At 28.8% G+C, this 65,009-nt stretch overlaps 5 protein-coding genes and 2 non-coding genes across 8 annotated transcripts; 1 reads left to right on the plus strand and 6 right to left on the minus strand.

Moving 5' to 3' along the window:
* Positions 1-8,443: 8,443 nt before the first annotated feature.
* LOC126835266 (pupal cuticle protein 20-like) lies at positions 8,444-10,483 on the minus strand. Its single transcript, XM_050567737.1, has 4 exons — positions 10,341-10,483; positions 9,355-9,586; positions 9,099-9,270; positions 8,444-8,963 (listed from the first exon to the last, which is right to left on the minus strand). Exons 1-4 carry the CDS (start codon positions 10,350-10,352, stop codon positions 8,702-8,704), a joined length of 678 nt encoding a protein of 225 aa, XP_050423694.1. The 5' UTR covers positions 10,353-10,483; the 3' UTR covers positions 8,444-8,701.
* Positions 10,484-17,265: 6,782 nt separating this feature from the next.
* LOC126835165 (endocuticle structural glycoprotein SgAbd-4-like) lies at positions 17,266-19,861 on the minus strand. The gene is made up of 3 exons (XM_050567486.1): positions 19,741-19,861; positions 19,519-19,646; positions 17,266-18,475 (listed from the first exon to the last, which is right to left on the minus strand). The coding sequence occupies exons 1-3, from the start codon at positions 19,744-19,746 to the stop codon at positions 18,196-18,198; spliced, it is 414 nt and encodes a 137-aa protein (XP_050423443.1). The 5' UTR covers positions 19,747-19,861; the 3' UTR covers positions 17,266-18,195.
* Positions 19,862-25,056: 5,195 nt separating this feature from the next.
* Positions 25,057-30,106, minus strand: LOC126835739 (ice nucleation protein-like). 2 transcript variants are annotated; one of them, XM_050568523.1, is made up of 4 exons: positions 29,976-30,106; positions 26,852-27,215; positions 25,900-26,791; positions 25,057-25,836 (listed from the first exon to the last, which is right to left on the minus strand). In XM_050568523.1, the coding sequence occupies exons 1-4, from the start codon at positions 30,033-30,035 to the stop codon at positions 25,125-25,127; spliced, it is 2,028 nt and encodes a 675-aa protein (XP_050424480.1). In that variant the 5' UTR covers positions 30,036-30,106; the 3' UTR covers positions 25,057-25,124. The 2 variants fall into 2 exon arrangements, with proteins under 2 accessions (XP_050424480.1, XP_050424479.1); XM_050568522.1 differs by having other exon boundaries at positions 25,900-27,215.
* A 5,036-nt stretch (positions 30,107-35,142) lies between these two features.
* On the minus strand, positions 35,143-40,405 carry LOC126835376 (uncharacterized). The gene is made up of 3 exons (XM_050567919.1): positions 40,188-40,405; positions 38,831-39,018; positions 35,143-36,838 (listed from the first exon to the last, which is right to left on the minus strand). The coding sequence occupies exons 1-3, from the start codon at positions 40,197-40,199 to the stop codon at positions 35,389-35,391; spliced, it is 1,650 nt and encodes a 549-aa protein (XP_050423876.1). The 5' UTR covers positions 40,200-40,405; the 3' UTR covers positions 35,143-35,388.
* A 7,362-nt stretch (positions 40,406-47,767) lies between these two features.
* On the minus strand, positions 47,768-47,930 carry LOC126836281 (U1 spliceosomal RNA). The gene has a single exon (XR_007685305.1). It is a non-coding gene; the product is annotated as a U1 spliceosomal RNA (small nuclear RNA).
* A 1,487-nt stretch (positions 47,931-49,417) lies between these two features.
* On the plus strand, positions 49,418-49,579 carry LOC126836282 (U1 spliceosomal RNA). Its single transcript, XR_007685306.1, has one exon. It is a non-coding gene; the product is annotated as a U1 spliceosomal RNA (small nuclear RNA).
* A 1,304-nt stretch (positions 49,580-50,883) lies between these two features.
* Positions 50,884-58,408, minus strand: LOC126836054 (protein CLP1 homolog). Its single transcript, XM_050569030.1, has 8 exons — positions 58,155-58,408; positions 57,300-57,461; positions 56,107-56,335; positions 55,674-55,844; positions 53,956-54,146; positions 52,529-52,751; positions 51,290-51,383; positions 50,884-51,197 (listed from the first exon to the last, which is right to left on the minus strand). Exons 1-8 carry the CDS (start codon positions 58,260-58,262, stop codon positions 51,083-51,085), a joined length of 1,293 nt encoding a protein of 430 aa, XP_050424987.1. The 5' UTR covers positions 58,263-58,408; the 3' UTR covers positions 50,884-51,082.
* Positions 58,409-65,009: the final 6,601 nt, after the last annotated feature.

The raw sequence follows: 65,009 nt of genomic DNA on the forward strand, positions 1-65,009 counted from the left end.
TAATTATTGATACATTAATAGTAATCTTTAGTGCTAGTTATCTAGTGATTTTTATTCTCAGATTATCACATTTATATTTACTGTTTATTTATAACATTCACTTTTTTGTAACCAAAACATAAATATACACATTTTATTCGTTTTATTAAGTAAAAAATGAAGACATCGAGGAAATTTTATATTTGTTTATCAATATTTGACTAATTATTTGATATTGAAAAATATATTTTTTAAGTGGTAAAAGAATATTAAAAAAAAAAGTTGTTAAGGCTAAAACTTTGTTTTTATTGGATACAAATTACAATTTTTTATAAGTTGTAATTGTATTTTTTTTACAATTAATTGGTGTATTGTACGACCTGATAAAGAATAAAATAATTAGTTTTAATTGAATATGATATAAATATCATATTATAGAGTAATACATTAAACTCAAAAAACTTTACGCCTTGATATACATACGAGCTAACATAACAGACAACACGCATATATATTGTAATTTGTATTGCATATCACTTTCACTCGCGGCGTTCAAGAAATCGGTGGTATTTTTGCAGGTTGACAAAAATCAATAAAATATTAAAAAAATATGTTACATAAATTGTAATAAATTAATCAAAACATTTATAATGTTTAACATACAAATAAAAAATTAATTTTTTTTAAATGAATAACGGTTGTTTTAACGAATTTATGTGAAATACAAGCAAAATAAAATTGCACGCACAATAATATTACACAGATCGTAGTAGACGGTATACGGTGTGCGATGCATATAGGACCCTAGTAGCTAAACTTGTAGACTCGCATGAAATTGTCCGCACTATGACATTTTTCGTCCAATCGGCCTCGGCTCAGGTTAAGGCCGTGCCTCGCACACGTTCACCGAGTACTTGCGGCATCGGTTACGGCTACCTTATCCAACTATATGAGGCCCTGGTACCGTCGGGGCTTCATTATATCCTGCGTCATCCTCGTCATCTCGGTCACACACACTCGGTCCACATCGCTAAGACCCCGAACAAATTACCGAGATTGTGCAAGCAACATTAAGATTGAAATACTAATACTATTTCGTTTGGTAACTCTAGAAATGTTAAATTAAAATATAGGTAGAACGATTTTATTTATTTTTTAACAAAATATAGTACAGATTAAGATGATATAGTATATAAGGCACAGTAACGAGATTTTAAGAAATATCCAAAATATAAAAATATGATAATAAAAAACATGTCATATTGTCTAAATCTAACCCGTGAACATAATAATGGCTATAATAATTGACCAAGACGAGATGTAATATTAAAAAATTTACTAGTAAATAGCTGATATATGTATATACTCTAACACTTTAATAACCGTTTAACGTAAGTAATAAAAAGCTTTAATCTTAAAATCGACTACAAGATTAAAACCAATTGTTTTTACACACACACGAACTATATCTGATACATACTGATATAATGTTTAATAAGTTTTAAATGTAACGGGGTTTTATGTTTTGGAAAACTAATTACAATGTCTATGTTATGCAATGGGGAGAATGGGGGTACTCTTTAGGCATGTTTTGGTATATGTTTAATTTTAATTGAATATTTTTTTTTAGATACGGTAAACTCAAAACTTTATTGCTGAAGTCAATGCTTTACAAAACTAAATAAAACACAACATTTTTTATGTTTATTTTTGGAAATAATGAACAATTTTACTATATCTGTTTATAAATTTCTGCCTAACCATAGTTTTCAAGTTGTATTCCAAATCGTTAATTCGTTTGCTTTAGAGCGATTAAGTTTTAAATTAAAATGGTAAATCCTACTCATTTTTAGTACGGTTATTTATTTTGAAGTACTACACTAGCTATGTGTAAATAATTATAAAATAGCAACCTTCGTAGTAACTTTCAATCCCTAATATAATTATACACTAGAATATGTGTTACCATGGAATAACAATAGCTTCGTTTCTTATTGTTTAAATACATAACTGTATTGTTTTAGTACTAGTACGTAAATTATCAATGTAACGTTACGATAGTACACATCAATTATTAAATAATAGATGCATAACCTTAGTTTAAAATTATAGAGTAAATGGTATTAACATGTATTATGTATATTGTGTATCATAAATAAATATATACAAGTTAAAACGGAATGCATGTGTTTTTGTATGGGCAATAATCAATAATATGACAAAATCTACTAGTAATATTTATTAATTTTGTCCTAACCTGCCTTTTTGTACTGTTAAAGCTATTATGATAAAAGGTACTTATTTGATTACAAAGTAGGTTTTTACGAATTTACGAAAACCAGTTTAACCAGTTATAACTTATTCTTCTATATTATGTTGTAACTCTTCGACTTACTTTCCATATACCCATTTAGTTTTCATTTATTAAACTCATGCCTATTATCGTTAACCACCATATTACATTATAATAACTACCATAAAATGCAATTTAAAGAAAATATGAATTTTAACTATAAAAATAATCATACAATTTACTGTGTGTTTTTTAACTATAAGAACAACACGTGACATGTCACACACGTGTTTCATGAGTAAAACTAATTGTGTTTTTGAGTTATCACCATGGAAAGAATTAGAAAAGCAATCCTGTAAAAAAAAACAATTTTAAAATTTTTGTTTACTTTTTTACTTGTGTCACATAACACATGTATTTTAATGTTATATCTTAACCTTTGGACAAAACAAAAATATTAGAATAAATATGTTTTTAACATATTATTTTATTTAGATGGCCTGAAAAATTTAATTAAACAATTAGATACATTGAATAACGATTGAAAAATATGAAATCAAGTACTGTAAATATCAAAAATGTGTTAATCATTTTAGAGGAGTATAGGAGAGGAGGAGGACTACATGATGATGATGATGATGATAATATATTAATTATAAATTATAAAATGTAAAAACATGTATCCAACATTTTTGTTGTACTTAAAATAGTAAATTGAATTAATTGGTGTATGTATTATATAGGCACAAGGTGTCCAAAGAGGATTAACGCATTACAAATATCTCTTTTGTAAATTTAAAAAAAAAAAATGTTTGATATAATGTAATAGAAATAATTGATAGTCCATAACATGTTTTTAATAATTATTGTTTTACAAGTTACAGAAATATTTAAGTATAAGCAAGTATATTCAATGTAATAATGTTTATATCGCGTACACTACCTTGCCATCATATATTTTATAGAAACAGTTATTGTTGAACAAAAAATGTTTAAAATAAAAAGATTAAAATATGTTTTTCTTTTCGTTCTTAAAAATACTTAAAGCAAATATCTTCCAAGTTGTGAATATTGTATTTCACATTTACAGTGAGATTATTTAAGATGATAAAAATGTTTTATGGTATGTAATTGAATGACGTAGTGTACCTCAAGTATTGTTAAAGACAAATCTGTGACCATAATATTTTTGCACGACGAACTATTAACATTAGTGATTTTTATACCGTAGTACCAAAAAAGGGGAGCCATTAAAAATGATAGTATAATCAAGCATATGTATAATTGATGTATGTTATGTGTTGTATGTATTTAATCACTATTTCACAAAGAAGTTTTCTTCACGTTCACATAATAATTGTACTAAGCAGATGTTATTCATTATATAATGATTATGCTGTTATTCATTCTATTTTTGTAGTATTGTAATTTATTTTTACGTGTCCGTCACTTGAACCTTGATAATTATACTTAATAGTTTAATTTTTAATAGCGGTACAGGTATAATGGGGACGGAGCATATTGAGTCAAGAAAGGTCAAAGATCTATACAAATTTGTATGCGAATCTGTATGCGGTAGTATACAAATATCGTTAAAAGCTTTGCGATGACAATAATGTTCTTAAAATTGTATTTTTAGTATTAGGATACATACGATAAGGGTTGATCGTCTGCTTATAATTATTTGTGGTAATTAACAACATAATACAACTATTTTTCATACACTCTGACATAGCAATCTAAAAATTCACTACGGCCATAGTGCAATGTTTACATTTTTTTTTTTGCTTTTCCTAAATTAAAAAAAAAAATGTTGACTACAGTTTTTTGAGATACTTCAGTCTAATATTCCGACCTCAAGCCCTATAATTACACATAAAAAGCAAAATAAATGAAAAAAAATTCTTTCCTTTCTAGACGTAAAGGGTTTTTGATATTTATTTGGCAAGTCAACGTATATTGATAACACTATGTCTAAATTACACACAAATTCCAAACTCATTCAACTATTTTTTTTTTAATTTATAGAGCGCCCTAATTTTAAGTTAAAATATGAACTTTTTGGGCCTTTTCCACGATTTTGATGAGGAAGGGCTAAACCTTTTAAATTTTTCGCCCAATTTAGTACATTTTAGGTACGATTTCTGATCTATAGAGCTGCTCCATTAAAAAACGATTCACAAAAAAAATATATAATTTAATACCTTTTCAGCTTCCCATCGAAGCTAAAAAATATGAGCAGAAAACGTTATGATCAATTATACAATTTTAAATTAATAATTCTTGTTTGGAATTTTGTAATGTAAAATCAACATACCGAAATTCGACCATTATACATCGACTATATATACTTAGAAGATATAATGTTTAAATTATGCATGATGTAGTTATACTTGTATTGGGTAAGTCCGGTTTGGCCACTTGATCATTCTCGATTTCATTATTAGTCAATCGCTGTATTATTACAATATGCATCATCCTTATTTAAAATTGAGTCCTACTGTGAACAGAGTTACTTGCCGCGATGTCTTTCTTAGACTGACAATATATTTGCAAGACCTCGGTCCGTACCAATTTTGGCTTTGATTTTTATTTATTAGCTTTCAATATTCTGATGCTATTAAAAATTAAAATATCGTTCGGTATAAATTTTGTTATATGAGTATTTGAATTTATTTAAATATTTAATGAAAAATATAGTATAATCAGTATCTAATCTTGTATTCACATTATAACTCCGATGATCACACATTAAACTGATTTTGGAACAAAAAACAAAATACATCTTCTTCTTTGAAGTTTTTTTGCCTAATCCGAATCTGATCTCTAACTAATCTAACTGATCTATTTAGACTAACATGTATTGTTATTTTAGCTTCGAGATGCTATTGGTTTTACCGTGATGTGAACTTTTTTTTTTTAAATGCCATTATACTGTTTTGTAGTATTTTGATGTGTTCTGTAAGTTTGTAAATTTTCTAAATAATTTTACGGCAAATTAATTTGTTTTATTCCATTTACTAAGCTAAATTCAGAATTGACCTAAGACATTTTTTTTTTATTATACAAAAGAAAATCTCAGCATGATATGGCCTGGGTAGCGTCCTCTTTAAACAAAATCACAACTTGGTTGGCAAACGCCTGGCGCGGAAAAAGAAATGAATAGTCTTCACGGTCACATGAAGTCGCATTTTAAAAGGGAATTGCAACAATGTGAATATTTGTAGCCTAAAAATTACGAGTATGGCTCTTACACGGACGAATTAAATAGCTTGGGCCAAAATTCAATACTAGAAAAGCTTACAGAGGCATGTACACATTTTTGCATGATGTCTAAAAGCAAACGCTTCAACGTTTACGATCAAGGTTTAAGCTTGTACATTAATAATGTAGTAGAAGATACTGAAATTATGCAAACTTTGGTAACGGATTTTGGAGGTTTAGAAGGTGGAAACCGATTTGTGAAATTTCGAAATGAATAAAGTTAAGGATTCTATGAAAGTTAAGTATTCTATTCTTGCAAGTTCAGCATTTCCGTTCTAATTTTTTGCCGATGATAAAAACTAGTATATTGGACATGTTTAGATACCCTGAATTCGTTGAACAACTCTAAAGCTAAGGCCCCACTGAGAGCGATTTGCGTTTTTGCGATAGCGTGTAGCGTGTTGGCGATTTAGCGATTTTATCAACAGTATAGAAATAAATATGGAGTGTCCCCTCTGACCGCGTGTAGCGTTTTACGATTTTAGCTACACGCGCGAGAATCGCTGAAAAAACAAAATTGTTTGATTTTCGGCGATTAATCGCTGTTAAAATGGTATCATCGTCGGTTCTGTCAGAACAAACTGCTGCTGCTGTATACCTACAAGAACCCATATGGAATCCGAGACACCCAGACCACATAAATCGAAACACAGTCCTCAGATGTTGTAGGTCTGTTATAGGACAAAACCTTAAAATTGATAAAATGTATGGTAATTTAATTATTTAATGTTATATATTTAGGTTTATTAAATTAGTTATTATAAATTATATGTTTTAATACTAGTAATAAAATAAATAAAAATAGAGCTCGGATGTTAATGACCTAAAATGCATTTGAAAATTAATGTAGAAATGAACACGCGCGACATAAAAAAACGCTAAAGTGTCCCCACCAAAATCGCTGGTGGACATCTGGCGTGTCAAATCGCGGAATCGCTCACACGCAAATCGCTTTCAGTGGGTCCTTAGCTTAACGGTTAGGTAACGGAAAAAGTAAAAACATTACTATACAAACAACATTTAAAATACGATATAGAAAAGGATTCAACGAGTTCTGAGAACCCTTAATTTGCGATTCTTAAAACAATTCATTGTCAAACCTCTACACTAGTAGATATTGCAAAAAGTATTGGCTATAATATTGACATTAAAACACAAACAAAATCTCTGATACGAGAAAGTATTCTGTGTGTAGATATTTTTGTAGAATTTTTAAAAAAATTATTGATTGTTGTTAATTTTAATATTTTAAAATTATTCGAGGCATTTGACAGACTTGTTTGGAAAAAAGTATTTATGTGGTAAATCAAAATTAAGTGAGATTATTTTAGTAAAATGCATTTGTTTGAATATAAGTAAAATATTTACCTTTGATGTTTAAATACCATATAGCATATTAAAATAGATTAACTTGTGTAAAAACATTTTTTTAAACTAAATCACTCTTCTCAATTATATTATACTCTTTTAGTTTCATAGTAATTACATTGTTTTATAGTATTAAGAAAATATGTTTAAAACATTACATAATATTTGGTTTCATGCTAAAAGACGGTATTCAAATATTGTAATTTATTATTTCAATTGTAGTATTTATTTATATCTGTGATGTCACCTTCACCTATTCAATATTTCGAGAAAAAAAATCATAATAATAAAAATATAGATTGTGGTTGTTATTAGATTTGAAAAACAGTCGAGAACAAAAGTGGTGTACGTTTTTACACAATGCGAAAATATAGTTAGTTCTGCTTTGCTTGTTGTCTGCTAGATGGCAAAAGAACTTTTACTTTCTCGTAAAAATGTATACAGCATTTCTACTTTAACCTTTCGCGAATTACACCCTGATCACCAATTTCAATGCGTCACCCTTCATATAATGACAAACATTGCTCAGAACATCAGACTAAAGCCTTTGCTCTAATAATCGCGCTCTCCTACGTTTTCCAATCTTCAAATGTGTAACAAAATAAATAACCTTTCAATTACATTTGATATGTAACAAAGCCGAAATTTTATATTTATTTTTATATGCATAAAAAACTTATATATATAAATTCTTTATCTAATAATAATAACTAATATCATTTATAAAGTACCTTTGTCTATTTTGTAAGGGGCACACCACTTGGCAACAAAATCAACATTATATTACTTGTGCTATACTAAAATTTGAGCTCCATTTAGGATTAATCGGGTCTTTATTACAACAAAAATGTAAAATTAATAATAATATTTGTTTGTACTTATCTCAAAATATATTTTTATCGTAAATTTCCCAATAAAAACTCTTAAAAGTTGTTGGTATGGTGAAAACATTTTTTGATAAGAAATCTGCAATATTATATTTCAAAATATTATACAATTGTCTGTTGTTTACAACTAATTTTATATTGTTTCTTATTTTTTACTTGAGACATTTAATATTATAACATATTTAATAGATGTATAAAAATCTAAGAGTAGTTGTTACGTAACTATATTGTATATATTATTGTGTTGAAAACACATTTCAATAAATAATTTACATACCAACAGGCAGAATGCCACTAAGAGCAAATTATTAATAACATTTTAAAAATGTGAAACGCAATCATCAATAATATTATAATTTATTTATCATCCTAATATATTTATAGATTCCAATTCGAAATGTTAAAACAAAAGTTTTCCTTCTTCATTTAATTTCGAATGGACAGTTTTTGTGCAACAATAAATACAATAATCACTCTTTAGATAAATAATAATTATTAAATAACTGACCATAATACATGCTCGCTCTTTATAATTGTAAACACATTTATTCCATTGACCATTGTATGATTTGATAATTATCCTACAAGACGTAATCAAGGAATGTATTATCTTCGTTACACAAGTATAAAAATAAAATAATAATAAAGAAAATAATAAAAATTCACCTGTTTATTTTATTATACATAGTAACAGTACTGTTATCATAATAGTTGTAGTATTTATATATTGAACTCAATAGTCAGTAATAAGTTCAATGAAAAGTTTTTATACAAACGTAAAAAAAAAACATTTTTCTTTGTTATATTTCCAAAAGTATTTATGTATAAAATTGCGCAATACAATATGTATCGATCGATATGATATACATAAACGAAGAAAGAAGCGCTATCCGTTCTATTTGATCTATTTTCATTTAGAGATTTCTAATTGTGGTTTTGCCGCTTCTTGAGCGTTAAGTTCCAACGATTTGGCGATTTCGGGCGGTGTGGTCGGGATTACGTTTCCGAATGCGTGATAACCAGACTCATCGGCGTAGTATCTTACTTCAACTGGAACGCCATCATCCCCCTGGTAAGCGTATGAACCTTCAATTACTTGAGCGGCTCCTTCGGTTCCTGGGTTTTTCACGTAACCTACGGCTTGTGATTCGATTCCATTTTCCGTCTTATATCTGATTAGACGTAACAAGATATTATTTGTTATACTTTCAAATTATTAACGTGTAGATATTATGCATAGTAGTTCTATATTTACGATTAGATAAAATATATGAGAAAGTTTGATTATTATTTGTTTTTCTACTAACCCGTATTTAAAGCTTCCATCAGGGTTTACTTCCTGCGACTGGCTAATGATTGCCGGCAGTTTGTTGTCAACAGACTTGTAGATTGGAGCAGGCGTTGGGATCGCGTTGACCTTAAGCAAGGGAGCAGGGGCTTGATATCCAGGATAGTATCCACGGTTATAACCATTGTAACCTAAAGAAAATAAAAATAAACATAAATACACACGTATTTTACGATAATTTAAAAAAAATGTATGAGTTCATTAAGTTTAGTTACCTTGATATCCTTGGTAACCGGGATACCCTGCGTATCCTTGATATCCTTGGTAACCGGGATACCCTGCGTATCCTTGATATCCCGGGTAGTAACCACGGTATCCTGAGTATCCAGGATAATATCCTTGTTGTCCTGGATAATATGCTTGATTTCCTTGGTATAATCCATTATTGAACTCAAATGGCTTTTGTGGGGCCGCAGCCACCATAGCAACAATTGCTACCAATACCACCTAAAAGGTATTAATTATTAATTTTAAGGAACAAAACTCATTTATACTAGTATATATTAAACTTTAAATGAAATAAGTTATATGATATCCAAAGCATTTTTAGTATGAGAGTCTTTTGATGGTATTCTTTTGGATTCTTATTATTTGTATAGATAAATGCATAGATATTGTTTTGTTTTTAATAGGTAACGAATAATTTATAACAGACCTATATTATGCCATTGCGTGGCTGTATAGTTGCACCGTCCTAACTTAGTAATGACTAATAATACACTGTTTAAAACAATATTGTTTTAAAAAAGCATGTTTGAAGGAAAATTGGTCTATTTCCAGTTGTTCCTCCCTATTTAAAAAATCGAATTGACGCCCCTACTAATCACAGTATTTTATGTAGTAAATAAAACAAAATACTTTATTGATTACTGACATAGCAATTAAAAATTGATTCATTTATTTAAATAACTAGTTTTTAAATCAAATCTAACGTTAAAAAAAAATCTACATTTTTAATTATTTGTTTTACCTCAGTGTCTTTCTATGGTTATTATACGATACATTATAGTGTATATAATTTAATAACAATTCTAGCTTTTATTAATTTATGTAAAAGTATATTAATTATTTTTTAGTATACCTCTTGATCGGTTAAAGGTTATTGACGCAAAATAAATTGATTTAATATGTTTATTATTAAGTAATAATAATAAGTAAAAACATTCTTAATTAAGTTATAGTTATTATTAGATGTACTTACTAAAGTGTTCATGGTTTTCCTGTTGAGTGTGTGTTCAAAAATCAAAAAACTTAATTCTGAAGAGATGATAACGCAACTGAGAAACAAACGACCCTTTTGTAAGTGTTATATACTGATGTTTGGGCGTATACACCAATGAAATCAAAGTAATACCACGATCTTGACATTTAAAAAAAAAATCTCCATTTTTCTGAGAATAAATTATTGTTTTTTATAAGTGCATTATTATATAAATATGTAGATTATGTAGATTACCCTTTCTGGAAAAAAATCAGACCGGTTTTTATACATTTTTGCACGGAACTGCTCTGGACAATAAAATGAAACTGGTGTATTCCAATATTTGTTTTCGCACAATTTTCTGTACGTACCTACTTTACAAAATCAGTATTAATAATTAGTTACAATTAGAACAAATTTGAAATAATCTCAACAATTTCTTAGGTGTTTTCTAATATAACTCAATCACGCAAAGCGACAGTTGATAACTAGACATTTACCTAAATTATAATAAGCGTGTCATATAATTTTTTTTTAATCTTTTTAAAATTTGGCTGTTGGTAAATATTCTGTGTACCTTTGTAGAACAAAAGAGAATAGACACTTTAAATTAACAGTTTTTCAACTTTAAAATTTATATGGTTTAATAAACATTAAATAGTCTGACATTCATTTAGTACCGATAAACTTAAATATTAAGTTTGGTTTAAAGTATAGCTTCAGTCATTTTAAACTGCCCTTACTGCCCAAGTATATTTGATGAAAATCATCATAAATAACACAATTTTGTTGCAATATACTGTCATGTACTTATTACTTATTTGTTGTGTAATTCTTAAAAATAATTTTTAAGGACTTTGTCTTTAAAAGACTATATCGAAGTGTTTTCTTGTAACTTAGGTTTCAACAAACTATAAACTATCCCAATCTCATTGTCCTGACTATGTTAATACAGCTTGTTTCTAACATTTTATTTAATTATTTAAGGCATTTAATTTTAAAAAAAAAACGTGTAAATTAAACCGTTTATGTGTCGTTATGATAAATTAGCAACGCCAATAACAAATAAAATAGTAACAACAAAATAAACAACATATAATTCAAAATATTAATTTAATAATGAATTGTGTAATAAATATTATAAAATTATATAACAAATTAATTATTTATTAATTTAATAACAAATAAAATAAATTATAATAACTCCTCCCCCCTAAACATATTTCTAAACATTGTATGTCACTAGTATTAAATAATATGATTTTGACTTGTCTTTTTATTGTACTTATACAATAGTGCTTCGTAATTTTATCTTCATAGTTCTTATCATTATCCTGATAATAAACAATGTATACTAATATGTTTATAAACATACATTATGTCGTCGTTGACGCAAAATAACATCCTTTGTACCAATTTCACGATTTTGTGGTTTTGGTATCCCTGGCTACAGACAAAAATAAGCTACCGTATGATAAATCTTCATTGTAGAATAAATGAAAAATAAAAAATAAAACCTCCTACGTGTTACCTACTTTAAATCGTTTTACATTTTGGGGAATATATATTGTTTAATAATTTGGAAGAAGAAGAAACATAATTTTACAAATAACTTAGAATGTCGCAACATCAATTCTATGATCTATTATTCAAAATCGATCAACAAATCACTAAAACTATTCTCAAAAACTATATTTTGACGTGACGTTGCAGGTCAGCGTTGGTCCGTTCGGCTAATGTGAATGTGCGAACGCTTTTTGTTTAGTGATTTAAACAAAACCGTTTTTTGTTTAGGGATTTGTTGATCAATTTTGAATAATAAAACATAAAATTGATGTTGCGACATTCTAAAATATTTGTAAAATTATGTTTCTTCTTCTTCTAAATCGTTAAACAATGTATGATGTTCCCCAAATTCCTTTCTTTTAATTAACATTTCTCATACCCATGTTCTTCTATGTCTTTTCTCTTCTTCTTCATCCTAAATAAGCATCATTATTGCCAATTTTATTTTTTTTACTAAATTATAGCATGATGAATAAGGAATTATATTATAATTAAATTGATTTTGTAAATTTTAATTCAGAACTAGACAACTAAAAAAGTAGATCACGATTTTGTCGGTATTATTTCCATGAAGTTTCTAAACTTTGACGTTTAATGTGAATAGATAACAAATTCGACGTGACAGTACCAGTCTGTGACGTGATGTTAACGTTCCGTATAGTGTGAATCGACCTTTAAATAATTTAATGTTTCCTGAACAATTAGGTTTTAGCACATGGGAGATTTTTTCTTGGCATAGGCGATGTGCTTATTATTCCTGTGCCAAAACCAAGAACTCATTTAGATTAGATTAGTTAATAAAAAGACGAGTAACATACATAAAATGTCTGATTTTTAATTAATTTTTAAACGAATTTAAGTATTTTAAATATTTTTAATACGAATTTTTACACAGTGGCGACAAAGCTTGTACGAATTGGGACGGTCACAGGTTTTTGGGAAATAAAAATTATGTTATAATACAATACCAGTCTAATTTTTAATTCTAAATTCAATAACTACGCACACAAAATATCAAAATAAAGAAAAAGTTTCCACCTCTTTTAAGTGGAAGTGTTAATAGTATTTGTTAAAATTGTGTTGCTAAGGTATTATATTCCAATAATACCTTAAAACACTATTCTTGGTTATTTAAGAGACGAAATATAGGCAATTGAAGACAGAAAATTTGTTTTACCAATATTTCGATAATGTCGACTTCTTTTCAAATTATTTGTTAATTGCTTCAAGTTATAATTTTTAATATTACAATTTGTTCTATAATTTTTATATTTTTTGGTAGATGGGTCCGATTTTGCTAACTATGTTTTGTCTAAACAAGGATATTAATTACATTGCTAAAAACCACAAAAAATGGGTTAACATAAAAAAAATAACAGGTCATACGCAAGCCCTTAAACAAATTAAGAACAAGTTCGTCTATTATTCAGTCAGGCTATAAGGTTTAAAATTGTAAAATTGAAAAATGTGTAAAACTTTTTCCACTTTTGTCCTTGTTATATAGTTTGGTTTAATGATCTCCAAATGGTATGTACGAAAAAAAACAGTAGAGTGGTTAATATGATAATATTTGTCTTAACACTAAAATAAGTAAATAATAATAATAATATTCAATTCATATTTATTTTAATAATTTCTATGACATGTAATATGTTATTGTGTATTTTGTTATGAAATTGTGATAATTATCTAATTGATAATTTATACACTAAGTTAACTATATAGTTTTTAAATATTATTAAACAACTCTGAACTCCGAAGCTTGAATAAAACCAGTCTAGACAATGAAAAGGAATATCAGTATTCAAGGTTATGTGTTTGTGAATCCTGTTAAAAAAAAGAATTAAATGCGGTTATGGAAGCATTATACAACATATATTATACAAGAAATTAAAATGTTATCGAAATTTATCGTTATATCTATAATGTCTATTCCATGGTTCGTCCAAACTCTTGGTCAGGAATGCCTAGTTTGCTAATTCCTTGTTATGTTTAACTATTAAATAGTTCTTATAAACATATCGTATATCAGTATATTTTATAAGTACTGTGTTTTTATTTCTGTTTTTTTTTTGTATGGAATTTGGATCTTTAAAACCGATGAACCGATTTCTTTATGTAACTTTTTTGGTAATTTACATTTTATTGCAATATCGTATACGACCTCGATAAAAAACAAATTAATTGTGACATCGATTAGAATTGCCCATCAACCTTGAACAATTAAAATTAAATGAAAAATCATCTTTAAAAGATAAACATAAATCAACAACTAAATTAGGTTGAGGTATAATGAATAATGATTATATTTAATGTCCGTACAGACATATATTTTACTATTGCTATCGATCGTAGTATAATAGATTAACGAGATATATCTACTGTCTTATTAAGTAGAGAATTAAAATAGAAGAAAGATGGTCATTATTTAGTTAACCCACAGTTGTATATAATTCGATATTAAGTTATGATATTTAGTGTTTTTATAGAGAATGTTAATTATCACATTTTTGTTGTTTGTCGCTTGTTTATAATTTATAAACGGGTTTATTTTTAATCTACAGATGCCAAGCACATTTATTTAATCTATAATCTCTTCAATAGTATTATTATACTAGCTGGGGTACCCGGCTTCGCTCAGGGAGCAACTTTATTTCAAAATTGTATAATAATTTTTTTTGTTGAAAAAAAAAATATACAATCTATACAATAAAAGCACAATAAGTATATGTGTTGATATAATACAAAACATGTGATACATTTAATAAATAAGTCACCCATTCGTTACACTTAAATTTGATAATACAACATTTTTTTTCAAAAAAATAACAATAAAGCCAATTGCTTATATTTTGGGTTGACACAGCATACTGAATCAATCGCATAATTGATATAAATATAAATTTAGTGATTACATTTAAAACAAAATAATTATTGTTAAACTATAGAATTCAATTTTAAAACGGGAGCAAATAAAATTCAAAAAATAAATAAAAACAAGAATGATTACAACGGAGATATAAATGTAGTATGCGGGTGACTATTAAATTATGACTATAAGTGGTAGTTTATTATAAACCAAGTGAAATATATTCATAAATCACACTTACCCCGAGTTATGGGGAAATTGCATCTTTGGTGAGCGCGCGGAAATATACTCGAACAATCGCGCCGTGCGATACATATCAGTGTACTGGGTGATTGGTTAACTATGGACCAGTTAATAACTTAGAAGATGTAAGATTTTTTTAAATTTTATAGTTATTAGATGGGACAATTTTAAATGGTAACGTATACCATTAAAAAGTTATGACGAGAGGGGAAGGGCGGTTGAGCAATGGGCGCAGACAAAAAACATCACTACTTCTTCCTCCACCCTTCCTCCCGCCCTAAATTTTAAACTTTAATAACTTTGAAACTAATAATCCAAAACTGGTTATCGACGAGTCAAAATGTTCAGAAAATTTTTTTTAATTTAAAAAAATAATAAAATATTTACGTTACCGTCTAAAATTCTTAAGTTCATACGGGTTTAACATATAAGGGATGGGGTTATAATTTAAAAAAAATATATTAAATTTGTCCCAACTAATAACTATAAAATAATTTTAAAAAAAGTCTACTATCTTCTAAGTTATTGACTGGTCCATAGTTAACTAATCACTCAGTATAATTATTTACCTCCTTGCTACACACTAACCGTATATCACTTTTTTTTTAAACATCTAAAAATTAAACTCTCAACAATTTTTCTGGTTTACGATTTCTGAGTTTTAGCGGCCGCACATATTGTAGACTTCCTTTTATTATATATATTGATTAAAAGTAAACTCTGTATCGTAATGTGTTCAAAATATTCTTATTATGTAACATAATATTATTTTTACTAATTTTATTATTTAATTTTTTTGTTTTACCGTTACTTATTTACTTAGTTGTTTTTTTTAAAAATATATTTATTATAATGTAATTATTAATGTACCGATGTAGGTAAAGTGTTTTATTTTTATTATACTATATTTTGCTTAATTAACTCTTATTTTGTTTAATGATTATTGAAATTTAATTAATCTCATATATCTATCATATCGGTTATTATGATGTTTCTGTTAGCATTCGAATGTGTAGGCAAAGCTCAATATAAATTACTTTATTGTTTTCTTTATCTTTTGTGTATAACATTTTTAATTTTAGAGACGATATCATAGGTTTATTGTTAAAGGTGTTTAATCAGTGGTTTTATCACTACTCCATTCAAACTGTGCTACATTTTTTAGCTAAAAGTTGTTTTTTTTAATTAAACTTTAGTTAAACATTATAATGTTTTTTTTTTATATACATATGAATTTCGTGTGCTAAATTACAGATATTCGTAGTACTTTTCAATAGTTACAATAATATGCGATTTCGTTTTTAACAATTTTTAAGGTATTTTATGAAAAAATTATGAAATAAAGTCGCGAAAATAATAGTGTTTAATATTTCTTTATTCATATAATTTATCAAAAATTAAATTAATTACTGAAGTCATTAATTGCAGTTACCATGGTTCACTAGCATCTTCATTTTCCATAGGATATTTTTTTATATTGGTCGAGGTTAATATTATTCATTTGATGGTCCGGTTTTATTAAGTATGAAAAATAAACTTATTAAAACAAAATGTCACTAGGTCATCTACGATTTATAGAAAATAATATTATAACTTTACATTGTGTTAATATTATATTTCGATGGACATTCATTTTGATATTAATTTAATATGTAAATTCTTACATAATATTTAAGATGTTTTTTTCCAGCGTATATTTATAATGTTATAAACTATACTATAGGAGTTTTTTATTTTTTGTTTTTAAGTATTTTAACCAAAGATATTATGTCGCTGTCACTGGATATATTATTAGCTTTATAATATCAACTTAGCGTACTTGAATTTAAAATAAAGTGATTTTGCTCATTTTTAATACTAAATGTCTATTTGATTATTATATTATGTTATCGCTGCGCTTCACAGTTTCCATACGTCTATTGTCTAATAATACATTGGCTTATATTGAAAACAAAAATACTTAATGTTTTTTATTTAGTGCAAGATTAAGCTGCTGAGTGGTTTTCATTTTTATTATATAATACTATTATAAATTATTATGTGTACTTTGAAGAATTTAATTACGCAGTGTGCTGTGTGTCACAGATCCACTGGTCAGGGTGACCACAAACAAACGGAATACTCGCTTTCTTAGCAGATCCATTTTTACCGACAAAAATGTAGACTTTATCAGTAATAAGTTTGAAAAACCATTTCCCCGAAATATCATAAACAAAACTAGTTTAACGCTAAAGTGATAATAATTGATATCGTTACTTTATGATTAATATATTTGCTTAAACATATCTTTATACATGTAATGTTGAACAGCAGCTGTTCCTACAGCTAGCTCGTATATAATTGTGTCTTTGATGTCCATAATCCAAATTGTTCTAAATACATAACTATAACACTATCTTGCATGTACTAACCAACTAAGTTTTCAGTCGTGTATCAAAACCTAAATGATAAAATAGAATTGTGTACTAAAGAGTGTTCCGGTATATACGTAATTTAATTTATTAACACTTCAACCGATATATTGAAGGGATTAAAGGTTGGATTGGGAAAGAGGGAATGGAACCAGTGCCCAACACTGAAAGAAAAATAAATAATTATGTGAAGATAGAAGTTATATGATGGAATATTTAAGGTACAGAAAAGAATAATATTGTAGCAGCGACACGGTGGTGAGACGCAGGCTTAGTGTTCTCTGCGTTAGTCGCATTCGCATTTAACAGATAGACACGTGTGCGAACGTATTTTTATCAAAAAACCGGGCTTTGATTAATTTTAAAACTTCAATATACAAGCAACGGGATTTTGTCGTGATACAAATCAAAAAAAGTTTTTTTCTTAAATTGTTAAATATTTGTTGCAGAAAAAAAAAGTTGTTTTTTATTTGACAGCACTATAATTTTTACTTCACTGGGGTTTCAGTAGTATGTTTTTATGGTGACTACGAAGGATTAAAAGTCTATCATTGACAAGAGTTCGTAAAAAAGTTTTAAAAAAAACTACATGTTTTTTTCTGGTTAATTATATGTATAAATATATATATATATATATATATGTAGTTCATTAAAAGTTACATAGATAGTTAACAATAGAAATCAGAAAACAGATCATAGATATTTTACAATGATATAAAAAACAACCAAGGATGAAATGTAAAATTAATTTAGCCAGAATAAGTCATTATTGGTATTGTGGCTCCGGTGTACTAGGCAAAGAAGCTAAAAGTCTCAGAGATTCTTGGATTTTTTCTGGGATTGGAGGAGGAGTGGGCAAATGAGAGCCAGCCGGTTGAAATCCATTCTCATCAGAGGTGTAACCTGTGCTAATTACTGTGCCGTCGGGTGCTACATAAGAATAGCCACCCTGGATAACTTGAACAACGCCTGGACCATCCTTGGAAGCAGGACCTTGCTTCAGATAACCAATTTGTTCTTGTCTGATTTTGTTTTCAGTTTCAAACCTGTAACCATAAATACAAGTTAGTTTTTACATATTGTAATGATTAAAATTAATTGGCATAACAAGTTGAAGGAGAAAGGATTGTAAAAAAACGATTAAAACAAATTGAACATAGCTAAACGCAGATTAGTAGTATATTACTAAGGTTACATCTAGAGTGAAAGGTAAAAGGTAATATTTTAAATAGTTGTGTGCATTTTTTTTAATAATAAGGCTATGAAATATACTTCAATAGCCCGTATAAAATTTAGACAATTTTAAGATTACTTAGACATATATATTTCATAATTGAAATAAGATAGTTGTGTTAATTTCAAATAAGTCAAAGTTATTTTAAATTGGTAAAATAGTAAACGATTACTCGAATTATGTAAGATAACGATTACAGAATGGTTACATTGCGAATTAAAAAAGGTTTCTAAACTTAGTAGTGTTAGTTAATCTAAACTAAATTTATGTAAAATTGTAATTAAGAAGTTGTTTGTTTTACTTTAAAAGTTTGATTATCTTAGCAATGTAATGGCTTTTTTAGATATTCGTCTTTTAGCGTTATGATGTAATTTTATCCTTGAAATAATTAATTTCTCTGTTCCTTCTTATTTAATGTATTATATTTAATACAGAACAACAATTTATTTTCGACAATGTTATTCTTCTACTGTAAGTAACAGCTATATTATCACAAATCAAATTCTTCAACAACCATTTTTCAGTGTTAATACAAATTTTTCTATTGTGCTATCACTTCTAAATCAGCGGTTATACAACAGAATCGTGCGAAATATATCTCATTTAATAATAGATTAAGACTTGAAAAATAACGTTACAATTAAACTACCAAATGGTCGAAAGTAAAAACAAGCGTTTGAAAATTCCTGTTGTCTAAATTTTATAATTCACTAAGATTAAGTTGGCATTTACCAACTATTATTAGTGCTTCTAGTATGTAAATATTAAACATAAAACTATAATACGTGTGATTAAAATGAAAAACAATTAAATTGTAAACAATATTATTTAGTATATTACATTATTATTGCTTACGTGTTTTTGAATGTTCCATCTAGGTTTAATACTTGCTCTTGACTGATAATAGCGGCTTTGGATTCAAGGCTCTGTGGGAAAGCGTTGACCGCAGCGGCCAATAAAAGCGACGACACCACTAATGTAATCTAAGAAAATACAAAATATGAATTACCAGACAACCACTGTACATAAGTAGATTTAGATCTATACAAATAAAATGTATTGAACTCGGGAATTTACCTGCATGTTGAGAGTGTAAGGTTACAACTTATGATACGTTGTGCTGAAAAAAGTGCAATGTACAAAATATAATGCCGAATACACCTTATATATACAACACGTAAAGAAGGTTGGATACAATAATAGGGGCCATCATACCAGTTTATTATTTACCATATAATGGAGGCGGTACCATCTAGAAGGAAAGGTCGTTGTTATGTCAGTGAGTTACGAAAGCAGTCCAACGACATTTATTTTAGCACGTCTAGTGCACAATAAACAAGTTTTTGAAAAAATTATACACACACCCAAACTCAAAATGATTTAATCAATTTTGCCAATTAGGTATAGAGCTTACACAGTCAAATATTATGTCATATTAAATGTACATCTAAATTATCGTTTATCATGCAAAATCTACCAATTTAATTTCAAAAATATACTTTTTTAACTCTTTAACGGCAAATAAAAGCCCCTAAAAACTAGGTACATCGTACAAAAAAAAATAAGATAGTTATGATTTCATTTAAAATCAATATAGTATAATCCAACTTAAAGTATTTTCTTTCTTTTATACCAGTTGTTCATACAAGTCTATTTATCTCGACTATTTTTAATAATGGTTTAGTATTAGATATTTATTTAATTAATTATTAGTTGTACTCTTAGTAATAAATTCTAAATCATTACTAATAAATTAAAATTGTTTAACGTTGGTTCAAAAATATAGTATTTTTTATTTTTAAATACAAAGCTAAATTTCAAAACTGTAGAAATTTTCGTAAATTTTAAGAATTTCAAAAATGTTATGGCATAAAAAAATATCGAAGGCGATTTTCGTATATTACAGTAGTATATAAGTACCTTAGATCTTATTAGAACATCTTACTTTTCGGCGAAACACGTTTACGAATACCCACTCAAAATGTATATTATTATATGTTTATATTATATATATTATATGTTTAACTTTGTCTAAAAAACCATACCTCTATAATCTATATTTATTAAAATTCATAAAAGTCTAAAAAGTAAATTAAAAACTGTTATCCCTTACAGCAAACTAAAACTTTATATCACCGTTGAACTTTCTATGATGGCATATGTTCCGATTTGCGTGTCAAAGTTTAAAATATTTAGGGTATGCTCGGTTTTTAAAAAAGAAAAATGTACTTTCTTGAAATTTCAGTGTACTAACCCTATATGACTTTTTTCTAATAAAGGTTAAAATGTTGTATAATTATATACATTTATAAAAGACACTTTTTGTCTTCATACCAATCCTTAAATAAACAAAAAACAAGTAACGACTATATTCATATATGTTAAGGTAATGTATTAGGAAGTTTTAAGAAGATATCATTATTTAAAAATAATAATTTTAAATTGTGTAATTATAATTAAATTAGAAAAGTGTTGTGATAGTACCAAATTACAATAAAAAATTCAATAAAATTAACATTATTAATAGTAGAAAAATGAATAGTATGTGCATTGTCGATTGTCAGTATCATAAGAACTATTGTTATTGTTGGTTTTCACTTTGCATAAGTATTCAAAACAACGTAAAGGATCAATAAATCACTGCTGCTTTTTAAACATGAATTAATGATTTTATACTAAAATTAAATAACGTATAATCAATTCTTATTTACTTATAAGAAGATAAATTTGACATTATAAAAAAAAAAATTGCACAATCAAATACATTTTTATCCATTTTCGATCAAATTATTTAGGTCAACTCAAATTTTACACGCATCTATTAGCAATCTTGACTAAAATTTCACTTATGAAAATCGAGGGCACCTCCCTTATTAAGTATAAAGCAAAAGACTGACTTAAAGATTACTGTCAAAAAAGATTAAGCATCATAAGCTAAATGTTGCATACTTATCTCGTAACTTATACGTGACCAAGTACTACTATTATATTGGGATATACATTTTAATTTGTGTAGGTGTAAGAACCTCTTAACTAGGCAATCTATGCCACTAGCATTCCCACCTTCAATGCATATTATTAAATAAATAAATCATGTCTACAAGGAGAAAGTAAAATAAAAACGATATAAAAAGTAAGAATAAAAAAAGTCATTCGGTTGAACTTATAATATTCCTAATTCCTCCAAAATGAGCTTAACCCATACATATATAAAAATCAATTCTAGTTTTAAAATTTTCTATCAAAAATATTAATTTTAAAATAGGTCTGTAAAGTAAAAAACGATTTAGTTCATTTTTATATACGTAATCGATTAATTAATAATAACCTGACTTCGGAAGAAGGTGGGTAATAATATGCTTAAGTGAATATGTGTGCCTACTATGTATGTTTGTTTGTTCCTATTTCCATTTTTAAACTCTACTAGACCGATTTTGATGATTTCAAACTAAAATGATTTGTGAATTCTCAGAAATACTTAAAGAAATATTAAAAAACCTTGAATAACTCGCGACGAGTAAAAAAGTGGCGAACAATTTTTTATTGCGTTTCTCCGAATTTGTAATAAAATTGCCTACATGTACTCCTTACTTTAATAAACATTGGCAGTAATAATATGAATAATAGACCACACTTATACCTATCTTTCGGGGCCCTTTTAAAGAAGCATTTTTGTTCGTCAGTTTTACTACCTCAGTGCCCTATTTTTTTGGATTTTTACATTACATATGCTAGGGTAGTAATTGTTAATAAAACGTCCTTGTGTCACAGAGTCGTTGTTATGTGGCGTGAGAAATCTCACGTCAGATTAATTTTTTAAGGATTTTTGCAACTATACATTACTATCTCTATGGTAGTTGATCCTAGCTAAGAACAATTCTGGGTCATTCCATGCCAAATAGGTGATGTGTGTGCATATAAAAACGAAAAAGTGAAGAAAAAATTTTGACTTAGACAATGCTATGTTCTGTAAATTAGTTGTAAACACACCTTTAGTTTAAGACCACGTTACTTAATAAGGAATTACTACATCAAAATGGAACTTATACTGAACAATTGTATAAGTATCTAGTATCTAGTATAAGGGTTCTTTTTCATAGAATCCTTAAACAATTTTTTTTTTCAAATTTTTTATAGCTGAAAGTTGAAAAACAAATTTGAAATTTTATAACTCAAAGTCAAAGTTTCAAAAAAAAATTATTTTCTGACACGTCATTATACTATATACTATTTTGATACATTACTTAAATGGACAAAAAAATTTATCAAGTATTCAAAATGGAATGTTACGAAAAAGTGCTATATTTGAGAGCTTACAACTCCATAGGGTGGAAACAAAAACTCTGAAATTTGATTCAAGATATTCAATATGATATTTTTTATTAGGTTTTACTTTAACCATTAAAATTAATTTTTTAAGGGGTCCAATTCCCTTATAATAGTTTATTTTTTACGTTGTCCTTAAAAGGTTTTAAACCCTATGATAATTCCGAACTTTATGAAAAGATACAAATTAATTTTGACTAACGTGTTTTGAAAGAAACTAATTTTTTTATTTACTTCCTCAAACAAAACTATTTCGTTTTAAAATTAGACGATTTGTATTATTTTTACTAAAGAGGACACATCCCTAGTTATTAGGAATCGGTATAATCAATTTATTGCAAAATCTTAGCTTTAAGCTAAAACTAAAGTATACATTTCTAATTAAAGTAATAAGGATTCATTATTGGTAATTAATTATATTATGAACTTATCAAAATGCTCACAAAAATATTTTTAAATATTTTTTAACCTAAACAGCTTTTATAGAACCCATTTTTCGGCATGATGGTTATAAATTAATTAACTGTTGAGGAGTAAAGTATAGGATATTATTTTGCAAAATCTTAATTTAGAGATTAATTTGTATTGTATACAGTAATAATGTAGTAAAATATGATTCATTATTGTTTGTGATTTTTTTTTCTCAGACTATCACAGTGATTCTTAAAAAAAATTCAATTTGTCTCGCAAAAACAGTTTCAGGCGAATCAAATGTTTTGGAATTGTAAAATCACCAAATTTTCACAATATAAGAATGAGAAATTATCTTTTCTCCAGCGTTTTTAAATTTTCGATAACTTAATCCACTAGTTTTTAATCATTTATTAAAAAATACTAAAAGTATCTACACTCTAAAAAAATATTTAAAAAAAAATGTTATCTGTCAAAAAAATGCCTTGCTTTCATTCATTATACAATTCTTTCTTTTTTTTTTATGAAAATTTGGTAAATTTTAGTACTATCATAGCCTCTACAGTATTCGTTCGCGCAAACATGTTTTCATATTATAAATTTACGAGTAGGTAGTTTCCTATTAAATAAGAATTAAATTGATCTTTGACCTACATATTTTGTTTAAAAATAACAGAAGTAACATGCAATTTTTAAAAAAGTAATGCCTGTGACAGCTTGTAAAAGTATAGTTATAAGATAAGTACACATAGATAGTCCATGGACATTGGGCATAGTACAGCAACCGATATGATATCATTACAAAATTAAAGCAAAGTATAGGTTTACGTCCTACATTGGATTGTCATAGGTTATAAAATTATATGACGTGGTCTAGCTATGTGTGTTCAATGTAAGGTATTGGTATATTATAAGTAGCTTGAGTTAATACCTATCAATATTAATATTAATACAGGTAAATAATTATCATTCATTAATTATTTTAAACTAAAAGTTCAATAATAGTATAATAAAATATTGCTAAGCATCTAAAGTATTACAAAAGAAATGCTATAATTGAAAATCAAGAAACTAAAAAAAATAGAAGAATACATTTTTTATTTTTAAATTTTAAAGTAATAACAACTTAAGACCGACACTTTTAAAATCACTATTCATTTTTAAATTCTGTCTTTGGTAACAAAATGAACTGTGACGTATTGAGGGGGGAAGGGCGATCGCCCATGGGCGGCACTTTTTACAATTTTTTTTAATTACGTTTCAAATTTCGATTAACATAAATATTGTCAGTGCTGATTCTGATTCTAGCAATACATACAATTATACAAACATAATTAATTAGTATTTAACGGATTCTATTATTTACACGTATATTTCACTTCCAGTTCTATATTATATAATCTATTAGATGATATTGCAATTGTACAAATTTAAATAATAATGTTACTTATTTATTGTTTAAGTTTGACTTATACAATACCAGTAACTCTTAAATCAGGTGTGTCAAAGGCAACGTGATATATACGAATAAACGATGCATTTAAAATGTTAATGTATGTATATAACTAAACAAAGTTCAAATAATTAATTTCAGTGTAGAATGTTATAAATTAGGTTGTGTGTCAAAGGTATTCCAGAAAAATCAAAACGCTTAAGTGTGGCCATAATTACTTTATAGTGTTTATAAATTAATAAAATTACATATTTTAGTTATATCACTTTTTTTAATAACCTAATGCAGAAGCACTTGGTGTTTTTTTATAAGCTGCTGCACCCTGAGTTTGGTAGCTTTGCTGAACTCTATAACCTTGATTATTATTTGAAGCTTGTCCATAAGGCGAAGCAGTGTTTGTTTGTTCAATAGCTTCGCTGCCGTATCCAGAACTTCCTTGGGACTTTTGGTAAGACTTTGAAGTTGAAGTGGATGCTTGTCCGTAAGAACTTCCAGAAGCAGCCTGGCTATAAGACACCGGAGTTGAGGTCTGTCCATATTGCCCAGATGCTGAAGCCTGTTTATATGATACAACGTTGGATGCCTGGTTATATGCTCCAGGTGCAGAAGTTTTACTGTAAGCTCCAGGAGCGGATGTCTGTCCATAAGATGCGGAGTTGGAAGTAGGACTGTAAGCTTCTGATTCCTGTCCATATGAAGTAGAAGCTCCATTTGGTCCATACGCAGCTTGTTGTTGTTGAGCAGCTTCTTCAGCAGCGTTCTGTTCTAAGGACTGAAGAATTTCCGCAGGAATAGGTGGTGATGTAGGAAGATGATCGCCTTTTGGTACGAATCCATTTTCATCAGCTGTGTAAGTCAATGTAATCAATTTTCCATCTTCACCTGGGTAGCTGAATGATCCGTATACTGATTGAATTCCTTCTGGCCCACCCGGCTTAAGTTGTCCGTACTCGGAGACCGAAATACCATTACCAGTCTCGTAACTAAATTATAAATTAATACAAATATTACTATTTAATGCGCTTATTTGATTAAACTATAATCACCTGTATGAATAAGAACCGTCTCCAAGATTTGGCTGGTTTGTCTGCGATAAAATAGGAATAACTTCTACAGGGCCGGCGATGTTGCCTGGGGCAAACGCGTTAAATCCATTGCTGGCTGGTTTATACAGATCAGATGTTTCAGAAGAGCTGGTGCTTTTTGTTTCGTACTCTGAACCAGATTTTTGGTACAAAGCCGGTGACGATTTTTGAGAGTAACGTTGACTGTACGCACTTGGTGACTGGTATTGCAATGATGAAGCGGGAGACTGATAAGATGATGTAGCAGTTGACTTAGAGTTGTAAGTTGGCGACGGATAAGAGGATTTAAAACTTTGTATGTTTGCCGGTGCAGTTTGAATGGGTTGATAAGAAGAAGATGAACCAGATTGGTAGCCAGATTGAGTACCCTGAGAGTAAGATGAAGCACCAGACTGGTATGCGGTTTGTGCGTTCTTTGAGTATGGCGGAGACGCCGAAGAAGATTGGTAGTATGAAGGGGTAGTTTGAGTATTCTTTGTGTAAGGTGCAGCATTAGACTGATAAGCAGCCCGTCCCCCAAATTGAGCACCTGATTGGTAACCAGGCTGTGCAGCAGATTGATAACTAGGCTGTGCAGCAGATTGATAACTAGGCTGTGCAGCAGATTGATAACTAGGCTGTGCAGCAGATTGGTATCCAAACTGTGGTACTGAAGGAGCAAAAGTTTGGTAACCAGATTGGGCAGCGGATTGATAACCAGACTGCGGGCCCGAAGGAGCCGCAGACTGGTATCCAGTTTGTGGACTTAAAGGAGCAGCAGATTGATAACCAGACTGCGGGCCTGAAGGAGCCGCAGACTGATATCCAGTTTGTGGACTTAAAGGAGCAGCAGATTGGTAACTAGACTGTGGACCTGAAAAAGCAGCAACTTGGTAACCAGATTGGGTACCAGATTGATAACCAGACTGCGCACCTGAAGTAGCAACATATTGGTATCCAAATTGTGGACCAGAAGGAGCAGCAGGTTGATAAGCAGATTGGGCAGTGGATTCATAACCAGACTGCGAACCTAATGATGCAAAATTAGGGAATTGAGTAGATTTGTATGATGGAGATAGTGTTGACTGCTGATACGATCCAGCACTAGCTTGATAACCAGAAGGGGCACTTGAAGAGTAAGCTGAAAATGCAGATGAAGGTTTTTGATATGATCCACCATTTGATTGATATGTACTAGATGGTAAAGGAGTAGTTAAAGCTCCATAACCAGAAGATGCATCGGTATCATATCCTTGTGGTTTTGCCGCCACATAAGCGATTAGTGATATGATTAAAAACTGAAAAAAGTGGTATAAAACATATATTATTTACATTTATTTATTTTGACATATTGTGATTTGGTTAAAAAGACCAAATTTTACATGTTATGTGATAGTAGTATTTAATTATCATTAAAATGGCGAATGAAATAGTACTTTTAAAATATTGACATTTTTTTGGGGTTTAACTCGATTTTATTTAGTACACAAATAATTATACATACATTCGAAAATAATAAATATTATTTTAGAAGTCATTCAATCTATTTTTTTTAATTTTCTCTATACGTCTAGAAAAATAAAAAAAAAACTGACAATTTTTGTAAAATATAACATTGGGGAATTGCAAAATAACTATGCAGTTTTAATAACATTTTTAAATTTATCAACTAATTAAGACAACTTCTAAACTTTGAAAAACTACTAAATGGATTTGGTTTGATTAAAATTAATGTATCATTTATAAATTAAATTAAAGTTAATTTGAAAATTAGATAGATCTTGGAACCACAAAAAAAAGGCAGATTTCATCTTCACTATGTCCAAATAAAAAAAAACAAATTTTCATAACTGTATTAAAGAAAAAATAAAAAAAAATATAACAATTTATGTCCTTTTAATATTTATATGATCACACATTTAAATCCATTTTTTACAATTCATCAAAACAAATAAATGTAACCAAGATATCATTATAATATGCGTATTACAACATTTCATTTTAGGTAAACGAAATTATAAAAAAGTTTATTGTTTATCCAGAAATATACAATAAAATATTAATTCTTGTAAAAACAGTATACATTTTTTTTCTTATTTGCTTATGTTTAACAATTGCTGCACGTTTTTACTGTCGTTGTCTATACTGTGGGAAATAATGGTAGAATGTTTATTTAGATATACTAGTCACGTTTTGTAAAATATATAATACTATTTTTTTGTCGTAAATCCTTTTAGAATTTTTATATTTATTAACTAATAACTAATTCAGTATTTTATAATATTATGTACTAATGCTGACCCAAATATGTAAAATACAAATTATAAAATCTGTTTATTTCTTTTAAATTCTAAATATTATTTAAAAAATGACACTATTTTATTTCAACTATATATTATACATATTTATACACATAATATTTTCATTTTATTTTCAAACAAGCTTAGTTATATGAAAATAATAATGAAATTTTTTTTTAATTCATTAATAATTTTTATCAAAGATATTAGAACATTTATTAAATTTTTTTTTTTGTAATTTTAATAATTTGAATTGCTAAGATGAATACAAAACTCATATGAAAAGTGTCTATGAGTTTAATTTTTATTTTATAGAACTGGATAACGAACATACAAGTCCCGATTGCGTACACATTATTTTTCTGAATCATAAAAAAAAAAATAAGAAATATATTTATAGATCCCAATTTTAATTTACCAGCGATAGATTAGCAGCCAAGATTATTCTCAAATCAAAAGAAAAACCCCTGCCTAAGCCCGTCTTAGAGATAGGTTTATAGAACATTTTATTATTATAAAACATTTTTAAGTTAACTACCCCACGATTTTTCTGATTATATTTAAGTCATTAAAATGTTTAAGAAATTATAAAATTAGTGCAGTTTGTTATTTAAGATCGCTATCTAAAAGTAAGATGTCAACTAACTCAACGCTTAGTTCCGTGTTCCATTATATTTTACTTTGTGTTTGATAACTTAACATTTTAGCTGTATTAAACATTTTACAGTCACTATGTGATATGAAATTTAGAATGTGCGGATTGCTTTCGGAATGTGTACAATTAGGAATAAGTGTATTTGTGTTATGAAAAAAGGCAGCATAGCGGGGTCAAGACATAGTGAGAGAGTTGTTAAACATTTTACAGCTAACACAATAAATCTATATTCAGTCTAATTTTCATACCTTAAATCACAAAATTACAACCAAGAAAGTGAAATAAAGAAAAAGTTTCCACTCTCTCTAGAGGAAAGCAAAGAGGAAGAGTTTTGATATATATCTGGCTTGTCAATTTATAGTTTTTTTGAAAAAGTTATAGTACGCCGTTATTAAGATAAAAATATATACGTTATTTGGATGTTTACCAGATTTTGTAGGAGATATGGTGGACTACTATTTTATAGAGATCACAAGTTTGTTTTGGTCTCTACTTTAAATAAAATTTTGTTTATAAAATATTGCAATTGGTTATTTTAAGATTAAACAGTTTTTCACCTTGTATTACCCAATTTTTTTCTTCAAAAATATTTAAAGAAAATTGTTATCATTCTACTTTTTCTTCAAAACGCTTAGTATGAAAAAAAGTTTAAATAAATTAAAATGTTTTAATTGAGTTAAGTAATGTTCAAGTTCTAAATAGTGGTGTGGGGTGGGCGTAGTCTCGAGTAAATCAAAATATATTTGTGTATTTAGAAAAACAATTATAACAATAAAACCCGTAAATGACAAAGGATAATATCCCTAAAATAACTAGAAAAATTTAAACTATAATATAAGTGGTAACACTTTCTGATAATATTTGCAAATAATCGCATGTCTTTGTAAGCTCAATAGTTACTCTAGGAAAGTCTTAAACAACACAAGTAATTATATATTTTATTATTTTATCAATAGTTACTGATAAGAGATAACACAAAGTAAAGCTTTCTGTAACTATATGAATACGAAACCTATTATGTTTCACGCACATTTAATAAAACATAAAAGCAAAATTGAATCTATCTGCTATCAAATACATAAATAGTTGGTTGAAAAACTTACCGTTTTCATGTTGATGATAGTTATGACTTTGCGTGTGGGATGTGGGTGTTCGAATCCCATATAATATTCACATCCACGTCTATAACTGAACTGACAATGTATCCGCTAACCCACGTTCATATATATATACTCAAATGATGGAGCTGGGTAAATGAGAGCGTTAACGAATCGCGGGAAGGTGAATCGTTTATCCCCTCTCTTAGGGACCGATCGAATTTGGATTTACAATGATTTTTTATTATGACATGGCACGACGGGCAATAGACTAATTAGACCCACGAGCCTCGCGTGACAGGTGTAAGACGCCGTCATCACTGTAAGGACTATGCCTTGATAATCCAATGATTAATCAATGAGTATAAACACAGCATCCACCCACCGACGGCAACAACGGCCCAGATATGTACCAGATGACCTAAAGCAAAAATCCGTCGCTGATGATGACACTCACTGGGATATTATTATGATATTATCAATAAAATACCATAGACACGCTTGTATACGCAAAGACAGATTGCCGGCGAGAGAACGGCGAATGAATAATCGTTGACAGCAGGTTGAAAATTCCTTAACATTGCACTCTGATTGATAATATTAGATCATCATTACTCTTGCCATATAAATTTCGACACTACCATTCGTCAACGAGGTAAATACAATGCCGAACTTAAACCATTTCTGTATATTTAGCTTACTTAAATAACTTAATATGTTCATAAGGGATCAAACTTTTCAATGCCCTATGAAACTAAACTTTAAACCGCGTATTATACATTTTTACGATTTTCATAGTACGTATAGCATTTATAGCATACACAATCATTAAATGAAAATTAACTAAGTACAACAATACTGAACGAAAACAATTAAGTAGATACCAAAAAAATCACCTGAAACCTCTGCTATCGGCAATTATTGGTATTCAGTTAATCGAACACAAGTTAAACGAATCAGTCTCATAAGCAATATTATTATTATATGTAGATGCTCCTTTAAAACTACATTAGTTTAACCGTTAGACGTATTAGTTAAGATTTAGCAGTCGGCCATAATTTATTAATGTTAAACTAAACGCTAAATTAAACTATCAACGAAGACCATTATGTACTATTATGTCGGAATAAAGGAAATTTTTAAACAATATCAAACTCAAAATATAAATATAAAATTATATTAAAAGTTTTATAAGACTTTTAAATTATAAATAAAAACAAATCTCAGTAAAATGTCAAAAGATGACAGCCATTTTTTTTAATTATTAAAACAACGTATTTTAACTTTTATATCGCTATTAAACCCCTAACAAAAACAAAAAGCTTTATGTACTTACAACTTATCTACAACTTTGAACTTTGGTAGTGCTACATTCTACATTTATAATTTTAAAAAGAAACGGAGTTCCAGATATTAGTTTCAACGATAGTGGTTGATGATATAAATATAAACAATAAAACATAATTCTACATTTTATTATGTTTTTCATAACAAATGATATTGTAATCTTATAGGAAATTATAAATGATTTATAATGACGCATACAATGTTGAACTTGAAAGACTGCCAACGTATTTTGACAGTTAAGGTGCAACCTACACAATATGTTTTTTATTACCTTACAAATCATGAACATTATTATTTTCCTGTTCCGTTCAATGGTTAAAACTAATAATTTTGTAGATGATCTTTCTTCTATATTTGTATATTAAATAAACCTAACCTAACTTATATTTGATTATTTAATTGTGTTTTGTACCACTCACTTTTAGTAATTTGTCAAAGTTAAGTTTATTACTCATTGTTCCGACACAATTTATAGTATGGTAACATTAATACAAATATCATCGAGAGCTACACAGGCGGGTTCTAAGAAAAAAGTAAAAACATAATAGCTTCAATTGATTTATTCCGTGACTATTCTCGTGATGTTAACGTATTGGGCTTGGTTAAAAATTAGAATTGGATCTAGAGACAATTTGTAATATACAGATTTCAGATCCTTCAAAAAAAATCAATGGAATGCATTTCCTACTATGTCATAGATTCAAGATAATAAATTAGAAATATTACCTTCAAATATATTGCAATCGATTAATCAACACTCTTCATCGAAAATATGGTAGAATTATTTTATGTTTGTTTACAGCACTGTTAAAAGGTTTGATATACATCTAGAAAGGAATAATATTAAATATTCAACTTAGACTTGTGATTATCACGAAATCGTGACAATAAGCACGGAAAATATTAATTTCTAGTCAACATTTGTAATTACAGTGATGACCTTTAGTTTTTAATTTTTCTATTTGTACTATAGTAAAATAACTAATAATTGTATATACTTGATATTTAATATGCAATAACGCCGCAAAAAACTTCTGAGAGTCTACATTTGTTTTGGAAATGTATAGGATATAAAACTGTTATAGTAAAATTCTTTAACTCTAGCCACCATATGCCACCATAGTAAAAAATGTTTTTAATTTAAATTGTTTTTTTTTTATTTTAATGTCACACACATGGGTTTTAATAAGTAGTTTTAAGTAGTTTAGAGTTAAAACACCTATTACCAAAGCTTACGTTGCCAGATTTTTCAGCTAGTTATACTATTAAAGACAAATTGAATATTGATAGTTATATTATTAAAAATAACAATGGAGTATAAGTATTTCAGGACTGCCGGGGACAATAAAAGGTGTAGCCGTGTAGGTATTAAACAGAGGCTTAGCTTAAGTGGAATTCCCACTAAATAAATGAAATACAGATGTTATATACACTTGTTTATATAACAACTTCATTACTAAACTCAATTTTAAAAATCTTACATTGGCCGATTTTAAAAATTGTGTTTAGTAGTATGAAGTTAAAGATAATTAAAAATGTGCTATACGTTTTTGTTAAATTTATCAAAAATATACAGCTGTACAGCCATTAAAAGTATTATATTTTTTGAATTTCTTAAATAAATATTTATTATGTAAAATTTTAAACCATCATACCCAAAAATAGGTTCTTTATTTTTAGCGAAGCGGTATTGTGAGCGCTGTGATAATCTTATAAAATTTTGATTGCCAATAAAGCAGAATCCACTTTAATGACTAATAAATATAAATTTTAGTCTTCGCATAAAACTTAGAATTGGTGAAAAATGTCCTATACCAAAATCTTAAAAATTAGAGTTGTCATTTTAAAATCTAAAATTTGACGAAAGGTGAATCTAGACCTCTGTCTGATATCTCTTGTAGATAACAATAATATTTGTACTTATGAAATATTTGATAACGTACCGAAATATAATTAAACAATTCTAAAGATATTATAAGGAATATGCCTATAGCCTAATTCGTTTTTATATTTCACCAAACATAAACTCAAATACATTAATAATTTTTATTTAAAAAATAATTCTAGTGTTACAGACTTGAAGTTTGGTACACTATACATAATTTTATAAAATACTCACAATTTTCCATAAGTTCAATAATGTATTTTTATAATAATTAATTAAAGCAAAAATTAAATTTATAATCTAAATACATAATACGCCCCTGATTAATTGTTGAACGCGAAAGTCATTAGCCGGAAATGGCTCATAACCCTAATTGTAGTCAATTATAGTTTTTTTTTTTAATTCTGATTTTTTATTTTTAAGTAGCTGAACGTTGAAATTACTATTTATTTTCAAAGCCATTCTGGGATATTATACTCGATACTGTAAATCGAATTACACATATACGTATACAATGTGTTTGTTAAGCCAATCAATATTATTCATATTTAATTTTTTTTTTTTTTTTTAACGTTAATAAAAATATATACCCTAAGTATTTTTTTTTTTTAAATACCAGTTAATAATTATACTTGGTTTAAACATATTTTTGTTTATAAATCATTCATTGTCACACCATTGTTTTCTACGTCAGGTTTTAAATCTCGTGTAAACGCAACAGATAGTTTGCTCTAACCTAACTGTCAAACAACGGATACTGGTTACATTAATTACTTTCAAATCCGACATGCTATGCATAATACATTGATATTTTTTATGTGGTTAGTGAGTACAGTTTTACATAAAATATTATAAACGCTTTTTATTAAATTTAATGTTTTGCGCTGCAAAGTATTTTCAACTACAAATACAGCGTAACATCGGTAAATTAATGTAGTAGGTAGATCTCAACAGGCAATATCGACGATGAATATATTTTTGCTAATTTTTAAATGTTGTATAATGACCGACATTAATTAAATGGTACGCATTAGTTATAAAAGTGCTGGGCTTCGATTTTTGCAACGGTTTTATCGTGCAATATTGTATCCTATAATGACTTTTTAATCATGCACTTTTTCCCTTCACGGATACAACCAAGGTTGGAGTATTACGGTTTTGTAAACGAATCAGTTTTTTAATTAGAGATAGGTTGTCTCCTGTTAAAAAATAAAATACTAGTGTCGAATAAATTGTTTAACGCTCGAACCGCCCATTCATTCCAATTGGGAACGGTAAAAAAAATCCACGAAGGCGCAAAAAAAAATGTTAATTGAATGATAATAAAAATCGCCGTTACGAAGCTATTTTGTTCGTGTCGGTACAACCAGTCTGCAATGGTCATCTCTGTATTCTTATGAAACAAACTATCACGGACGCCTTGGGCATTGTGGAAAATTAGCGAATCGAGCCACTCGATAAAACCAGAACAAGTACTTGCAATATCATTTACATTGATACGTTCTTATCGACGGTAAAAAAAATAAGTCAGTGCGTGCGAGCGACCACTCTGAAAAAAATAAAAATAAAAATACTTTATTTAGGAACTGGTTTTTGGATACCCGGGATGTGCACGAGCCCTCGATCAAACCGTGACGCAATCCCCTATGTACCCATGGATGATAATTTTAAGGTCAGTATTTTGTAAGCATTTTACTAGTAAAGTAGATACTAAATAGTTAATATAAATCTGTAAAAAAAATCGTGCTAAATGCGATCCAGGACGATAATAACTTTTGAAGGTTCCTTGTCATCAACGTACGCCGCGTCGTTAAACCTTGTAGTCACTCAATCAGGTACATTCCGCCCACGTCTCGTTTTAGTAATTATTACTAAATGAATATTACAATAATACATATCCATAATATTATATAATTATTATAATAACTATAATGACACGCCTTAACGTAACGTAGAAAGGTACCCACAGATCATTCATTTGTTATTACAGCAACGGAACAGACTATCAAGTGTCCATTGACCATACATTATATAAAGCAACCAAATTTATTAATTTATGATAAAATTAATTTCATAAAATATAATTCATACATAATAAAATTATGATATCGCATGTAATACACTAAACTTAGATAATTAATTAAATGTATTATAAATAAATCTATATTTGTTTATCATATTTATAAACTAGTATCGTGGTGGTTGAAGTGTACGATGCATAATAGGATATTGAAAGTACCGTCCTGGTTGACCGGGTTGTAACAGCCATAATAGTTGAGGTTCCACGCTAATTTGACTTGGTAGTTCAGCTGAGCGTTGTTGATTGAATTGCACCGTCTGCTGCGGAGAAACCCCATAAGGTGTCCTTCCACCAACTCGCTGTGGATTGCCTAACGAATTTACTCTCTGAAGTACCGGTGCTATCTTCGATTGAGACGACACATCTTGGAAGTTTGTGGGCCGAAGAACTGGAACTAATTGAGGTTGTTCAATAGCAAGTTGAGGATGATCTGAAACTGTTGGTTGAGAAGGTCTGGACGGTTCATATCGTTGATCAGACTGAGAGCTAGGTCCTCCTTGGAATACGACTTGGGGTTGCTCATTGACGACTGGCTGTACAGGTCCTACAGGATCGAAACTTTGGCTGAATTGAAAATTTGGTGTTTCTTGTGGCGCGAATTGGTGTTTCTCTACATTAATCGGTTGAGCTGATCTTATGGGTTCATATTTATTACCAGGTAGAGAGTTTGGTGCTCCTTGTAACACGGCATTAGTTTGCTCGGTATTAACTGGTTGGATGGATCTAAATGGTTCGTAATTTTGATCGGTCTTAATGTTTGCTGCTCCTTGAATGGTGACTTGGGGTAGTTCCGCCACAGTGCGCTCGGTTGATCTAATCGGTTCAAAAGGTTTTTCGGGTTTAATCACATCAGTGTTTTGAAATTCCTCTCTAGGTGGTTCAGTTATAGTTCGCTTAGTAGATAAGAATGTTTCAAACTTTTTTTCTGGAGCAGGAGTTACCTGTCTTTGAAATTCGGCTCCAATGTAAATTTTTTGTTTAAGAACGGGTTCTTGAATTGACTGATCCTTAACGGGTTGTCCAATTGCATCACTACCGTCAACACCTCCAGGTTGATTTCCCTCTTTGTTAGCTGTAGTTGCTACCACTGTAGAAGACTTCCGCTGGTCTACGTCAGAACGGTCATTTAATATCACTTGTTGCTGATAATCGGGCTCTCTTAATTGAATCTGTCCAGGGTGATTTCCAGAGACATCAAACGGATTCTGCTGTGGCTGTACCACATCAGTCACAATGACTTGTTGTTTATTTTCCACTTCTGGAATGACCGGCGTTCCGGTATCTACTGATCTAAACTGTGGTCGAGAAAACGGTGCTGAAGCGGGGTTTTGTCTGAATGATAAATTCTTGACGAGAGTCGGAGCTGTTGGAGCTACAGGTAAATGTGCGCCATAAGCTCTGAATCCGTCAACCCCTGCTGTATAAGTAACTTCGATGGGGGTGCCTTCCGGGGATATATACCTATACGACCCCACGACAGAGTTCGCTTGGTTCTCTGCCCCTTTGTTTAAAACCTCCCCACGTTCTTCAGCATAAATACCATTAGCAGTCTCATATCTGCAAGATAAAACAAATCAGTCTAAAATATAAAATAATTCCACAAGACCATACAAATCGTAAATAAAACAATAATAAGTCTAAATCAGTTACTGCCGTAACTTGTTTTATTGCAAAACCCCTGTAGGTATTCTTTATTTTAATAGAATATAGGAATATTAATAGTAAAATACTGAAAGATGAGTCTAAGTTAGGTTATTAGTTATTTTATTATATTAACAATATAATAAAATTAATTAGTACATCAATAAAATATTTATATCCATACACGATATGGCTCACGTGGTGCAACATAATCTATTATAAGTCGTAAATGTTACACACAAATCTTTTAGCGTATATTTGCTAGAAAATAGACACAATTAAATCGCCTAGTTTTTATAAGTGTAAAAACGAGCAAACGTGTTCATAACGAAGGAGCTCACCGATTTCGAAATAATTTGTTTTTTATTGTTACAGTTTAAATTTGGAGAAAGTTAATATAATTTCATAAATTTAATAAATACGAATTCAAATTTTAAAAATAATTTCTTTCCATTTTACTGGAATTCGTTTTATTTATATTAGATATTTTGTATACAATTTGTTTGATTTATTTGGTTATTTAATCAAAAATCCTAGGTCAATGCGCTAGGTATGGTCCCTAATTCCTTAAAAGTAATTTTTCAAAACCAAAATGGTTGTAACTCAAATAAATAAAAAATATTCGTTAGAAATAATACTTTGTACAATGTACATAATATACATCAACCGTAATCATAATTTAATAAATCGAGTTTTGTTTTGAAAAATGTTTTTCAAATATGACCCATATTTTTACTCCTTGGCGAATAACCAGAGCTAAGACTCTTAACATTCTAATAACTTTCTAAGTTAAGGTTAAGTATAGACTTCATAAACAATTAGCCTAAATAAATAGGTTTTCAGGCCTTAGTTAAAATCCAGATTATAAAATAGATTTGCATACTAAGCGTGTATTCGTAATAATTTATTTAAATTTGGATGGGTTATATACGGTATAATATGATATTCCTAGAAAATTACCAATTCACTAAACAACTGTCTTAGGAGAACATAACACGTCGTTATTCGTGCAAAAACAAGGAATAGCATTCTGTACAGTGTACGCATCTCTGAACATAATATTTATCACATACAAATGATGTTTACATTAACAGAAAAATACTCTGACGAGTTATGTTTTAATTTTATGATGGTTTATACTAATTTAAACAAATTCTTTTATTAAACTCAAATGATGGTATTAATTTAAAATTTTTCTAAACAGCTTAACTTAAAGACCCAGTATTCTCTTTACTTTTCCAAAAATCTATAAAGTATTTTCGTAATTTATGGTAAAGTATTATTGGGAAAGCGAGATGCTCTATTTTGAGAAAAATAAGTATAGTAGAGGCCTTTGATAATCTAATAAATTTATAAAAAATTCTCATTACTGTACAAATAATCCAATACTATAATTATTATAGTTTTGTACAAAAAAAAAGTAATTATTGTGACAAATTGCCTACACGTAAACCCCTAAAGGAGCGGTATGTGGCATGCTCTTAAGAAGACGTTATCCACCTAATTAAGGAGTAAAGTGTAGACAATTTTTCGCAAAATCTTAATTTCGAGAATAAACTATAGTGTATACTGTATACGGTAATGAGAATTCTCTATTGGTTGTTAATTTTTTGTCAGACTCATCAATAACAGTTTTGCGAGAATTAAAACCTAAGCGCTTTGGAATTTTTGTAAAACCATAAAATTGTCAAAATAAAATAAGGGAACTTTGTTTGTGCTTGGACGTTTTTAATTTTCTATTACTGAACCCACTAATTTTGAATTTTTTTAAAAAAATACTATAAAACCTAAAATTCATAAATAAAAATATACTTGATGTATCAAAAAATTGCCACGCTTAAGCCTAGATAATATTTTTGTGACTTATTTTTTTAAAACTTAATACATTTATTCAATAAATAATTTTACCTATAATTGTAATCACCATCTAACGAGCTCTCTCTTGCGTATAAATATATGGGTACATAGTCTTGTTTTATTGCGTCTGTTCTTTGTTGCAATGTGTTCTTTACAGTTGACGGCTTAGTGGACTGCGTTTTTTGCTTCGAAGACTGGGCTGATGCACACGCCACTACTAAACCCAAAATGGCGTACTTCTATTATAACATAAAAAAACATAAATTATTAAAATTAATTAAATTATGTACCGTTTTTAAACTAAATAAATTAAATTACGTATCTTAATAATAATTTAAGTAATTTAAATTCATAAAATACCTAATGAATTTAACTAACCAAAGTGGTTCGTTATTTGTCTATTTTCAACGTTTTTTTTTATTGTCAGTCTTGATTAATAATTGTCTAAAAATCATAAATCATCCTATTTGTCTGTCATACCACACCATCAGGACATAAGTGTAGAAAATCAAAGAACGTATTAAATGATAAATAATAATTATGCTTAACGATTTTATTTACATTCTATAATCATTTTTTTAATATTTTAAATTTATTTTATGTTTTAGTTATGATACACTTTGTATACTATTTGTTTTATTATAGATTAAATATAGTATTTTTATTTTTTAATGTATTTTCATAATCATCAAATGCATAAAATCTTATTATTTTGATGATGCTTAAAAAACAATAGTATAAAACGTACCAGATGAGCTTTTTTTATACAATGACTAATTACATCTGAATTCAAAAATAAAAATTTATATTTGTAATTCAAAAAAGTAATAAAAATAATGATATTAGATTTATTATCATAAACTCACAACTTACTTTGTTATAACAATATTTTTTGAATATTCTTTAAACTTTAAGAATACCAGTAACTACAAACAAAATAGGACGTTTTAGAAGTAAGCAGGTTTTTAAGCCTAAAATTAGGGATTTGTAGCGTTCTCTTAATTATATGGTTGTGTTATATTAATATAATGTGTATATGAACTAAATACGATTTTTTTTCGATTTCTAGCATGAACTATTTGTTTGTCCATTCCATTAAGAATGATAAGATAAAAGAGGAGAAGAAAAGAAGATTTTACAACTACAATTTATTGTTATAAAAATATCAAGTTTTATAGTATAAACTTTATAGAAAAACAATCCACATTTAAAAAATTTAAAAACAAATTAAGTAGAAATATAAATTTTGGTTTCATGAAAATCGTAATTATTTGTTTTTTTTATTTACTTTTTTTATTTTACTGTTAACAAATAAAAACATAATAATAATTATGAACACGCGAAATACAGCTAAAATTAAAAAAAGTTATAATATCATGCGTAAAATAATCCGTTTAAAGTTACTCACCAGAATCCCCATGCTTTAACTGTGTATTGGTTTTTATTAAACTATCGGAGAAAGATTATTATTTTCACTTTCTTTACCAGCCTATTTATACGTCAGCTCACGGCCAAGGCTAGACTCGGGCAAGTTCATGTAACATCCGAACCTAGCCGGGCAGTGGTAGGGAAAAATAACCACTTCCTTTAACAAATACAGGAACATTAAAATGCATCAGTTTATCCGAAACGTATAGAAAAATAACAAACTGCTCGGTGGGTATATTATGCAATCTGTGATGTAGCTATGGAGGTACCGCTGCATCCCGACCGGAGGTTAATGACATGCGATTGTGGTCCTCTGGCGATGCCGAGATCATATATTATCTTAAACCTAGTGATTACATGGAAAACTGGTAATCAACGACATCACGGAATGGGCTTGTAAATATTTTGAGTGGATATAGCTAGTTCGGATTCAGCTTGAGCGCACCTTACCGTGTTAAAAATATAAATACCAAACACACGGTTGGTAGATGAAACATTGATCGGCGATAGTGTAGCGCAACCGGAATAACATTTCAAAAACAAATAAAAAATCTACTATTTTTTTAATAGTCATTTCTTAGCTCAAACTAATATAATTTTGCTGCGCCTACTTTTATTTCTTGCAGAACGTCGTGGAATAATATTTTGTCGCGTTACTCTATAACGCCTATTCAGTATAAGTGGTATAGAAAAAAACAACAACATTAAATTTGTTTTGAATACAAACTACTAAATATATTTTACTAAAGAAATAGGGTTCATATTCATGTATTTGAAAAAAACACGATTGGAATAATAGATTATAATTTAATTTATAGGTAAATATAAATTCCACTCGCTCGGAATGTTTTCAATGTCGAGATAATAAATCCGTTTGAAACCAAAAACTCAGACGGTTTTTTGAATTTTTATTAGCGTTTTAATAAAATCAAGTTCATATTATGACGTACCCGAAATTCACAACATTATTGAAACCCAACAACATGTAGGAATTTATATATGATTAAATAGAAAACACAAAAGTTATTCGACTTTTATATTAGTAAATACAGCGCAATCAGCTGATATTGAAATTTGTCTTAAGCCTTAAAGAATTCTAATACTAAAAGGATAACATTTTGTTGGATATCTTAAATTATAATATGAACTTTATAAACATTTTCATACAAAATTTAATTAAATCTAAATTTAAAAACGTTAATTTAAATGTAAGTACAATTATTTGCGTTTAAAAAATTGTTTGATTTAATAAGTTGTGAAACATTGTTTCGAAGTCTCTTCAAGAAAGTAATCCTACCGAAGCAGTCTTAGTGATTTTTTTTTTTTTTTAATAATACTAATTACACATTTAGCCCACCCACATTAAGTTACGTAAAACTACTCATCAGTCATTATTTGAATTTTTTTATATAAGCAATTAATTATCAGTTAGTACTGTGAGATTATATTTTAAGAGTATTTATATGTATATTATTATACAAAACATCAAAGCAATTTCACCAAGTGTTTTTTACAAATCTTTTTCGAATACCTTAATGGTAAATATATTGCTTTCAGTTTCTAAAACATAGAAATATATGGCGTACGCATTGAACCCACCCAAAGACCGGTAAATATTTTATACTATAAGGTCTAATCGTTGATGATTCAGATATAAAGTTAATCTAAACACCGTATACTCGGTATTCAATACGCGGTCAATACTCGACATAAGGGCTTATACAATATTGAAAGTTAAATAATAATATTATGACTTTCTAACACCGTATTTAGATCACAAAAAGCTATGACATTTTATTAATGTTATGATATTGATCTTTTCACTAGTCAACGGTACAGTGATATAATGCAATGTAATACGTGTACTTGGTCTTCGTAACGACCATGACTTCGTACATCGCATTGCACTCAATATTTTGAACAATTATCCGTATACTTATTTGCTATACACTATACACGATGGGCAAGTGTGTTAAAGTTAACATGGTCGAGGCAGGCTCACGCACAAGTCCATGCCGTTATAATAATATTATGTTATATTATATATTGTATAAGAGCGGATCACATGTACCTAGTTACTTTTAAAATAAATAGAGTACAAATACACATTGACATATTATACAAATTACGGATGATGACAAAAGTATAGTGAAAGTCTGTTAAGAAAACCGCATTAGGTATATCAGCCTAATGTGCCGACCTAGACGATGACGAAAGTTAATTCATTTTGACTATAATAAGTGCGCGAATTCGATTATTACATTATAGTAAAATTCTAGTTTACCCAGAAAATAATTATAGGCCTGACTAAGAAGGTTACACACGATTAAGTGTTATTACACGACAGAGATGTATAATGTACTTGACTCTATAAAGAATAACCATTGTTAACCTTTCAATATACTCCCTCTATCTCGAAAACTTTTTTATTAGAGGCTTAGATAATTATTGTGTTAATAATTTTTTTTTTTAATATCATATATTAGTTTTGTTATAATAAAGATATATTTCTTTTAAATATATTAATAACTCCCAATTATTATTGTAATTCATAATAAGCAGTGTACTGGGCGATTGGTTAATTATGGACCAGTCAATAACTTAAAAGATATTAGACTTTTTTTAATTATTTTGTTTTTTATAATTTTATAGTTATTAGTTGGGACAAATTTTATATATTTTTTAAAAATTTAACTCCATCCCTTATATGTTAAAACCGTATGAACTTAAGAATTTTAAATGGTAACGTATATATTTTATTAACTTTTTAAATTAAGAAAAATTTGCTGAACAGTTTAACTGGTGGATAACCAGTTTTAGATAGTTATTAAAGTTTAAAATTTAGGACAGGAGGAAGGGTGGAGAGTAGAGGTATTTTTATCTGCGCGCATTACTCAACCGCTCTTTCCCTTCCGTCATAACTTTTAAAATTGAATAACTTGAAAACTAATTATCCAAAACTGGTTATCCACCAGTTAAAATGTTCAGCAAATTTTTCTTAATTTAAAAAGTTAGTAAAATATATACGTTACTGTTTAAAAAACTCAAGTTTATAAGATTTTAACATATAAGGGACGGAGCTATAATTTTAAAAAATATATTAAATTTGTCCCAACTAATAACTACAAAATTATAGATAAAAAATAATTAAAAAGAGTCTAATATCTTCTAAGTTATTGACTGGTCTATAGTTAACCAATCACCCGTTGCGTGCTTTACCTGCTTATATTCAGAATAGGTAGCAAGTTTATAGAAATGATTTTGTTTACGCATTTATTAACTAGAAATGATTTGTTTCGAAATACCAAGTTAACGTGTATAATATAGCTCTTTTAATTTGGCTGGTTGACTCCGTTTATATGGGATAAGGCAAAGACGGAGAAGAACGTTATACTTATGTATAATTAACTCGTGTAGATGAGTCTTTTTCCCCCGCTCTGATATTTCGTGGCGGTGATCATACGTTACACGATGGCACTTGAGTTAAATCAACGCCAACGTTGTCGTTGTCCTTGAGACGGTATTATTTTTCTGAAGCGGTCCCAGAAAAGAATAACTTTTAAAAAAATATTTACGTTGAAATTATTAAATAATTATGATTTCGTCCTAAAGTGAAGTCCTCTTCTACAGCAGCTGTTGGAGTGCTTGGACGACCCACGCGCGTTCATCGCACACCTATAGTGATGTAACGGGGCCGGCGGCGCTTGCATCGGCTAACACACACGGGTGCACCTCTTGAGCCAGTGCACAGTTGCCACGTGTCTCATAGACATCTAGGAACCAAATAAAATGAATAAAGACTGTATATAGTCTGTAAACGAGACGTATTGACTTCACACAACGTAAACGTTCATTTATAGTATATATCTATATAATGGCCGTTATCTGGACTAATCAGGATACTGTACCGATTTTTTCATACATAGTCCATTGATCAGAAATCGTTCACTAACGGTAAACTTCAATGGACCAAAAGTTTCAAAAAGTAACTCTGTCCAATAAAAACTAAAACAGAAACCTATTACATATTTCACAAATTGCAAATTTGATACGTTATAACTTATTAAGTTTATAACTTTCGCGTAGTATACATAGGCATAGTAACTTTCTTTTTTAACTTATAGTTTTCAAAAATTGAACTGAAGTTAGGTGAGCTTAGAAAAGTTGTTTGCAGATAAATCCTTATACCTTTATAAAAAAAAACTAATAGATTGAACTATTATATTGATCAATATCGGATTTAACCATGTCGTCATTAATTAGTTGAGTACATTTCGAACACTACAAATTTGGAATATTTTTTCAAAAGATTTACAATTATAGTATCAAAAGAGCTCAAGCTATGTATTTTGTGGTAAATAAAATTAATTTATCCTGTTTAGAGTGAGTCTGGAATTACCATTCATTGCAAATTCTAACATCAATCTTACTGCGTACATGTATAATTTTTTCAAAATATAAAACATATATTTAAGACTGAGGAGATTTAATTGAATTCGCTTTTACGTAATTCGACTTTTCTTTTTTAGATTTAGTTGTACTACGGCCGACATACCTTTATAATAGTGATTCAAGTATAGGTGTATCCGTAGGCTCTTAGACGTGACGGATCTTTAAGTAATACTTACCATTTATAGATGACTTCTCATATTTTTTGAATACTTATGTTATTGAGGTTTACCTGTTCATGGTCAGTATACCAATCCGTCATGAGATAAAAATAACAAAATTATTTTTTAAAAAATAATAAACGTATCGTCTGTAACGAAATCTATGCACATTATCGCCTCACAATTTCTTAACACGTTGTGGATAAGATATTAACATAAAAATGTTGCAACCACGCATCACTTATATGCATAACACTTCAAACAACCAGGCATTAAGATGAGTATATGTATACTTGGATCTTCATCGTGTCCTATTACTTTTTAATAATAATTGTGCACTCTGGAAATGCACATCGGCCCACTAAAGTAGAACACGAAGTGGACGTGTTAATAAAATATATTTCAATGAATTTCAGTAAGATTCATTAATTATTATTACAGACAGATTGTCCTACATTTAAAAAAACAGACTTTACTTCTAATGATTGCCAAGAATTATAATTTTATAAGAAGCGACAGAACATAACATATTATATTTGTTGCAAATCCTATAAATTGTGAATTTGTATTTTGTATTACACTTCATTTTTATGATTGTGCACGTGAGATAATTATTACTGTGTACAATATCGTGACACGTACCTATACGGTAAACGACTCTTAAATTTAACGGTAACATTTCTATTGCCTCCCTAGACTCTAATATTAGGTTCTTTAGAATTATTTAAATTTTTAAGAAATTTTACTGGGCTTATGCTATGATTTTGAGTATCTAATAAATGTTTCGCGACAGAAGATTTGCCACCTCTTAATTTTTCATGTTCAAGGTTACAATAAAACTCAAAACATTTTGCACCCCCCCCTACAAAAAATAAAATAACGTCACTAAATTTATTAAGGTTGTCATAATGTGACAGTCATGGTCCATAGGCATACCGCATACGCCTATGAGGCCTGTTATCCCTTGTTCAATACTATGAGGCTCCTATAGTCCAAGAGCTGAGACGTTATTCAATTTAATAATATAAATTATAATGTTTTAACGTATTATTAACTATTAAGTGTATACTAGGTAATCTTTTTAATTTTTGAATCTGGTTTAGATAAGACAAATTAGCTTAACTGAACGATGAGAAGACGTATGTAGAAAACCTTTTTTAACAACTATCATACTAATGATTACTCTATTATCATTTTTCCACAAGATAAAACATAATAATTATTGATTTTAATTAATTGATATAATAATATTATTAACAATAATTATTAAAATAATTTTATTGAGATCAAAATAAAAAGCAAAAAACAACGATTTTTCCGTTTTGCCGTTAGAATAAAAAAATTATAAATCCGAAAAGTATAAGAAATCAATTTTTATAATTTCCATTATTTCTAATTTTAGCTCAAGATGAAAATTAAGTAACTCAACTAAAATAACTTAATTAGGACAAAATACTTAACAAAATGTTCACTAAAATTGTAATTTTGCAAGGTTACTTTCCTGTGAGTTAAATGTAATATTTATACGATTATGTATGTCAAATGTCAATAACCTAGACAAATATGCTAAATTAGTATTTTGAGATTATTAATACCTTTTAGGGCTGAATTAGAATGGTGAGAAAGCAAAAAATTATATAATCTGGATGTCCCTTCGTGAAAAAAAAATTATTGTTTTGGGCTTTGCCATGAGTAATACCGGTCCTAAACTACTAACCGTTTCCTAAATTTGTCTTCTAGGACCTAGGTATATATCAATTTTAAACTTGGAGACGGCGCATAGAGGGATTGGGCTGGTCAGAGACCCATGTCATAACTATTGTTGCTGATAGTAAGTAGTAAAATTGACTATCGATTTATCACACCCTCCTCATCTGAAATAACAATTTTTCATATTCGATGAACTTAAATTTGGCTATGATTATAAGTAATTAAACGATTTATTAGCAAATAGGTACTTCGTATGTCGTATCAATCCTATAAAAACCTACAAATTTGACTTTTGGCTTAATGCTATTAATAAAATAAAATATAATTTGTATAGTTATTTTTTTACGTAAGAAATAAATTGTGTTTTATGCTTACAAAACTATTATCTTTATCTATTACTGCATTGTAAATTGTATTTATATACCCTTATAGGATGCTGTATAAAATATAAAATAAATAAATGTAATAAAGTATTTACTTATTTTAGGCTATATATGATTATGTATATTGTGCAATTCCGTCTAATCATGTAATGATACACTCTATAATATAAGAGGGACACATTTCTATAAATATGTAGCGCACTCTATGGAAATATTTCATTACTAAAATAGTAAATGAACACGTCTCAACAGACTACAGATCTTATTCAGTATTGCATCCGCTGCAGATAAGTGATAACGTCCGTCTAGTTTTTTTTCATTATTATTGATCACACTATGTGATTTTATACTAAATGCTACTACCGAGTACTGAATACTCGCCGATTAATGTGTATGTCTAATGTCTATGTATGACAATGTACACAATATATTGTTTTAAATAATAAACATATCATATAATATATGTATTACATTAGGTATACACGTATATCGAATTGTATAGTTTAAAAAAATGGACCGGAATCATTAAATAATGTATTTTAAAATAATTTTTGTTTAATCTAAACAGACTTCTACGAATTAAATTACAGTCTAAAGAGTACAGTGTGTATGTACGAATAAAGTTAAATTACTTAAAACACATCACACATATTAGTATAAATATATACTCAATGGTAAAACATATTACATGTCTAATAGATTTACACATTTTAATTTATATGCTGAGAAGTGAGTACTGTGGTGGGGAGAATCTGAAGAGGATAGTGGCACACGTTCTATTATACTGATTAAAAGTTTCACTTCAAGAGCGATTTATCCAAATGAATGGTTGTGTCCCAAAAAAATTAGTGTTAAGTAAGGGACGGCGCGAACGCAGTCCCAGCTACCAAAAATTATGCGTCCGAGGTATCCACGTTAGGGATACTCGCAGGGGTCAACCCGATCGATGTGCAATGATCGGGCCTCACCCTGGAGGAACCGCCTGATTGATCACGGTTGACCTCCACGCCAGGTAAGTATGCTAGTTTCGACGATCGCACGAGCTTATATGCCGCAACGGTCCCGTTCGCAAATGCAGTGGCTTTCAGGCTGTACCCCATGTGATTTGAATGCCAAATGGTATACGCGACTCGCCGAGTTGCCTAGACGGCTCAACACGCTTAGCGACGCTAACGAGCTAAGCGTACTGGTCTGGACAGCAAACGAGTTAATCTAATTGACCGAGAATGTGTGCGTTTCAGACGCGTTCCGAATGTAAACGCGATCTACCGAGTCGAAAACGCAACGCCGCCTAACCGTAAACATAAGAAAAACGCCATTTCGTCCCGGTTATTCACGGGGACAAGTTTTTATGTCGATGGCTTTCTTAAAAATAAACTGCGGTATTATTAAATATAACTTTGTTTCAAGGTAAAACTTGAATTTATCAAAAAAATCGCTAAAAACGCGCAATACGCTTCATATCTAGTACGCGTAGAGCCATCTAGCGAGCGACGTTTGTTCTTATCAAAAGGAAAATTACATTTCACACTACTCGTATCATTTAATAAATAATATTGAATAATAATATGATATAAATATATATATTTAATAATAAATTATATTTATACGATGTTCTTATTATATAATCCACTTACGAAGTTATCGATAATAAATTATATTTTCCTGTGTATTAGTTTCATGCTTAATGTACCTACATCATGAATCTTACACGGCCCGACCGTGTCACTGGATTAGGTATTTCATAAATTAATTGATAAATATTATTGAGGCAGGATTATACTACTCTAGAAAAATAACTAGATGTTTTCAAGTTACTATATTTATAAAAAATAATATAATAATTTTAATTCAGGTATTTTTTTTTTTTTTACATTTGTAAAGAAGTATATAGAAACTAATACACTAATATAACGCGATAATTATGACATAACACTTAAGATTTTTTTTTTTAATCGACATTTCTACGGCGTTACACTGACAAACTTCTCGGTGTAATTAGCATAATAATTTAAAAAAGTAGAGATCTAGAACTCCAGTGTTAAACCTCGGATCATCATCATAATATTTTCAAGTGTAATATCACTTGATATCAATTGAAGATATGATACCACAATCACAGTTTAAATAAAAACGTTTTTATCCAATCTGTGGCAATGTCATTGATGTTCACGTTCCCTGAACATATCGACGGCGACATCTGTCGTCGAGATACGCGTAACGGTGGCCAATAGATGAATGCCGGTAGATAGCGATTTGGCGAGGTTGTGTTTATTAGACCGGCTAATCGACGCAGCGTCTTCGGTTTTTGCGAATTTATAAACGTGAAACAGTCCAAGTTGTTGACGTTAACCCGAGGAAAACCCTTCCGGAAAGAGTCTTTGTTTGCATAGCGACAGGATTTCCGGTCGGTGTTGGTGTCGGGCATAAGGTAGTCCGCAAGCACATCGGCGCAGGACGAATGGAACAACACATTTATAAGTACACGTACGGTTCAGCCGCGCGGTATACTTACTTGGCGTCGAGGTTAACCGTGATCAACGAGGCGGTTCCTCCAGGACGAGGCCGGCCCATTGCACACCGGGCTGGTTGACCCCTGCGAGTATTCCTTATGCGAATACCTCGGACGCGTAATTTTTGGTAGCGGGGATCGCGTTCGCGCGTCCCACCTAATGATATATAAATGAAAAATGTATAGATTCCAAATTTTGCCGATTGTGTAAAATCTCTCAGTAATTTATATCCGATAATAGTCGTTGGCAATTTTCGAATGTGTAGAACATACTCGTTAGTTGAATTTTGATTTTGTGGATTGTTCTTATGCTAAGATCATTGGCACAATTATGGGGAGCCAAGTTTAAAATGATAATATTATACCTTGTGAATAACTTTTTATCGGTAATGAAGCCTGCCTAACGATTTACGACTTATCATCAATATATATTTTTCAATTATAACAAATTTATGAAATACAGTAAAATTCATTCAGATAAAGCTCAAGGGCTTTCCCCTTCATCGCTTTGACTTTTTATTTAACGCCTAATAAATAACAACTATCATAAGAACTACAAATTATTTAGCTATAAAAGAAAAATTTCGTTTTCATTTGTTTTATATTATTATTATTACTTTAAATTAAAAAAAAAAAGTGCTTAACAGTATACTTTAAGTATCAAAATTATAATAAGTTTGTTCCTATTGGGCTAGCGTTGAATGAACACTAAGAACTCTTGTGCTGCCATAACGTCCATGATCTTTAAAAATCATTAATCATTACTAATAGTTAATAAGTAATACAAATCAGACGTATCTTTATAACAAGTTAAAACTATCAATTTTGTTCAAGTACAATGAAAGTTAATATTATGTAATTCTTATATTGATAAAATAAAAGAATGAATTTAATTTTAGGTTAAAAAAAACTGTCCACACTTTATATTATGCAAATAAAAATTAAGATTGATCGCAATGTTCAGTTAAACTTTTTATAAAACTACAACTGAGAAGAATAAGCCATCAAATTAATCTAATTGATAGAAAATTAAAATAAAATACACATTTTGTTAAGAATAGATAATTTAAATTTATATATATTATTATTTTTTAAAGACTGTAATGCTCTGTTAAGCAATATTTTTGACGGCATTGTTGCCAGTTTCCCATCTAGTAGCAATAAATCTCATAGTTTACGCAGAAACCATACCAGCAATTATGTTTCTGAAAATATTGTTTAGGTGTGAACAAGTCTCAATAGTTGTTTACTACTAATGTGTCGATAAATCAACCAAATAATAAACATGGCATTTTAGGAAATACAGTTTTTTTTTTAACTGATGTCATATAATTACCTATAGTACAATGAGCAACTGTATAAATTACAAATTAAAACAGAATAGTTTGTTTGTTAACATGTATTAATTATTATACAAATTGAAAATAACAATAATAATTGAATAATCGCCATAAAAATGTTAATATTAAACTTTAATGTCACTAAATTCATTACCCATAAAGTAAAAATAATAATATATTTACATGTACAAACAAACATTTTCCATCTACTTTATGCTACTAACTATTACATATGACACAGTCTTGTTGAATAAATATTTAGAATTAAAAACCATTTTTTACAGCTAATAAAAAAGTTATAATTTTAGTTTAGACATATTTTATGAGTTGCTGTCCATAAATTGTACATCTGACAAGAGATAAATAGTTTCTGGTAAAGGCTTTGGTTGAGGAGAAAGTAGAGTTAGCATTTGACGTGTTGTATCCACATTTGTCCTAATGAAAAAATTTTATATTAAAACATATTATGGTTTAATTTAAAACCAAATGGTTATTATTTATGAACATTTTTAAAACAAGCTACTTACACACATACAAAACCTGCAACACTTGTCCTAACAACATCTTCATCAGCTGACGTAGTAAAACTTAAGGCTAAAATATGATGCATCATATTTGGTCCTAAAATCAAAAATATAATTTATCAATAAAATGTACATAATAGTTAAAAAAAATAATAAAATATTCTCAATTAAGAAGACGACATTAACAAATTTGAAGTCAGGTAATATTCAGCTTAAGTTGAAAACTGAATGTGTGTTTAGTAGTTTCTCTTTCCAATCAGGTTTCTCAAAGGTTAAATTGAAAAATTGTACATTGAATTCATAGCATAGAAGTTTATTGACAATAGACAATAGGTTTATTAAAATAATTAGAGAAATATTGATAAACATTGATAAATATTGTTAGAGAATATATTGATAAACGCTGGTGGTGGCAACAGTAAATATGGACGTACTCGCTCATCAGTAATACTGGGTGACTTATGATAATTAAAATATGAAATGTAGTTCTTGGTATCTAAATGGTTGATGTACAATCCCCTTCATACCTAATCACCATCCCATCCAGGAATTATTGATTATCACCTCCAATGCCTAGGTGTTGTTTTTGTGTTTGTAACTATTTTGACAGATTGATCCCACACTAATAGAAATCCATGTTAAAACATTTAGAAAAAGAGTTCAAGAAGAATTTAAGTTTAAAATTTTAAGGAAAAATACACTGACAAAATGTGCAACTGTATTAAAAAATATTATTTTGTATAATATATATTATTTGACTTGATATTTTTTTATAAATAAGATACCATCAGAAAAGTATTTTTCTCCAATCATTTTTTTATTCTTTTTACTTTATGTGTAGAGATGTTTTAGTTTAAATTTTCCTTACAGAATTTTTTGACATCTGATGTTAAAGAGTTTAATAATAAAATAATCAATGCAAATTCATCATTGTCAATTTATCTCACTGCTGACTGCTATAATTTCAGTTTAAAATTACATTTTAAACAAAGTTTCTTTAACCCTTAACCACATACACTGGTGTATTTTGTACATCAAACTTTCATTTTTTTTTTTCAAATTGTTACTACAAAAAACCATAATCAAGCTTTTTATAAGTGTATTTATAACTGTAAAATGTACTGAATACACCACACAAGTGTAATTATTGGGAAAAAAATAACGTAAGGAGTTAAGAGTTAATAATCAGAGATCATGTCGCCATCTTAATGAAAATATTTGTTAAGAACTAATTCAAATAACCTGGGCTAACAGGTTCAAGTTTTGTTTCCAAATCAGTCTTTTGCATATCTAATGGCATCAATGTATTTGGTATTGGTGGTGAACCAATTTTATAAATTTTAATATCAGTAAACCTTATCTCACAGGTGTGTGGGTGTAATACATTTCTAGGTGTGCCATAAAAATATTCACGAATGCGCATTTCTCTTGATTCAGATCTAAACTTGGTACTTCTTTCAACTACCTGAAAAACAAAACAATTATACTTTATCAAACACAATAAATAATAAATATGTTCAAAGTATATTATGTTTATAAAGTTAAAAGTTTATTATAGTATTATGCATTAATCATTTAAACCCAGAATAAAATTTAAGTATGTATTAAATTATTATTTAAGTCTTGCTAATATTTATTAATGTGATTGATTATTATAAAGTAGATATGTAATTTGTTTATTATGTATTTCATTCTCGAGTATATTTAGTTAACCTTTTCATTACTGACATCCTCGTACGAGGATTTAACTTTAAAAATCGAATAAAATATTAACAGCATACTATCATTCTCAAAAATGTCTTTAAACACAAGTTCTAGTATAGATTGATGATAAAAAATCGACACAGCTATATTGATAATCAATATCAGTCCGATACGTAAAAAAATTATTGATTTTTTTTTCCGAAAAAAAAAAATCTCAGGAACGAAAGTGTTAAACTAAAATTAATACTTGGATTTTACTTTACCTAATTTTCCCCTCAACCTACACCAAAAAAACTTGATAATAATCAAGATATCAATGGCTTTACGACAAAAGGGGGTAAGCCATACTTATGGTCTTAGCGACATATTACATATTATCAAGTGGAAGGAACTTAGGTGCATCAAATAGGCATACTGGTATTTTTGGGTGGCCATTTTATAACAAACAAACAAATTTTTAAACTTGGGGTTTAAATGACTCTTTCATATGTAAAAAAAACACAGGTTTAATCAACATTTTTAGAAAATAAATGCCAAAAAAAAATGTAATCAAATATATAGGAACCAAGCGACGTTTGTTATTCAGACTAATATTTCAATTAGTCCCGAAAAATTTTGCGGTATAAGCGCCAAATATTCAAATTATTTCATAAAGATTGTCCCTAACACTTCAATAATAAGTATAACTAATTACAAATTAAATGGCATTAAAGAAGACAAAAAGTTACTTTGAAAGTTACATTAGAAATTATAGTACCTGAACAAGCAAAAGTTAATTAACTTTTAACTTAATTACACTACTGTCATTTAAAATCATAGACTTGCATTGTTTTTCTTTTAAAAAAATTAAAAAAAGTTTATAACAAAAAAAATAATTGAAAAAACAAATTATTAAAACCAATATTAACCAAACATTACACAGCTAACAAATACAATTATAATTTTATTTACCCAAATATACTTACACCACCACTCTTAGGTAAAAGCGTAACTTTTACAAATACTGGCATATCCCTTACTAATTCATTGTATAAACGTTCTTGATCTAATACAAGAATAATATCAACTTCAAAAGCCAGAGCTATATGAGTTAGGTGCTGGTAACCTTTTCCTTTAACCCATCCACACGTGTTAATGATGATTCCAGAACTATTTACTGTAAATAAAAATCAATATATAATAAACAAATAAAACAATTTTTTAAATTTCAGTCATACACTATAAAATATAAATACTAAAATATATATTTCCCCCCCCCCCCCCCAAAAAACATGTACTATCTTCTGGCACTGTTATAGTATAAGACAGTCTAGATAAAAATGACAGGGTACACAAAAATGTAAAAGTCTAAATAGTTGTTTTTAATTCTGGTTTAAATTGTAGTATTTTGTCGCAAGAATAGTATTTTGAGTGAAAAACAAAACTATTTGTTTTGGTCGCACAATATTAACCTATAGTCGACCTCTTAGGAGAGGAGGGTCGTGTGAACATTTATTTTATTTTTTTTATTTCTTAGAACATTAGTTTATCATCTGTAGAATGATCTCTTAAATTTTCAAAGTTTAAATATGCCTATAGTGTACCTATATAGTCGCACTCTAGTGGTGCGTTTCGAACTGTGCTACGCGCAGTTATATTATATGACCGTGCACCTAAACGCTTTACCTTTCAGTCTATTGGCCAACATACTTGTTGTTTTGATATTATGACACTAAGTGGCAGCATTATCGAAGAGATTTGATATTTTGTCTCTAGAACTACATTATTAGTCGGAAAAACATAAAACGTTGTATAAAAATGCAAAAAAAGAAAAATTTCAAATCCGGGAGGTGATCTTACAACAGCGCGAGCTGAAAACTTGGAAAATTGGCTACTTTAAACGCGTTCTTCTCAAAAAATAAATATTTCGTACACCGTGCAATGTAGCTCAATGAATTTTAATCTGATTGACATGTGGTTTTGCGCATTTTATTCCTTAACTTACTGGCCTTTGAGTGAACCTAAAAGTTTATTAATTATTACTACTTAATTAATAATAAATACTGTTTTTAGAATTTTTTTATACAAAAAATAGGTATTCTCATTAAAAATAATCCTGAATTTTTAATTTTTATTTATTTTAGGTTCACGCAAAGCGTATGAATGTAGTTTTACAGAAAAATTTTAGAATTTTTATTTTAGTTAATTAGAGCAACATGTACGGTGCACAGCACAAAAACAAAAAGCCAGATTCAAATAGCTGCAACGCCGCCTTTTAATTTTTTCTATATGAAATTTTGTTATTAAATACTTTAAATGGTCAATTTCATGATGTAATTTATTTCATTTTAATAAATCTTACCATTTTTCCAAAAATAATCCTGAAAAAACTGCTTTTTACACGACTCTCCCCCCTTGACTCATTTTGACAGCGCATTGTATAGATTTGTCATAAGTGCAATTTTTTAAGATATTGATTATTGATATACAAATAACCTAATAACCTTCTACATGGTGTGCACAAATATAGGAACCCAGAAATCTATAGTTTCACTTGTTACAGGACATAGAAGTTTATTAAATAGAGCATTATGAAATTCCAATTGACGTTTCTGTAAAATACAACTGACATTGACATTTCTGCACTTTGCTGCGATAAATGCTTAAAAACTATTCTAATATAAGGTCATATGAAATGTTTTACTTCTAGGATTGTCTGCCATTCGTTCATGAATAACTTCTGCCATTCTAGTGACAAGAGTGTTATATAATGTAGAATTGCTATTTACATTATTGTGTCCATAGTGATATACTAACGGCGCTACTTGTGAAAAACTTTCCTCCACTTCAGCTGGTCTCTCAACCATAATTGCCCCTACAAAAAAATAAAAATTAATTAGTTTTTCTTAATATTAACCCTCAAGTAATGATGTGCGGTACCGCTATTCATTCAATTGTACCTTAAGTTATTGGGTAAAATCAAACAAATTGTAATACTAAAGATTCTACAACTATATAACTTTAGTTATATACTAACTACAATCAATGTTTTGTTTCTTATATAACTATAAGAATAAACAGAGTGATACGAGTTACCACACATCACTAGTTAAGAGTCAACTACATTATATACTGACCAATTGTTCCTGGTATCGAAATTTGTCCTTGTCCAGGATCTAAGTCTACGAATATAGGCCTACGACCAAGGGCATTCATTCGTGCTGTGTAATTAAGCAATATTCTACATAAAGTAGATTTACCCACATCCATTGGACCAACTACCATTGTAACTGGACCACGGCTGTTCTCTTGTTCTGACTTTTGCCGTAATTGTTCTAGTGACGCATGACAATTCAAATAAAACATCTGCAACCAATTATTTCAATTAGATGCATACTACACTAAGAAATAAATAACTTACGTGTAGGTTATAACATATCATTAAAATGTGAATTTTATCATATATTATTGAAAAAATGTTTTTTTTATTACATTCTTTTTTCACCCTTCATACTTAACCAAATTTGATTATTGAGGTATCATTTTAAAGATAAGTTCCTTGTTTATAGTAAATCGTTAATTCAAAATTGCCCGTGTGCGAAGTATAATACTGGGCTAGTTGTTTTTGTAGTATTTTTTTTTATCTCAACTTGTAACTGCGGAGATGACAACAACCACGGTTATTTTTTTAAGGCTACGGTTATTTTTATTATTATTTTTTACTATTAATTGCTAAGCAAGCAGCACTGGCGGACACTCGCTTTTTTTAATAAATAGATTGTTTCTAATCTGACAGATAGCTAGACTAACACTACAGTTATCAGTGCTTAGCTTAGAAAATATTTTTTCTAAACTAGGTTTAAGAATAAAATCTTTAGACTATAGGTACCATGTATTATAACGGCATTAATTTAAAACGCAGTGCCCCAGCCCTACACCGTAGTCAGTGTTGCCAGACACCTCCCTCGGAATTTGTGACCACCCCATAAATACTATGTACTTTTCCTACTTCTTATCCGGCGTAGCTGAATAACCTGCTTGCGAACACAAAATCACGTGACCTGCCGATCGTCGTTTACCACACTATACTTGCGACCGCCATTAAAATTCTAAATCACTGTTTTTGTAGGCCCATCTATGCATTTATTTTTATCCTTATTAATACGTTGTTATTTGTGTGTAAAGTATACGCATGGGCCAACTAGTGAGTTATAAATAAGTTTTTGGTTAGGTTAGGTCAGGCAACAATGCAAAATTATTTGATCAAAACAAAGTTTATTTATATATATATTTTTTTTTTTTTTACTAGAAATAAAAATTTGAATTTTACCATTGGTGTCTCTTTAGACATGTAGCTAATTCCTTTCTTTCCTCGTAATTTTAATGTACATCCTTGCCACGTAAATATTGCAATTTTTGCGCCAAAATAAAATGTGTATGGTTTTCCTTTTACTAGTTCGGTGCCAAAAATTTCAGCTAGTCCTGATTTCAGCTAAAAATATGTACAATGATAAAATAATTTAGTTCTAACATTTATTAATTGTTCTTTAATAATTAACTTACACATAAAACATCTTAATTATTTTATAAGAATCAGACTCAAAGAAAATAATAGTTTACCATCTCCAGCAGGATTAAATATAATAGGTGAAAATAATTCAAGCTTATATATTATGTTATAAATTATCACATAAAGCAAAAGTACAAATAAATAATTAATACATCAATAATAATTTATTGACATCTCTTTTAGTAAATAAAGTACTTAAAAAAAACATTCTTCTTCTCCTTCGTCTACATCACAACTAATTGGAATCAGCCACCCTTCTCCTAAGCCTCCACTAAACACATATTTTTTCTTATTTAAAATGTAAAAAATCTAATCTAAAGAGAAAAGTGATTGTCCTAATCTTTTTTTTTAACAGCTTATCTCTGGTCTGCTCAGAGAGAAGATTTGAAAAGGGTCATTCCTCCTTCAATACCTCCTCTAAAATATTTGTCTAGAAGAAATTTTACAAATCCGCCGAAAAAAAATGATTATAAAAATAGTTTTTTTGTGCAGTAACAATAATTAACAATTATTATAATTTACACCTAGGTTAATAATCAGCATTAAAATATTACTATGCCTACATTGATTAAATATTTTAAATATGTACAAAAAATAAAATATTATAGGTATTACTTCTAACACGACCGTTTCATTTTTATTTTCCACTTCAAATCGCAATTCATTATCCGATTCTAGTTTAAACTCTTGTTCTTCTACTTGATCTTCAACACTTTCAGACATATTTCAATAATTTTAATAACCAATCACTAAATAATCAAACGTAACATAAATTATATAGGTATTATATTTTTATTTTATTTAATTGTAAATACTAAATTTTAAATAATGGATTTTGAGTTAATTGCTGTTTGAGTATTGACTGTTGAATGTTGTTATCGATTATTTACAATTTGTGTTGTTAATATATATGAAGTTACAAACAAATTCAGTTTTCAAGGACTATCAAAAAATAAATATGTTGATAAGAAATATATATATAATAACTGATAAGATTATAAGAAACTAAATCGAGTTGGGGGTAGTTCTTCCAAAAAATGATAACGCGTGATAAGAAATAAATGGTACATAGCCTATAAAATCTGTAATACTACAGATAGTACCAACATCGATTTTACCAAAAACCCGCCAAGAGAAATTTCGTATTTTAATATCAAAAACATTGCCTTTAGTTAGGTTCTTATCTTTATTGCAAATTGTAGCTCACGATTAAAGATAATATAGTTGCCCAACGAGCAAAATCGTCAACGGCGTAAAAACGGCCACTAAAGTACTCCTAGTAAATCAGACAGTCTTGTGGCGCTCTCTAGTATTTTAATTCTGGAACTGCCAAATCATTTAAACATATAAGCGCGCGAGTTTCAAATATTGATAATGTAATATTACAACATGTATATTTATTTAAAATTATATTTTGACATTATATTAATAAATTATATTATATTAATTATCGATTTGCTATATTTTGATATTATATACTATATTAATTATTGATTGTTATATTTTTATATTATATCGTAATAATATTATATATTATATAAAAGTATTATAACTTATATGTATATTATTGAATTTTCATTAATAAAGTGAGAAAATGCCATTATTTTCGTTTGTTCTTTATTTTGATAAGAAAGTTTACTTCCTTCATTCCCGCTTTTCTTAAGTCTTAATAACAAATATAATTGTTTTACATTTTGAAAAGAATATGCTATTAATGTAAATTTTTATTTTTTATAAACATTTAATATGACTTGTTGCGTTCGTCTTCCACATAGTGTAGCAAAAACAACTTATGAAGTCCCTAAAAAGAAGACAGAAAAACAAAAATGGGAAAAAGCTTTGGGTATGACCCTAATTGACCCTAATTGTAACACACCAGAATCCACAGTGTTTGAATGTGTAATATAATTTTTGACAGGGTAATTATTTTAAAAATATTACTTAATTTTCAAACATATTGCATGACTAAAAATTACTTTTTAACAGGTATATAGCTAAGAGGATAAAAAAAATATAAAATGTGAAGACTGCTTAAATTATTTAAATACACAAGTTGGAGAGGTATCACAACCAGCAGCAGAATTAGTAAATTTAAAAACTAGAGGATACTTGACTCACCCAGCAATTAGTACTTTTCCGGCCTTTTTTTATTGCTCGTTGGGCAACCATATTATCTTTAATCGTGTTGTAGTTAGATCTTTACTATTATCTAATTTAAATCGTATACACTATACATAATACACGTAAAATTATATAATGCAATATTCATAAGAAATTACATTATATTATAGTATATACCTATTTTATAAGTTATGTTGTAATTTAATATTATTTGGTATAAAATAATAATAATTTTGTTAAAATTTCCCACAAATTGTTTATATTACTATTTAAATAAAAACATTATTTTTACTTTTTACCTAAATTAGTTGACGATTTCAGAATTTGGCTGTCAAGTATAAATTAGTTTTACCACATCTTACATATTATGTATTCTGTAGTTAAAGAATACAGGTAGGATTTTATGAGCTTTGTCTTCAATCTTGTCTTTTAGAAGATATAAATATATTTATAAACATTAACATTATCCACCTCGACTTTGAGATAGCTATTCATAATGCTGAACAAAAAACATTTAGTGGAGTACCAGAACCAGTACCATAAGGGAATTCAAAAAATTGTCCTTCCAATTGAAAAACAAAAAAAAGTTAGTTTATAGGCACATTTTAAAATTGTTATTACATTATTTTGAATTAAATTGGGTTTATTTTTAAGACCACTTGTTTAAATGTTGTTAAATCTTAAATTTTTCAATATATAAATTGTACCTAAAAAATGTTCTTTGAATAAATATATAAATAATAAATAATAGTTTATACATCATTATAAAATGTGCGGTTTTTGGATACAGCAATTTTAAAAAGTGTGCGGTTTTAACCTACTAAATGTGTGCGATTTTAACCTACCAAAAGCGTGCGGTTTCGCCCTTTATTTTATCGCAAGTGTGCGGTTTTTGGTGTCAACGATAAAAATGTATTGCGATCGTTTCCCGGCAGAACATTAAATGACGAACGACGCATTTTTAATTATCGATGAACACTTTAATAATATTATAAATATTATTGCTTAATATATAATATGTGCAATCTGGAGAACCCCGTTCTCGGACAACTAATAAAATAGGATAATATTATAAAAATAAATGTATTCGATAAGTTAAATACAATATTAATTTGATTTAAATATGAGAATATAATGCAATGTCGCAGATGAAGGCGGGGCCCCTAGTCCAACTCCAAGAGGCCCCTTTACCGGGACATTGCACCTGGGTTGCCCCTGCGGTTTTTCAGGCACTGGCGTATAAATAATAAATATAATATCAATAATAATATGATAATCTAGGATCCGCTCACAGTTTAATTATTATGATGGGCGGACGCCGTCGTCGAGCCGAAAATCGCGCAAGGGACATTTTTACCGGTTGACCGCTGATATCAGCGGTGCGGGTTTAACTGTGTGAATAAACCTATTGAAACACGACGATTCAATTAACGGCGGCAAAACCGCTCCCCGTGCGACGCCCTCTTAAATCCGGGATTCTACGTAGGATCTGGATCTATTCATTTAACAAGACGTATAAAAATAAACGCCCATGGATTGTGTCGGCAAAAACCCGGATTTTGTGATGCATTTATCAGTAAATCGTTTTACGACCGCATAACGACAAAAAGTGTAATTAAAAAAAAATAATAATAACATGGGTTTATTCTGTGTACTTTCAACGGTTGAATTGATGAATGTGATTGTGTGTCAATAAGTCACTACATGTCCACGGGCACAATAGGTACCTACCTATAATAATAAATCATTATTTTTGTTTAATTCTTTAGACTTCAAGTGTAATTTTATACGACGCTGATCACTGGACACACTGATAGTGCTGAGTAGTACAAACTACTAATTAATTTAAAAGGTAAGATAATTATCACTTTTTTTTAGTGTAAAATACGATTAAAAAATAACCACATGTTTTGTCTTAATCAAATAGGTCCTTTAAAAATTGATAAAAGAAATTCTATTCTATTAATCGTCTTAGTTATATTATTATTTTTATTTCGTTAATAACTTATAATATCATAGTTGATCATCGATGAGTAAGTAATTAATTTTGTTTTTATTTATTTATTCTATTCATGGCCAAAAAAACAATCTAAAATTCAATCTTATTTTTTTCAAAATCAAAATTTAAGAATGTTATTGTTATTTAAGAACACACTTTTTAATATACTTATTTCTAAATATATGGTTATGTATAGGTTTGAATTATGCAACTCTGAAATCTTTAAAATATTAATGTATATATATATATAATATTAATCTAGCAGAAAAAATTATTTACATTATTATTTTGAATCGCTTTAATTCTGGTGACTTGGATACAAACCATAAATTTCAGTGTAGTTTCATTTTGCGGAATAAAACGGTGCTGTTGACTAATTTCTAGACACCTTTTTGCTTTCTTAAAAGATTTTTTTGATTTTTTTCTTAATCAAAGCAGTGTTCTTTTTCGTAATATCCTTATAAAAAAATTTTCAAATTTTTGAGAGAACGTCGCACCGTCCATTTTTAAGGAGTAAAGTATAGGCAATTTTTTTACAAAATCTTAATTTAAAGGTTAAACTGTAATGTGTAATTATAAGTTCAATAACTAGGACTCTATTTTGGTAGTCTATTTTTTTGGACTATCACAGCATCCTTGAAAGCGATTGAAAAATGTTTTTTATTTCTACATGTTTAAGCAGACTGAAAATAAATCTCTAACGCTCAATACATAGTTTAGAAAAAACTACTATTTTAACATTTTTAAATAACTGTAACTTTTCAAAAAATTAATTTAAAAAAAAAACGAATTGTCTTGCCCTCCAGAATATTGTTTTCTTTTAATTTTATAATCGGTGCTTTTACTCTAAAACCAAAATTAAGCGGGTTATTTTTAGTCTGCTTAACATGTTTTTACCACTGAATATCATCGGTGCGACGCCCTCTTCAGTAGCTAAAAATTGAAAAACAAAATTAAATTTATATAAATTTCATTAAATTTGTATGCCGACTTGAAGTCGAATTAAAAAAAATGTTTTGTTTAATTCTGACACCTGTAATCACATTTTTTATTCATATATATATATATATATATTTTTTTTTTAAATGTAAAAGTAACTTCAATGTTTGGTATTTTACTAAAAAGTGTAATATTTAAGAGCCTATACATTTTTAGGGCTTGAACAAAATATTCTGAAATTTGTGCAACACTTACTTCTATGTATACAAAACATCTGGTAAACGTTTTATAACGGAGACTTATTTTTACTTAAAGTTGTAAGAACTTGAATAAAAAGATGTTATACGTAGTTAGTTTTAAACGCTAGTTTTAAAAAACGGAATTTGAAAAAATGTTATACTTACAACTTCTAGTAAAAATAAGTCTTCATTACCAAACTTTTACCAGATGTTTTATATACATATAAGTAAGTGCTATATTGCTATACAAATTAAAAAAATTTTAGTTTAAATCTTAGGGCTTAAGTAATGGGCTCTTGAATATAGCACTTTTTAGTAAAATTTAGCAAAACTTTGAAGTTACTTTACATCATTAAAAAAAAAGGTTTAAATAGTTATAAGCCAAAAGAGTAGGTAGTTTGATGTGTAAGAATAAAAAAAAACATTTTGAAACATTGAGTTAGTATGCAAATAAAATGAAATTTATAAAATTTTGAATTTGTTTTTTAAATTATTACAATTATTTATATATTATAAAATAAAAATACTTAATAAATACCTAAATCGAAGCACAAGGTGGAGCTAATAATTAATATAATATTATAATATTTTATTTTAAATTAAAAAAAAAAAATTGTTTTTTAAACAGATAATCGTGATAAATTTTGGTTTTATTGGGTTCCCAGTTTGATGATTTCTATAATATATTTTTTTAGCGATCTATTAGTAAAAAATGGATTATCGTATGAAATGTTTTCTTATAACCTATTTTTTAGGCAATTTAATTTTATAAAATAAAAAATTAAATAATTAATTAAACAGTTTTATACTTAATATATTTAATAGACACGCATTAGGGAAAGAGTGGGCAGGTCTCAGCCGTCCATCAACAACGTACCAGGGACGTAAGATTTATTGGCCATTATTTGTCAATATAGGTTTCTATAGTAAGTAGGTATTATTATTATAATAATATACTATATGTTATTCTAAGTTTTTTGTCTTCCGAGTTTTATTTCCCAAAAACAGGCAGACAAGCACTTGTATAATAAGGTCACAGGACTCAAAACGTGAAGGTATGTCGTACCAATTATTATAGTCTTGCTTTGATAATGGTATTAGTTGAAACACGCTTTATTATTTCAGGAAAACGGCAGATAGCAATTGTGTTTTGTACACAGATTGAATACCTCCAGTCAACAGAAACGTGTAAGTCGTACCATTGTATTATTCCATTGCAAAGACCGAACCAGTGATCCAATAAGCAATCTAAAAACAGATTTGAATTCACCATTTAAGTTAACTTATGATCACTTTTTCAATTTTTTACTTTAACCCTTTCCAATTTAGATTTTAAAGTTTGAAATTTTATATAATATTCAAACGCGTTTAAATACATAGTAGGAATAATATATCAAAAAAGTACTCTGACCGATAATAAGTAAACTTCATGACGAATTCAAATCTGTTTTCAGATTACTTATCGGATCACTGGTTCAGCCTGTGCGATGCAACAAAAAATGTATGTTATGCCGAGTCCACACAGAGCGAACAATATTAAAACAAAACAAAAACACGATGTTTTTTGAAAATTTCCAAACAATTTTGTTTTTTTCCAACAAAATGGTCTGTTTTTAAGAACAAAACCGTGTCCCGTTCGTGGTGGGAAATTTGAATAGGTGTTTTTGTTTTCATGAACACTATAGCTCGGTGTGGATATAATTATCTTTAGGCAAGTTAACTTAAGACCAAGTTTCATTTTGCTTAAGAGACTCCATTTCGTTGTCCATGGCCTCAATCCATTTTTCTGCATTTGCGACTTTACAGCTTCATTGAAACTTGTCGGATCGGATTCTGCTGCGAAAAATGCTGAGTTATCATAACGTAATGGCTTATTAATATTACTCCTGTCTCGTAGATTGTAAATGTTGACGTTTGTTCCATTGCCTTGTTCTTGATTGTCACTTATTTCGTTACTGTATGGTTCAAGTTGATTTTCGGGTGCTCCCAGTGCCGCAACTACCGGGGGGGGGGAGGCGACGCCCTGCCAAAAGGGCACTATAAGATGAATTTTGGGACACAATTTTTAACTTAGATACCCTTAGTCTAGGTCCTGATTTAAGAACAAAAGCAGTTATAAAAATAAAAGATTTATCTATTTGTCAAACAGTTCTTATCGATTTTATAATAGTA

The sequence above is a fragment of the Adelges cooleyi genome, unplaced genomic scaffold (assembly GCF_023614345.1).
Source record: "Adelges cooleyi isolate 19-005CV unplaced genomic scaffold, UGA_ACOO_1.1 ACOO_flye_CR_arks_rails_tigmint_CR_PRNA_23, whole genome shotgun sequence".
NCBI lineage: Eukaryota > Metazoa > Arthropoda > Insecta > Hemiptera > Adelgidae > Adelges > Adelges cooleyi.

Bases quoted from the DNA above. Each gene is read 5' to 3' on its own strand.
- LOC126835376 (XM_050567919.1), bottom strand. The intron at 36,839-38,830 runs GTAAAATTATTT...TTTATCTTGCAG, and splicing joins GATGGTGATTACAATTATAG to ATATGAGACTGCTAATGGTA.
- LOC126835165 (XM_050567486.1), bottom strand. The intron at 18,476-19,518 runs GTAAGCAATAAT...TTATGGTTACAG, and splicing joins GATGGAACATTCAAAAACAC to GTTTGAAACTGAAAACAAAA.
- LOC126835739 (XM_050568522.1), bottom strand. From the start codon at position 30,035: ATGGGATTCGAACACCCACATCCCACACGCAAAGTCATAACTATCATC. The intron at 27,216-29,975 runs GTAAGTTTTTCA...CACTTTTTTCAG, and splicing joins CTATCATCAACATGAAAACG to TTTTTAATCATATCACTAAT. The intron at 25,837-25,899 runs GTGATTATAGTT...TTTATAATTTAG, and splicing joins GACGGTTCTTATTCATACAG to TTACGAGACTGGTAATGGTA.
- LOC126836054 (XM_050569030.1), bottom strand. From the start codon at position 58,262: ATGTCTGAAAGTGTTGAAGATCAAGTAGAAGAACAAGAGTTTAAACTA. The intron at 57,462-58,154 runs GTAATACCTATA...ACATATTTTTAG, and splicing joins ATGAAACGGTCGTGTTAGAA to CTGAAATCAGGACTAGCTGA. The intron at 56,336-57,299 runs GTAAAATTCAAA...AATTGGTTGCAG, and splicing joins TGTCTAAAGAGACACCAATG to ATGTTTTATTTGAATTGTCA.
- LOC126835266 (XM_050567737.1), bottom strand. The intron at 9,271-9,354 runs GTAACTAAACTT...TATTTTCTTTAG, and splicing joins CGGTTACCAAGGATATCAAG to GTTACAATGGTTATAACCGT. The intron at 8,964-9,098 runs GTTAGTAGAAAA...ACGTCTAATCAG, and splicing joins GATGGAAGCTTTAAATACGG to ATATAAGACGGAAAATGGAA.